Here is a 72089-nt window from a genome sequence, read left to right on the forward strand (position 1 = left end):
CCGCATGTAGCCCAAACGCTACCCATTCCGAAACCCTTGGCTCGCAACATTATGGCAGCGCTAGGATACTTCGTCACCGCTGGTATCTTACTGAAGATCAGATACGTATCTCTTACCCTCCCCAAGGAAAAAGGTGGTCTCGGTCTAGTTAACGTCCATGATAGGGCCATTGCCCTCTATGTTAGCTCACATTTATGTCTGCTGCGCCGTTGTCCTACGAGCCTCACGAGTCTGCTTCTGACGGCGCTACGACCTGCTTCACTAAGAGCGTCAGTGCCATTACAGGACATTCCAGCGCCCCTCTTTTATATAGGACGTTTCTATTTAGAACAAAGCTATTGCATTGTAGCGCTTATGACACCGCGAATGGCCACAACTCGACTCCTATATCACCACATGCTGCAACGCCGCCCCCAAAATGTGGTCGAACTAAAATATCCTGAAGTACGGTGGCGCGTGGTATGGAAGACTGTACACGATGCCATGCTTGATTCCGATGTTGTTTCCCAATGGTACGTAGTCGTTAATGGGAAGCTGGTGACGCAAGAACGTCTCTACAATATCCACATGGCAGAATCTCCCAATTGTGTGGGTTGTAATACAGTAGATTCTGACGAGCACCACCTCAGCTGTGGAGAGGCGGAACCGGTTTGGCACCTTGTGCGGCAGATGCTGGCTTATCTCTTGCGAATTAGGCCGGAGCATATATCTGCACGCACGTTATTGTTTACGGATGAGACATTTTAGCCTACGACTCGAACCAACTCTGTCACCTGGATACGTGGACATGCGGTCCATCACCTCTGTCGTGAAGGACACAAGAACTTACTTGACTTGCACGTTATTGTTTCCAAATGAGACATTTTAGCCTACGACTCGAACCAAGTCTGTCACCTGGATACGTGGACATGCGGTACATGCAAGAACTTACTTGACTTCTGGCTCTATTTGCAAGAAAGACGTCATGCTATTTCCGGACATACCAGATATCGACAATGCTTCGCAAACTACCTCTGGAGTGCCTTTCACAGCCCGCCGTGTAGCTGGAATGTTCCAGGCAGTGGTAGATGAGGTCAGAACGAACTGCAAACGAGCATATATTGAACAAACCTTATCAGTGGGTGCAGTCGCTGGGAAGCCTAACTACGAAGTGGTGGATTTATTTTCATGCTATTTATGTTTACTATCTTCGATGGTGTCTTCATTCTGTTTTAGTTTTCCAGGCTTGATTAACTATGACTGTTCGCACATTGATATCTATATAAATTTAAAAAAAAAAAAAAAGAAAAATAAAAATTAAAAAAAAAACAATAAAAAATAATTTAAAAAATACCTTCCGCACCCTACTAGAAATATCCTTCCCCCATTCCTTTCATCGTGTTTTTGTGGGTTGATGGCCGGCCGAAGTGGCCGTGCGGTTAAAGGCGCTGCAGTCCGGAACCGTAAGACCGCTACGGTCGCAGGTTCGAATCCTGCCTCGGGCATGGATGTTTGTGATGTCCTTAGGTTAGTTAGGTTTAACTAGTTCTAAGTTCTAGGGGACTAATGACCTCAGCAGTTGAGTCCCATAGTGCTCAGAGCCATTTGAACCATTTGTGGGTTGATGCACACACGTTAGTCCCGTATAGTGTAGTTTCTTCATATTTTCGATGGAGGGGTGGCTACATATAGTTAGGAAGGCAACTCCTGAAGAGGTAAGAGTTCCTTTTTGTTTGGCAGAGACAAAAGTGGCGGTGCCCCGTAGGGATGGCTATGATTTTGTTTTATTTCTTTTGTTAGGAAAAACAATTTAAAAAAAGGGGTGTAGGGGTAGAAAAAAAAGTGCAAGGTTTAGAGTTCAAACTTTGTTTGGTAATTAATATTTTATTTATTTAAAAACAATATCGAAGTGTCTTACGTCATGAATTTTATTCTCTTGAATATAATCTTTTGAAATTTCTAGTGCTTTGCCTCTTCATTATAATCATAATAAGTTTTTTTCTAATTTTGTCCTCCAATATTTCTTTTCACAGCAATTAAAAACAATGAAAAGGCACACATACACTATTCATGTTATCTGTTTTGTTTGTATGTCTTCTCTTCCGCAGTCGCTGTTTTACTGTTCATATTGAGATATATTCTTTTGCGACAGTATTGAAAGTATTATTTAGAGCAGAATTTCGACTCGTACGTTGCCGAGCTACTTCATTGTCTGACGCAATTCTTTGCTTCCCTGCTTTGGCAACATCATATTCAATGCTTTCGTCGACCTATGTTCTGGCAAATATTTGGTGTCCGTTGTGACAAACACAAATTGTTTGCGCACTGCGCCTCACTGACAATATATTTTAGTTTCTATGTTTTATTACGTCCACAATTCAGTTTTGTGTATTTCGCCAACTTTGTTTTAATCAGAACGTTTTAGAAAAAAGCGAAATGACCCTGGTATAAAAAAAGTTTTATTACAGTCGCGAAAGACGGAATATTTATCAATCTTACATACGACACCTATCTAGTACTTAAATTAAATGAGATATTGTTATACAGTAAATTTTACATGAAACTTAGATATCTTCACCACATTTCATTCTCAACATTGTGGCAACTAAAATCGACCATACGGAAAGTATACGCTATGGAATTTTACCTCTGCAAACCCCTCAGAATTTCGTGCAATGGTTTACTACATTTAATGCTGCAATAACTGCGTTGAACATCGAAAGAAAATTAAGTCATTTATGGGGGGAAGGTATCAGTCAAGAAGATGTGTAAAAATAAAATTTTTGGGCCAAATAGTTTTTGTGAAATCGAATGATAGGTATGTCAAAGTAGTCGGAACACCGTGTGTCAGCACAGGCAAGCAGTGCAGTGATGACAAAATCGCGCACAGCGCGGAATGTGGGGAGCACGTCTTTGTAGCAGCGAAAGGGTTAATACGGCCGTGGTGGCTTTACTTCATAAACTGCGCGTAAGTTTGCGAACTTATACTATACTATGGCGCTGCTTCTCTTGGCGCGTGCGTCGTTTGCAACTGGCAACGCAGGAATCTCCCGCATCTGGGCGGGCGTGCGCGAGCCGCAAAGATAAAAGAATTGAACTATAGCATGCGTACAAGTTCACAAGTACTGTGCTGTTTATTCACATGTACATTGTTTCCTGCAAGGAAACGAGGACAACGAGCCTGATTACTAGGAAGTACTTCCTGGTCGATGGATTGGAAGAAGAGGTTCTATTCCATAGCCTGAGAGGTCGCTTGACTTGAACAGTAGCCTGATTCAGGTGTATGTTCTCCCAGGTGCAATGTAAATGTCTTTTTTTCAGTATCTCTAAAAAAATAACGGTTTTTTCGTAATTCAAATTATACTGATCCATTTACGTAAAAATGGATGCCTAAAGTCACTCGTGAGACCCCAGTGGGTGCGGAGGTGGAATTAGTTTCCAGAATTATAGCTGCACGTGATGCGATTCGAAAGACAACAGGAATATTTGTCAGGATGAGTCAGAATCTTGTTTGCCGATGTCATGCTTGCATTGAGGTTGATCACCGTCAGTCTCAGCACATTTTGTTCAAATGGCTCAAATGGCTCTCAGCACTATGGGACTTAACATCTGAGGTCATCAGTCCCCTAGAACTTAGAACTACTTAAACCTAACTAACCTAAGGACATCACACACATCCATGCCCGAGGCAGGATTCGAACCTGCGACCGTAGCGGTCTCGCGGTTCCAGACTGAAGCGCCTAGAACCGCTCGGCCACACCGGCGGGCGCATATTTTGTAAGATACAGTACGAATGATACATTCATAGTACCAATGATGGTATTTACAGCTAACAGTAACTAATGTAAATAAAAAGGTACAGAGTACCGTGATTTCATTGCTAGTATCTCATTAAGCTGGCTCTTCTACCCCAAGTGGGCCGAAGTGGCCGTGCGGTTAAAGGCGCTGCAGTCTGGAACCGCAAGACCGCTACGGTCGCAGGTTCGAATCCTGCCTTGGGCATGGATGTTTGTGATGTCCTTAGGTTAGTTAGGTTTAACTAGTTCTAAGTTCTAGGGGACTAATAACCTCAGCAGTTGAGTCCCATAGTGCTAAGAGCCATTTGAACCATTTTTTTCTTCTACCCCAGGTTCTCTGCCTCAGATTGTTCAGTGGAGCATGCTCTATGTCCAGTTAAATTTTTGCGTTCTCACACCCTGTACAATAAGACATCGTCAGTATGATAACAACAGATGTTCCAAATGAGCATTACACAGTAACAACAAGTATAACGGATACAGTAGTCATTACAATATGCATAGATAATTATCGGTAAATTATACCAATAATGTTAGTAGCTCTAGTAATGAATATACACTCCTGGAAATGGAAAAAAGAACACATTGACACCGGTGTGTCAGACCCACCATACTTGCTCCGGACACTGCGAGAGGGCTGTACAAGCAATGATCACACGCACGGCACAGTGGACACACCAGGAACCGCGGTGTTGGCCGTCGAATGGCGCTAGCTGCGCAGCATTTGTGCACCGCCGCCGTCAGTGTCAGCCAGTTTGCCGTGGCATACGGAGCTCCATCGCAGTCTTTAACACTGGTAGCATGCCGCGACAGCGTGGACGTGAACCGTATGTGCAGTTGACGGACTTTGAGCGAGGGCGTATAGTGGGCATGCGGGAGGCCGGGTGGACGTACCGCCGAACTGCTCAACACGTGGGGCGTGAGGTCTCCACAGTACATCGATGTTGTCGCCAGTGGTCGGCGGAAGGTGCACGTGCCCGTCGACCTGGGACCGGACCGCAGCGACGCACGGATGCACGCCAAGACCGTAGGCTCCTACGCAGTGCCGTAGGGGACCGCACCGCCACTTCCCAGCAAATTAGGGACACTGTTGCTCCTGGGGTATCGGCGAGGACCATTCGCAACCGTCTCCATGAAGCTGGGCTACGGTCCCGCACACCGTTAGGCCGTCTTCCGCTCACGCCCCAACATCGTGCAGCCCGCCTCCAGTGGTGTCGCGACAGGCGTGAATGGAGGGACGAATGGAGACGTGTCGTCTTCAGCGATGAGAGTCGCTTCTGCCTCGGTGCCAATGATGGTCGTATGCGTGTTTGGCGCCGTGCAGGTGAGCGCCACAATCAGGACTGCATACGACCGAGGCACACAGGGCCAACACCCGGCATCATGGTGTGGGGAGCGATCTCCTACACTGGCCGTACACCACTGGTGATCGTCGAGGGGACACTGAATAGTGCACGGTACATCCAAACCGTCATCGAACCCATCGTTCTACCATTCCTAGACCGGAAAGGGAACTTGCTGTTCCAACAGGACAATGCACGTCCGCATGTATCCCGTGCCACCCAACGTGCTCTAGAAGGTGTAAGTCAACTACCCTGGCCAGCAAGATCTCCGGATCTGTCCCCCATTGAGCATGTTTGGGACTGGATGAAGCGTCGTCTCACGCGGTCTGCACGTCCAGCACGAACGCTGGTCCAACTGAGGCGCCAGGTGGAAATGACATGGCAAGCCGTTCCACAGGACTACATCCAGCATCTCTACGATCGTCTCCATGGGAGAATAGCAGCCTGCATTGCTGCGAAAGGTGGATATACACTGTACTAGTGCCGACATTGTGCATGCTCTGTTGCCTGTGTCTATGTGCCTGAGGTTCTGTCAGTGTGATCATGTGATGTATCTGACCCCAGGAATGTGTCAATAAAGTTTCCCCTTCCTGGGACAATGAATTCACGGTGTTCTTATTTCAATTTCCAGGAGTGTACGACTCTTCAGATATTTCACTCCAGGTAATATTTAAATAATTTCTCGTGATCTGAAGAAGAGTCAGATTTAACTGGGTAAGGTTAGGAGACGAGATGGAGGAAAATACAAACAGAAACAGAGGTGAAAATCAGTAGTTACAGCTTTGACAATGTGGAAAAAATATTTGTTAGGTGTCGGACAGAAAGAAGACAGCTGAGATGTTCCGAGAGGAAGGCTACGTCGATAATTGGTTTCAAAGTACAGAATTATACATTTCTTTCATTCCCTGCTTCCATTGATTAGCATCGGTTAATTCTCCTTGGAATAGACAAAGGTACATAGGTATGAGCGGACTTTTGATATTAAATTACACAATAATTATAGCAAGCCAAGTAATTTTAATTGTATGCTGTACTACACTTCAGAGTGACACAGGTACTGGACACTATAAAGCAACAAACGTAACCAAGTCTCTGAAAAGAAGAGTCGAAGCTTTCTGTGGATCGTTCATTTCCTCGGCTATAGAAATCCACTCGTCGGTCATGGAGCCATTGGAGAACCGCTGTGTGTGAACGTGCTCATCGTGTCACTACGGCTGGATGAGACGTTGCATTTCGTCCATACACCGCCAGAACTTCACCATGAATTAGAGTGGAATTTAGACTTTTTACCCATAAAATAGTACTGTCCCGCGTGCTTCAACTTTAGAGTGAGTTTCCAGTTGTCGCGTCACTTCATTTGCACACTGTGCTGCACCTGTTCTACGTATCGCAGCACAAGTGAGGTGCGGGAAACCTGGGACGTGCACTCTCTTCTGGCAATGCGCCACTCTTGTTGCATAGTAGTCCTGCGTTGCACGGTATCTGTAACTCGCTTCATGAAGATCCCAAGTACTTCAATTAAATATACAGGGTGTCCCATTTATCTCACTCCGCCAAAATAATTTTTTTCTTGTGTGTTGAATGAAACATTGCTTCAACCAATGTTTTTTAATATCACTGGGTAGTTCTTGCTAAGTGAATACGTTTTATGTGTCCCCACAGTTGTAACAGATATGGTGTAGAGGCTACACTTTTTAAATGCAACTATGTAACTTTTATTCAAGAGTACATTCACGCTCTCCACGAGCTATTCAAAAGTGTTTCATACTGTACCGTTCTATTCACGAAACTAGTAGCTGTGGAAACGATAAATAATACGCAACCTCTCTAATTTGAATATCATTTCAGTTCGTTTCATTAACTAAATCAATCAACCTCTTCAACGTGCGTTTGAATATTTTACAAATTATCTATAAACGCTGTATGCAACCGTACTTCACTGTACAGTAAATTGATCTTGTTATTGTATAGTGCCATATTATGGTACTTATGACAGTGCAGAAGTAACATGGCCCCCTTTGTAGTTACTTTTACTGTGATATTACCACTACATGAAAAATAGAGCGTTCACATCACATGCTCAAAATGGTGACCATTGACATTCAAATATAGGTTCACTCCGTGGCTGAGGTATGTCCTACATTGTGCTACTATTTCCTCTGTGATGACTGTGCAACGCATCAGTAATGCGTTGCTGCATGTCCTGTGTGTTGGTGGAACACTTTGGTGGACAGAATCCTTGACTGCTCGCCACAGAAAAAAAAAAATCCAATGGTGCAAGGTCCGGAGATGGTGCAGGCCAACTAACTGACCAACCACGTCCAAACTACCTTACAGAGTATTTAAGGTCCAGAATTCGTTGTGCCAACGGCCTTGACGCAGTGGTAACACCGGTTCCCGCCAAATCACCGAAGTTAAGCACTGTCGGGCTGGGCTAGCCCTTGGATGGGTGACCATCCGGTCTGTCGAGCGCTGTTGGCAATCGGGGTGCACTCAGGCCTTGTAAGGCAAATTGAGGAGCTGCTTGACAGAGAAGTAGCGGCTATGGTCCCGCGAACTGACATACGGCCGGGAGAGCGGTGTACTGACCATATGTCCCTCCATACCCGCATCCAGTGACGCCTGTAAACTGAGGATGACACGGCGTTCGGTCAGTACCTTTGGGGTCGTTCGAGGACTAAGAGAGAACTCGTTGTGCTCTAAGGCGTTATTTGCAGGGCATCCGTCATGCAGATACCGCAAGACAATCCTCTGATTCAGAGGTATGGCGTCCAAGAGAACAGCATGAGTGTGTCTTCGAAATGAGGTGTATTGTCTGGGAAGGTCCGATAATGGTAACTCCAATAATTCCGCACCAAACGTTAACATTCCATGGATGTTGATGCTCTACCTGCCGGAGCCATCGTTGATTGTTTGTACACTCCTGGAAATTAAGATAAGAACACCGTGAATTCATTGTCCCAGGAAGGGGAAACTTTATTGACACATTCCTGGGGTCAGATACATCACATGATCACACTGACAGAACCACAGGCACATAGACACAGGCAACAGAGCATGCACAATGTCGGCACTAGTACAGTGTATATCCACCTTTCGCAGCAATGCAGGCTGCTATTCTCCCATGGAGACGATCGTAGAGATGCTGGATGTAGTCCTGTGGAACGGCTTGCCATGCCATTTCCACCTGGCGCCTCAGTTGGACCAGCGTTCGTGCTGGACGTGCAGACCGCGTGAGACGACGCTTCATCCAGTCCCAAACATGCTCAATGGGAGACAGATCCGGAGATCTTGCTGGCCAGGGTAGTTGACTTACACCTTCTAGAGCACGTTGGGTGGCACGGGATACATGCGGACGTGCATTGTCCTGTTGGAACAGCAAGTTCCCTTGCCGGTCTAGGAATGGTAGAACGATGGGTTCGATGACGGTTTGGATGTACCGTGCACTATTCAGTGTCCCCTCGACGACCACCAGTGGTGTACGGCCAGTGTAGGAGATCGCTCCCCACACCATGATGCCGGGTGTTGGCCCTGTGTGCCTCGGTCGTATGCAGTCCTGATTGTGGCGCTCACCTGCACGGCGCCAAACACGCATACGACCATCACTGGCACCAAGGCAGAAGCGACTCTCATCGCTGAAGACGACACGTCTCCATTCGTCCCTCCATTCACGCCTGTCGCGACACCACTGGAGGCGGGCTGCACGATGTTGGGGCGTGAGCGGAAGACGGCCTAACGGTGTGCGGGACCGTAGCCCAGCTTCATGGAGACGGTTGCGAATGGTCCTCGCCGATACCCCAGGAGCAACAGTGTCCCTAATTTGCTGGGAAGTGGCGGTGCGGTCCCCTACGGCACTGCGTAGGATCCTACGGTCTTGGCGTGCATCCGTGCGTCGCTGCGGTCCGGTCCCAGGTCGACGGGCACGTGCACCTTCCGCCGACCACTGGCGACAACATCGATGTACTGTGGAGACCTCACGCCCCACGTGTTGAGCAATTCGGCGGTACGTCCACCCGGCCTCCCGCATGCCCACTATACGCCCTCGCTCAAAGTCCGTCAACTGCACATACGGTTAACGTCCACGCTGTCGCGGCATGCTACCAGTGTTAAAGACTGCGATGGAGCTCCGTATGCCACGGCAAACTGGCTGACACTGACAGCGGCGGTGCACAAATGCTGCGCAGCTAGCGCCATTCGACGGCCAACACCGCGGTTCCTGGTGTGTCCGCTGTGCCGTGCGTGTGATCATTGCTTGTACAGCCCTCTCGCAGTGTCCGGAGCAAGTATGGTGGGTCTGACACACCGGTGTCAATGCGTTCTTTTTTCCATTTCCAGGAGTGTATATTAATACAGCATATGTCTTATATTTACAATCCCTTTGGTTGGAGAATGACACCTCGTCAATAAAATGAACATCTGGGAAGAAATTAGGTTTGGTCAGAAGTTTTTTCTGAGCCCACTGACAAAACTAAACCCCATTGTTGAAGTCATTTCCATGAAGTTCTTTGTGTAAATGAACGTGGTAAAGATGGAATTTATGACCTTTCAGAATGCTATGTGCACGTGTTTTCGAGAGTCCAACTTCATGTTCAATTTGTCTTGTGCTGAGTTGAGGATTCGCGGCTACGGCAGCGAACACAGCGACCTCGGCAGCTTCGTATGTTCGTATTGTACGACGATTTCGAGGTCTTGCAGTTAAACATTTCAACTTCATTCCGCGTAGGCGAGAAATGAGACGACTAAAGATCAAGTGAGAAGGCGATGGCTTGTCAGGGAATCGTCTGCTGGACAGTGGTTGTTGCTGAACCGAATTTCGCCCTTATATAGCAGATTCCAGTACAGGTATGTGCAGTAGAGGACACGATGCACATAATAACATAATAATCATAAAGTTGTCTGACATCACTGAACATAAAAATGTAAGCTTCTAATTTATTTCCTGCCAACGTACTTTCTCCGCAGACCATCAGCGTTTCTAACTTATCGTCATGCATGTATATCATACACCTTTACACAACAAAAATTGTGTTCACAATACGTACTACCGCCATGCAGTTACGATGTTACGCTAAGACAACAGCAAATGAGGTGCGCGGGGGAGGGGGGGTGAGATCATAAACAAAACCACCCATACCATTATTATAACACTACACTGGGTACATAAAGTGTACAATCAGGGCAGAAAACAGCTCTGTTTCTTCACAACCTGTTCACTCTTCATTGATCGCACATCTACGTTTTATTGATAAAAATGGTACAGTGTGATAAATTTTTGAATAACTCTTAGAGGGAGTAACTGTATTCTTGAATAAAATGTGCAATTTTTCATTAAAAAAATTTAACCTCTACCCCGTATTCCTTGTATCTGTGGGGATACATAAAACGTATAAACGTATAACCTCGGAAAGAACTACGCAATGATGTTAAAAACATTGGTTGAGACAAGTTTTCACTTAACGCATCAGCAAAAATTATTTTTGGTGAGCAAGATAAATGGGGCACATCGTACAATCTCACAAATAGCAATATGATATTATAGTGATTTCTTTTTTAAGTCACAAGTTGGAGCCTTTTACGCAGTGGTATTCCTACTGGACGGAAGCAAAGATGACCTACGGAAGATGCTTCACCAGACCGATCAAGTCGTAATAGAGAGGTGCTATATGTAGCTCGAAAGAAGTAAAACCAAAATCATTAAAAGCAAAAAAGAAAACAGTATTACAGGGCGAATTCACCTGAATATTGCACCGCAAATATTGAGGAAATGGAAAGTGCTATTGATGTGCAGTTTTCACACAATGGATTGGTAGCCAGGGCTCGTTTTCTTAGCAAATCAACAGATACTATTAATAATTTAAAAGTGAATTTTTTGTGCAAACATACACTTTTTAAATTAGAATAATTCTTATTAACACTAACTAACTAAAATTGGGTTAAGTTGGAACGTCAGTGGTGTTCGTTGTAGGATTCTAGTGCGAGTCGTTTACGAGATATCGTATTTTGAAAAGTCCCCATTTCGACACCGTAGAATCCCTGTGGTAGCGCACGCTAAGTAACAACACACCAGTTATGTGGATTCTGACCGATAACGAGACACTTGACCATCACAGGTTGTGTTCAAAATGACCACCGACAGCGGTATTACACTCTCCCAATCTGGTATGGCACGACTGCTACACACGTGCTGGCCTTTCAGGGGAGATGACCGAACAGGCTGCAGTAATACGTTGTTCCATATCATCCGGTATAATGGTATGTCCGTGTAGATAGTCTTTCGGACCTCCCCAGAGAAAAAATTCCACAGGCCTGAAATGTGGGGAACGGGTCGAACAAGATACAGATCACCTGTATCCAGTCCAACGATTTGGGAACAATTCGTGAAGACATGCTGCAGTACTTGGCGCACTATGCTCTGGACAGCCATAATGTTGGTATCACAGATTCCTCGTAGTCTGCAGTGGAACTCTTCCAGCTTCCGTGGAAGACCGTCTGTTAAGAAACTGTGATACTTGTGAGAGTTTAGTGTTCCATCTATGAAAAACAGGCCTATGAGCTGATGGCTCGCTATCCCACACCACACGTCTGCGCTCTACGCTCGCTGACATTCACCCTGTCGGAGCCAAGGGAGATTGTCAACAGATCAATAGCGTATGTTTCGACGATTCACCAGGCCGTCACTGGGAAATGTGAATACATCAGTAAACAAGATACGTGATACATCTGCAGTATTCTGCCTTAATTCCCATGTACAGAAGTTAACACGATTCTCATAATTGTTTCCATGCAGCTCGTGATCGAGAGAGATGCGATAGGGATGGAACTTACCTCAATGGAGAATGCGCAGGACACTTACCTGAGTCATGCCTCTTCCTCGTGCGACTGTGCGGTAGGTAACGTGCGGATCAACTGCAACAGCAGCAAGAACATTAATTTCTCCCTCTCTATCGTCTCTTGTTTCCTTCTGTTACGCTGCCTATACGTTACACTACCACTTTCAGGTAACTGGTTGAAGAAACTGATAAATAATTGCCGAGATGGTTGACGACTATTGGGCTATCTTGCCGCATACACTGTACAAGAACCAACTGAATTCTTGCTACGCTCTCCATACACTATGACCATGTCGGCTTTTTTTGCACTGGTATATCCCATCGTCCACTCACGAACTACCGCTTGGAGTATCACACGGTAACTGAGTGATAAGTCGCAATGCACTCAAGGAGTAATCACACTGTAAGCAAAAATAACAACATTGTACCTAGCAACTATGCAGGTAGAATGGCACAAAAAAAAGGCGGGGTGAAAACTTTTCAAAATACGATATCTTGTGAATGACTCGCACTATAATCCTGCAACTGACATTCCAATTTACCCTACTTTTAGTTTATTAATGTTAATAGGCATTGTTCCATTTCAAAAAGTGTATGTTTTCATAAAAAATATAGCTTCTAGGTATTACTACAATCTGTTTATTGGCTGAGTACCAATCCTTCTGTGAAACTCGCACATCAGTAGCACTTTCCATTTCCGCAGTATCTGTCGTGCAAGTTTTAGGTGATTCACCCTGTATTCGTGCACGTTGAAGGCGAAATATTAAACTAGTGACCACCGTCAGTTACCTCGGAAGTTGTGTGGTGGAAGTACGAAGGACACTAATGTTTTAACAGCCTAGGTGAAAGAAATACTTATCAGGAAAACAACACAATTAACGGGAAGCAGTGTCTCCTTGACTACCAGCAAACAATTTTTAAAGAGCTGTATTTGGGGTATATCCGTAAATCGAGCGGAAACATAGACGCTGAGGAATGTGGAAAAGGTTGTACACTGTCTAGATATGGTATTGGAGTATAATAGTGAAGATACAGGGTGCTGGCAGAGTTTTAAACGAATATATGTCGTGAAGAGCAGAAGAGACAAGGAGAATAATCAGTCACCGCTAGCCGTCTACTCTGCCACTGATATCAGCCCACTACTGCGGTCGAGGCAATGCTCAAGGGAAGCAGACACAGAGAACGATCGAGGAAGGAGATCATGAATGAAATGAGAGCTGGCAGAAGACAGAAGAGCATCAAAATGGTTCAAATGGCTCTAAGCACTATGGGGCTCAACATCTGAGGTCATCAGTCCCCTAGACTTAGAACTACTTAAACCCATCTAACCTAAGGACATCACACACTTCCATAGCCGAGGCAGGATTGGAACCTGCGACCGTAGGAGCAGCGCGGTTCCGGACTGAAGTGCGTAGAACCGCTCGGCCACAGCGGCCGGCAGAGCATCAAAAGATTAATGTCCAAGATGGGGGTGAATGTGAGCGAGCCCACGAAGCTTCAACGGAAAAGAAGAAGACGATGTCTCTCGCGACCCATGTTGTGACACCTGGTCCTGTAATCCATTTATATTATTTCTGGGCGGCAGAATGTGAAAGTAAACTGTTTCTGGGCTCAATGTGCACTCGTTATGTAGTGTTTCTGAGTGAATTTTTCAAGCAAGCAAATGGTAACCAGTGGTAAACAAACTAGAAACCAAACATCATCGTTACCGTCCTGTTGTCAGCAGATAGTGCATGTAAAGTATGTGGTGATATGTGCTGAAAACGGAATGAATTGTGTAGCTCTAGGAAAAAGCCACATGAGGTTGCGTTGCTTTAAACAGACTGGCCTTCTATTCAGGACTATGAAGCCTCTCCAGCGACACTGATTAGGTTTTCCGTAGTTTCCCTAAGTTGCCTCAGACAGATGCTGGAATGGTTCCTACTGTAAGTTCACGGCGGACTATGCGTCCCATCGTAATCAGGACAGAGCTGTAAGTATGCAAATGTCTGTATGTAGGGTGAAACTTGTGCTGGTGTAAGCTGTCGCCAGCACTAACATCTGCAAAGAGGTTGAGAGAAGATTGATAGTAGGCATTGGAGCAAGCAAGTCTATCAGGAGAGAGGCCAAAGACAGACTCGCGAGAAACGTACCGCCAACGCCCTCTCGGCTGCCAGTAATTAGTTAGACACCATGGACTGGAGGCCCAGCCAGTCATCCAGTGAGTCAACGAGTTGAGTGATCAGTCGCAGCCCAGTTAGGGTTGCAGCCGCACTTAGCTCAGCCTCTAGCTCTGAGTCAGTCAGTACTTAGCGACGAGAGTACCTCGCCAGCAGTGAGGCTAACATGGACTATTACAGAATAGCTTGTACCACAAAACCTGGACTATCTTAAGTAGCTTCCTGTTTAAGTTAATAAAGAACCCTGTTAATACATGTGTGCAGTTGTGTTATACCAGGGTTGTCCAGAAAGTAAGTTCCGATCGGTCGCTAAATGGAAACCACAGTGAAAATGAGAAACATATTATTTGCAAGAATTAGCTACACTTTCCAGATACTTCTCTACATAGTCGCTGCTCCAATGTAGACATTTGTCGGAGCGTTATACCAAATTTCCAACACCATCGTCATAGAAGGCAGCCGCCTGTGCTGTACGATAATTCTCTACGCTGGTCTATAGTGTGTAGCCTGCGTCCAAGTGTTGTCTTCATATCCAGGGTTTCATGTGAACAGAGATGATACTCAGGACGAGCCAATTAGGGCTGTGTTGTGGGTGATCGAAAACTTCCCATCGAAAAGGCTGCAGGAGAGTCTTCACTGCCCCTGCAGAGTGTGGCTGAGAATTGCCATGAGGAAGGAAGTGCGTGGCAGTTGTGTTAGGCGGGCTGCATTCATTAAGGCGAAGCCTCTCAGCGGGCCCTCCTACTTGGCGGGAGACATCGTTGTTCTAGGCACCTTTACTCGCTCACAGTGCACTCACAACTGAAAAGAGCCTCTTGATGGGATCGACGGTCATATTAGGGACACTACGCAACACATCTGTGCAAAGCTTCATTGGGTGTTCACTGTGGTGTCCATTTCGCGACCAATCGGAACTTACTTTCTGGACAACCCTCGTAGGAAGAGGATACTGGCCACCAACAGCATCCTCTCCCTGCTTCTCATGGTACAAGCCTACAGTGTCAACGAAACGACACAAAAAAATTGAACTCCGCTGACATAATTTAGGAGAGTGTTCAGGTGCATTTTCTGTTTTGTATTAGGGCCCAGTCTCTCATGTAGCTCGTTACAGAGTAATAACGCAATTAATATTTATTCGACTTTTTAACCGAGTTACCATTGTTTATGTGAAAACATGTCCACAATGGTGAAACAAACTGTAGCATGTGAGCACCAAAACATGCAACAGAAAACAGAGAAATGCAACTGCAGATGAAATCTACTGTGATGCAATTGCCGTCGCTGTGGTAACAGCTGAACAAATAATAGCAGGGTCACTCTTCCATTGAATTTGCTGACCTCTTACTGGAAGTAAATATTGCCCGACTCTACATCAGTAAACTAATCCATGCTGTTAACGTTAGTGCACAACTAACACAATAGGAGTAACTAATCTCAGACAGAACCGAGAAGTACTAAAAGAAACACAGAGAGCGAATAGTAAAGTGGACTTTACTGGTGTCGGCAGTAAGCAGCGTGAGTAAAAGGAACAAGTTTCTTTCCAAACAAGACACAAAGAGCGTACCGTCGACATTTATACTGTTCTGCAGAGATTTTCTCGTTGGGGATCGGGTTTTTCCTCTACATAAATTAAGTTTTCTATTCTTATACTGTAATATGTCATGCCTGATACCTCACTAAGGGTGGTCCACATATGAATTTAATCTGTCAGAGGGCCTTTGGAGGTATGCCTGTGTAATGAAACTTTTAGGATATTTTGGATCTTGACGTCTTTCTCGTGTTTGATCTCTAAAGAAATAAACATTTTGTTTACGTGTTTTGCGAATTTGTTAATTATTTCAGCAACAAATAGAAAGAGCGTCGAAGTTATACGTGCCGACGCCTGTAAAGGTATGTATGTACAGGGTGATTCAGTGATGATGGAGACAGATAAACGTATCAATTTAAGGTAAGGGTTCCTGCTTCGAAAACGAACGAGTCGAGAGTTACAATCGAAACTCGTTCTGATACCTCTGACAGTGTAATATATCTACCGGTACTGCTGTTGCTAAGAATGTAGGGTATGCCACTTTCAAAGTTGTATGGACCAAAACAAGAAAAAATGTCTAGTAAACTTGGCCTCTAAGATGCCTACCTGAGGAGGAATGAGCACTTGTTCATCTTCGCTAGTGTGAAACAGATCTCTTCTATTGTACAAGGGCACATAGTTCTTAAGGTATGCATTTTAGACCCCACGTTTACTGAGTCTTCTTATTTGTTTTGGTACATACTGCCACCTCTGAAATTTGCCTATCCTACAACCTTAGCAACAACAGTACCTGTACATACATTCCACTGTTAGAGCTATCAGAATAATTTTCACTTATAATTTTCGACTCACCCGTTTCCGGTACAGGAAAATTGATACACTGATCCTTCTTCATCGTCACTGAAAATCTGTAACATCATCACTGAATCACCTTGTACATGCGTACATTTACAGGCGTCGGCGCTCTGTAACGTAGTTGGATGACGTTTCCGAACGTGGGTTCCTTTTCAGAATATTATGTACTGACTCCCCCCTACATCTCAATGAGGGAATTTCCGGACACCCTATATTATTATGATAAAAATAACCACTCGTGGCCGCAAATGAAAGAAAACATCATTTTCGGGGACAATTGATTATTTTCATTATAATTTGATCTTAAATTAGCAGCCATATATTCCATACAAACGAAACAGTTGTTACCTGGCAATGACGAAGGTGCTCCCGATCTTGATTTCAATAGTACGTCTAAACTTATATCGCTGGGAAGAATGTAGTTAGGCCCTACATACAAGTTACTTAGCTATCCTTAAGGTAGAGAACAACGCTTTGTGGTAGTTTACATCCAAACGAGTAAGTTGCATTAATACATATTTCCTGTGACACATATACATTAAATGACCTTTGAAAAATGTCCTCATCTGAAAACAATAATTCTTTCCATGGCAGCATGCGTGATGTTAAAAACTTTTTTTCAAAGGAATCTAAAATCTGTATATTAATGTACCAATCAATTTCCAAGGAAAACACGTTATATTCAACCCTGTTCTGAAAATACGTCAGTCGACATACATAATTATCTACACAGCCATATACTAGTACTTCTATTGTTTCCCAGACTGTTTCATGTAACACATGCTGGTTTTCATTCGTTCTTTAATAATTTTTCTACTGGCATTAGTAAGTCGTTGAAATAATCTTATCTGTCGATTCATCAATAGCGTAGATAAACCATCAACAACTTAACCGAAAATATTATGTGTTTAGGAAGATAATGATAAGCACAAATGACAGATGCTAACGTCAGCATTTAAACTATTGTTCAAAATATACAATGTGTCTCCTTGTGTCCTATAGCCATTCTATAATTTCTTGTGCCAAAAAGGAAACAGGTTTTAATCAAGAAGTGGAAACGTCAGCTACATATGCTGGTGTGTCATCACACAACTTGTGACCCATTGGCAATGGGAGACACCAACACCTTAAAATAATTTTAAATTTGAACGTAAATTGTCAATCCCAAGCTCTGATACTGAAAATCAGCGTACCAGCAGGAAAATTATGTTTTTTTGACAGTAACAAATTTTTACGGCTCAGACGTAATAATCACAGTTGAGGCGTGATTTTTATTTTCATTTTCAACATCAACCACATGAAATTAATTTCCTGTCCTTACATATGTCGACTTTGTAGTCATAGATCACTTGGGAAGCGTTCTGGCACATTACACTACAATGCTTTTAGTTTAATGCATACAGAATTCCCAAACACAGGTGATTCAATTGCTGAATACATTCCGCAAATGGTAACACGCGTAGCGAACTGTCTGCGATACGAGCAGTTTTGACCTGAGTACAGAATATTTATAGCTATGCAGTGTTAATACTCCTCAGTCAAACCAATGAAACACCATGACTACAAATTATCGCCATTTTACGTGAAAAATCAGATAAACGTCAACGTAGCTTATGTCGGAAAAACCAGATACCACATCCCATTTCGTCTCCACCAACTTGGGACTCTAGAGAAACCAGTGAATTTTGTTTCCTCATGTTACTACCAAAATTCATTTGCTGCAGTACTAAGGAAGGCGTTGTTGATGCTGTTGTTATTGCTCTCGTGACAGTCGATCCTGTGCAAGACTCTTAATCTATTCTTGACTACTACAAAATATACCAACTTCAACTTGTTTACTGTAGTCCCGCCTTCGCCTGTCTCTACAATTTTTAGCCTCCGCACTTCCTTCCTATATCAAACCGATGGTCCCTTGATGCCTCAGATTGTATCTTATCACCTAATCCTTCGTTTTAGTCAAGATGTGTCTTTAATTTCTGTTCGACCCAGTATTTCATTATATGTTTGACCTACCCATGTAATGTACCGTGACACAACATTCCAAAAGCTTCTGCCGTAAGAGCTGTGTACCGTCCACGTTTCACTTACGTGCACGGATTCACTGCTGACGATTACCTTCGGAAAATGCTTCCTAACACTGAAATTTATATTAGATTTTAACAAATTCCTCTTTTATAAATGCTTTTGTCGATATTGCCAGTCTACATTCACATTGGTGCTCAAACAGCAAATCTTTTGACTGGTTCCAGTGTCTCATTTCCTAAACTAATTCGCTCAGTACCTCTGTATTTAATGGAACTATATGTTATTATCCATCTTTTACGTTTGTTGACGTTCTTCTTACAACCAGTTTTGAGGACTATACATTCCTTTCAACAGATCCTTCAAGTCCTTTATGGACCTTGGTTACGATAACGGAAAAAGAAGACAGTTCAAGTCCAAAGAGCATTTAAGCGGAATGACAGCTACCGAAAGAGTGCGACAGAAATAACTACGCTTGGTAACACGGGAGGTCCGGCTATTCCTAACACGGAAGAATAAAGATACCGAGAAGAAGATCTTGAGGCAGGCTGCTGAACTGAGTACAGGAACGTGTAGAGTGGAGGTGAATAAATTGAGATATGGTGACGACCAGATAGAATGGGAAGGTGGAAAATGATGAAGTTTGTGTTTCCAGTAGACCTAGCTTAAGGCTAGAAACTAAGATAATGATGGAGTAAAGCTGTTCCTCTCAGTACAGAGGATGCTGCCAGAACAACGGCGTTTCAATATTGTCCTATTGGAAGTGCTATGATTTGCCTTTCTCCTACATTTGAGCAGATTTTCCCAGATTACCTTATAGGCACAAAAAATTTTACTCCTCTGAAGTGCGTTTATAAAATAAAACCAACAACAGCATATTAGCATACTGAAGCACATACGGGGGTCGTAAAAAGCTGGAACAGCCACGTAAACTAAACGGGAAGGAGAACACCTTACCTTGGAGTTAACGTTATTAAGAGTTCATTTACACTTCATGCTACACACTCTAATACAAATAAAGCGCGCACCACGAGGGAGCTATCCGAATCGGACGGAAATCGGCAGTTTGATGTACATGGTCAGACAAATAAATTATTATAATTTCAAAAACACTGGATGATTTATTCAAGAGAAAGAGCTTCACAAATTGAGTAAGTCAATAACGCTTTCAGTCCAGTCGACGAATTAGATAGTCAAAGTTGCAAGATGCTTGGTGGGCCCTGCCCATAATGCTCCTGTCGTTGTCAATTGGCGACCTTGGTGGCCAAAGTACGATTTGGCAAACACAAAGACAAGCATTTGAAACTCTCGCCGTGTGTGGGAGGGCATTAAATGATGGCTAGCCATGAAGGGCAACAATAACAGGTTGTAGAGTATTATCGACGTACGGCTGTGCTGTAAGAGAGCCTGGAATGACAACAGAAGGAGTCTTGCTGTGAAAAGAAATGGCAACCCCGACGACCACTCCTGGTTATCGGGCCATATGGCCGGCGATAATTAGGTTGGTATCCCACCGCTGTCCGGGACGTCTCCAGACACACCTTTGGCCTATAAACTCCTTAACTGAAGTAGGTTCAAAAAAATGGCTCTGAGCGCTATGGTACTTAACATTTTAGGTCGTCAGTCACCTATAACGTAGAACTACTTAAACATAACTAACCTAAGGACATCACACAACACCCAGTCATCACGAGGCAGGATTCGACCCTGCGACCGTAGCAGTCGCGCGGTTCCAGACTAAAGCACCTAGAAGCGCTCGGCCACCGAGGCCGGCACTTAAATAGGTCTTCAGTAATGACTCCCCCTTAGAAGAGAACCCCGAAGACAAGCAAAGACGTATCTAGAGATGCTTCTGCTTCGCCTCTAATGATATCTGAGGCAAGCTCTTAAACATCAGCTTGACGATCACAATTTCATTCCGCAACTTTGTCAACGATTAGGAGTTTGCGATCTCCATTCCCCCTTCCCGCCCAGCCCGTCTTTCCCCTAAGGTGTAACGTCAAGACATACGATGCTCGAGATTGTCATACACTACTGGCCATTAAAATTGCTACACCACGAAGATGACGTGCTACAGACGCGGAATTTAACCGACAGGAATAAAATGCTGTGATACGCAAGTGATTAGCTTATCAGAGCATTCACACAAGGCTGGCGCCGGTGGTGACACCTACAACGTGCTGACACAAGGAAAGTTTCCAACCGAGTTCTCATACACAAACAGCAGTTGGCCGGCGTTGCCCGGTGAAACGTTGATGTGATGCCTCGTGTAAGGAGGAGAAATGCGTACCATCACGTTTCCGACTTTGATAAAGGTCGGATTGCAGCCTATCGCGATTGCGGTTTATCGTATAGCGGCACTGCGGCTCGCGTTGGTCGAGATCCTATGACTGTTGGCAGAATATGGAATCTGTGGGTTCAGGAGGGTAATGCGGAACGCCGTGCTGGATCCCAAAGGCCTCGTATCATTAGCAGTCGAGATGACAAGCAACTTATCCGCATGGCTGTAACGGATCGTGCAGCCACATCTCGATCCCTGAGTCAACAGATGGGGACGTTAGCAAGACAACAACCATCTCCACGAACAGTTCGACGACGTTTGCAGCAGCATGGACTATCAGCTCGGAGACCATGGCTGCGGTTACCCTTGACGCTACATCACAGACAGGAGCGCCTGCGATGGTGTACTCAACGACGAACCTGGTTGCACGAATGGCAAAACGTCATTTTTTCGGATGAATGCAGGTTTCTGTTTGGCGACATCGCGGTGAACGCACACTGGAAGCGTGTATTCGTCATCGCCATACTGCCGTATCACCCGGCGTGATGGTATGAGGTGCCATTGGTTGCACGTCTCGGTCACCTCTTGTTCGCATTGACGGCACTTTGAACCGTGGACGTTACATTTTAGATGTGTTACGACCCGTGGCTCTACCCTTCATTCGATCCCTGCGAAACCCTACATTTCAGCAGGATAATGCACGACCGCATGTTGCAGGTCCTGTACAGGCCTTTCTGGATACAGAAAATGTGAGACTGCTGCCCTGGCCAGCACATTCTCCAGATCTCTCACCAACTGAAAACGTCTGGTCAATGGTGGCCGAGCAGCTGGATCGTGACAATACACCAGTCACTACTCTTGATTAACTGTGTTATCATGTTGAAGCTGCATGGGCAGCTGTACCTGTACACGCCATCCAATCTCTGTTTGACTCAATGCCCAGGCGTATCAAGGCATTACGGCCAGAGGTGGTTGTTCTGGGTACCGATTTCTCAGGATGCACCCAAACTGCGTGAAAATGTAATCACATGTCAGTTCTAGTATATTTGTCCAATGAATGCCCATTTATCATCTGCATTTCTTCTTGGTGTAGCAATTTTAATGGCCAGTAGTGTATATGTGACCCAGCCTTCCCGACAGCAGGTGCAGCACGTGCTGCTCTTATGTGACTATTGATTTTCCCGTATCGTGATGTCGCACGAGCCGGGACTTGCAGAAATGTGACGAAACTGGCGGGCCAGAGAGACACACAGCACTTTCCCCGCGCCCCTGGTGGACCCTGTGGTAGGGCTGGCTGACCGGCGGGCGGCTGGCAGCCGCCGCCGCTATAAGACGGGCCTATGTGGGTCGCGGCCGCACACGCCTGTCCACAGCGACTGCGGCCGGACCCCCACAGCACAGCGGAGGCACCGCTCCCACCATGAGAGCCGCCAACAGAGACGCGACGCCGATGCTCAAGGTAAAGCCTGCACTGTGTTTACCAGCCAGCGTGTACCATCCTCCTCAGTCACTCTAATGATTACACTGGGGTCGCAAAACTCACGGGATATCCTCTTGGACATCCTTTGTTTCCAGCGTGGTGCAGCTACTCGACATAGCATGGACTCAACAAGTCGTTGGAAATCGCCTGTAGAAATACTCAGCCATGCGTGCATAACTGCGAAAGTGTTGTTGGTGCAGGATTTTGTGCACGAACTGACCTCTCTATTATGTCCGATGGTTTTCATGTCGTGCGGTCTGGGTGGCCAAGACATTAGCTCGAGATCTCCCGAATGTTCTTCATACCGATTGCGAACAGCTGTGGCCCGATGATATGGCACATTGTCAAATGGTTCAAATGGCTCTGAGCACTATGGGACGTAACATCTATGGTCAGGAGTCCCCTAGAACTTAGAACTACTTAAACCTAACTAACGTAAGAACAGCACACAACACCCAGTCATCACGGGGCAGAGAAAATCCCTGACCCAGCCGGGAATCGAACCCGGGAACCCGGGCGCGGGAAGCGATAACGCGACCGCCCGATGATATGGCACATTGTCAAATGGTTCAAATGGCTCTGAGCACTATGGGACGTAACATCTATGGTCAGGAGTCCCCTAGAACTTAGAACTACTTAAACCTACCTAACGTAAGGACAGCACACAACACCCAGTCATCACGGGGCAGAGAAAATCCCTGACCCAGCCGGGAATCGAACCCGGGAACCCGGGCGCGGGAAGCGATAACGCTACCGCACGACCACGAGCTGCGGGGCACATTGTCATGCATAAATGATTCCATCATTTATTGGGGACATGAAGTCCATGAATTGCTTCAAGTGGTCTCCAAGTACCCGAACGCAAACATTTCCAGTCAATAAACACAGTCCGTACCATTATTTAACTTCTGTACAATATCTGGGAGTATGCGTGCGGAACGATTTGAAGTGGAATGATCATATAAAATTAATTGTTGGCAAGGTGGTTACCAGCTTGAGATTCATTGGGAGAGTCCTTAGAAAATGTAGTCCATTAACAAAGGAGGTGGCTTACAAAACACTCGTTCGACCTATACTTGAGTATTGCTCATCAGTGTGGGACCCGTACCAGGTCGAGTTGACGGAGGAGATAGACAAGATCCAAAGAAGAGCGGCGCGTTTCGTCGCAGAGTTATTTGGTAAGCGTGATAGCGTTACGGAGATGTTTAGCAAACTCAAGTGGCAGACTCTGCAAGAGAGGCGCTCTGCATCGCGGTGTAGCTTGCTGTCCAGGTTTCGAGAGGGTGCGTTTCTGGATGAGGTGTCTAATATACTGCTTCCGCCTACTTATACCTCCCGAGGAGATCACGAATGTAAAATTAGAGAGATTGGAGCGCGCACGGAGGCAGTCGTTCTTCCCGCGAACCGGAAAGGGAGGTAATGACAGTGGCACGTAAAGTGCCCTCCGCCACACACCGTTGAGTGGCTTGCGAGGTATAAATGTAGATGTAGATGTAGACTATGGAGCCACCACCAGCTTGCACAGTGCCTTGTTGACAACTAGGGTCCATAGCTCATGGGCGGTTTGCGCTACAACCGAACCCTACCATCAGCTCTTAGAAAACTGAAATCGGGACTCATCTGACCAGGCCGCGGTTTTGCAGTCGTGTAGGGTCCAAGCGATATGGTCACGAGCGTAGCAGAGTCACTTCAGGTGATGTCGTGCTGTTAGAAAAGGCACTCGTCGGTCGTTTGCTCCCATAGCTCATTAACGCCGCTGCCCTCGGTCGTTAAGTGAAGGCCGTCGGCCAAAGCGTTCTCGGTGGTGATAGGTAATACCTACAATTCAGTATTCTCGTCACGCTCTTTGTGGATCTCTCCATCACGATTTCCAAAATGGAATAACCCAATTGCATCTAGCTCCAGCTACCATTCCACGTTAAGGTGGAGCCCATGTTTATTACACCTTTTTGCTTCGAATGATCGTTCCTGTCATATCCCTGATTATTGAATATTGCTCCTGAGACATTCTGTATAAGTGGGAAATTCAGTGTGGTGCAGGTACGGCCATAAAACGACAGAAAATCAGCGATTTTAAAGATTTACCTCGTGACGCCGAAATCATGTTGGAAACCTTTCCACAAGAATTACCTGAGTGCAAATGACAGCTCAACCAATGCTCTGCCCCTTTTACACATTGTGTAAGCGGTATTACCGCCATCTGTACATGTGCGTATCGCTATCCCACGACTTTGTCACTTCAGCGTATTGCAAGAACTGCCGACATCTCTCCACAGTCCATCATAAACCTGTCGGGATTGTCGGTCTACGGGTAAAGTGCGTGCCTGCGAAACTTACCACCGCAAGATTGAATCCCGGGGCAGTCTGTCTTTCACCTTTTAATGATGTGAAAATGTGTCTGGAACGACGCGTGGTTCGAATTCTACGTTAAAATGTAGGTTCTGTTTCACCCATAGGATTACTAGGATAGGTTAACAGCGGCTAATTGAAAGAAATTGGTTACATGCGGCTGAATATCCCTTTTGAGGGACTCGTAGCCAGTACTGCCATACAAATTTACTTTTATCGCATATCTTTTCTAATCAAATTGAGTGCATGTAGAATATCGTGTCAGCGGTGAAACTTGATATGTGATTTTAGAGAGAAAAGTACTTGGAAATTGACTGGAATTCATTACCTGTGTCTGGTGTTCCCCAAGGAAGAGTGAAAGGTTATGGGTTTTACTTGACCTGCACAGGATGGAGAAAAGCGACCTGATAATAAGGTCAGGGCAGGGTAAGGGTCGTCGAAACGAGCAAAACTTTCCGTAGGATATGACTGGAACGCTCATTCAAAACAAAAAACTTTGGTGAACATGGACTCTGAAATGCATACCTCAGGAACTACGAGCACTTCTTCATCTTCGAAACTGAGAAACAAATCTCTTCTAATGAAAATCTTTCCTTTCCATGCCAGCCGGAGTGGCCGTGCGGTTCTAGGCGCTACAGTCTGGAGCCGAGCGATCGTTACGGTCGCAGGTTCGAATCCTGTCTCGGGCATGGATGTGTGTGATGTCCTTAGGTTAGTTAGGTTTAATTAGTTCTAAGTTCTAGGCGACTGATGACCTCAGAAGTTAAGTCGCATAGTGCTCAGAGCTATTTGAACCATTTTTCCTTTCCTTAATTTGAAAGATGGAAGTAAAGAGCAAAACAAGAAATAAATGACAAGTAAACATGGGCTCTATAGTACATACGTAAGAGCTGTGAGCACTTGTTCATGTTCTGTACCGTGAAACACCTCTCTTTCACTGAACAAGTGTTCGTAGCTGTTTAGGCGTGCATTTTGGAGCCCATGTTTACTAGAGTTTTTTGCTTCGAATGATCGTTCCTCTCATATTCCTGATTATTGAATATTGTTTCTGAGACATCCTTTATAAGTCGGAAATTCAGTGTGGTGCAGGTACGGCCATAAAACGACAGAAAATCAGCGACGAGCACGCGGAGGTTTGTCCGGTAAGCTAACATGTTTCAAATGGTTCAAATGGCTCTGAGCACTATGGGACTTAACATCTGTGGTCATCAGTCCCCTAGAACTTAGAACTACTTAAACCTAACTAACCTAAGGACATCACACACATCCATGCCCAAGGCAGGATTCGAACCTGCGACCGTAGCAGTCGCGCGCTAACATGTTTGTGTGTGCCAGGCAGTGAGGTTGTGCACGACTAAGTTGCTACTGCGTTATGCTGTACTAGTTGTGGATGCTGAAGGCAGGAATTTCGAGCATTTATTGTAGGACATGTGATGCGGGAAAGAAAGTGCGTTTAAAATTTGACTTCTGTTTTCCTTCTCGCTATTGCCTTGATTCACACTTACTGATCTGCTGTACTTGTTAGAATAAATGTTCATTCAAGCTGCATGTACATTATCAATATCTAAAACATCTGACACTTCGATTTCATTATTAATAATGTTACAACCTACGTATCACACGTTGTCTATCTTCATGCAGTCATATTTCTGTAGCAGAACTTATAAAACGTTCGACCAGGAGTCTGTTACGACCCTCCCCTCTATTAATCCATAAACAAATAAATGTTCGAACTTGGCAAATGTCTGTAAATGCTATTTAAATCAGGTGCACTTTGTTCATAATATAGTGCATCCAAAATGAGTGAGAAGGAAGCTCTAACAATAAACATTTTATTGCTCATCACCCGATTCTTGTTGATCCTTGACCAAAACAAGGCTCGATGAAAGGATAATTTTGCGTCCAGATATTATGATCCAGGTTTCGATTTTCAGAAAATAAAATCGTGTGGTTAAAGTGCCTTAATCTGTTGAATTATTATCTTCATTTCACAAATTACCATTTCCATGTTCCTACAATGTCTTCAAAATTACAACTTTTTGTAACAGACAGTTACAATGTTTCGATGAATTAAAAGATGTCTCTCTAAACAGGATAAAGTAATAAATACAGGGCATCAGTGCGTAATTCTACTGGCAAATTTCGTCACACAGAATCATTATAATTAACTTGCAGGTATAAAATTAAAATTCCAACTATGCATCAAGGCAGTATATGTCAACAACTACTCTATTTAGTAAGCAGTCGTTGTTGAAATATACTGTCATATATAGATTTATATACAGGATGAAGAAAAATTCGCGCACTCGGACTTCGCAACGCGATTCCTCATCTACTAAGGATACAAAACGGTCTGTCACAAAATTTCGTCCTGTACGTATTTCTGGCAGTAAATGGACGTCAAAGATTGGCAATCTGGCAACACTGTAATCACATGTACGGTAACTACCTCTGTCAGTATATAAACGTAATGCTGTGTAGTTGATGCCGTTGGTAGCACTGTGGGTTACCCTGCGGGAGGTTTACGCTTCGATTCTGCATCGAGGAGAATTTGTTTTTATTTGCTAAATGTAGTCTGCGTGTTACGGTATGTAGTGTCTTATTCGAAATGCAGCGATTACAGTGGTTCTTCTACAAATATTTGCGCTTACATACTACGAGCACAGGAATGTAAGTACAATCTTTTCATCGGTCAGCTTTTAAAAAAGGCTTTTGCACGTATTGGATGCGAATTGTTCCGCACCATTATGTCTACTAGATTCCAAACCTGTTTTCTGTGTACCCTCACCCAATAGTGCCATCGATTAGCAGCTATTCTTACCACGTTCAGGTCCACTACCCTTCATGAGGAATGTACTATGTAAATGTCGGATACATGTGGCTGAAGTTAAGGTGTATACTACAGTATTATGTGGCAGAATGAAACTGGCAAATAAAAACAAATATACCTCGCTCCAGTATCGAACCCTCGTCCTCCTGCATGTCAGCCCAAAACGTTATTCACTGCACCAAGTACACAGCGCTGCAGAAGTACGCTAACAGAGGTAGTTACCGTACATCAGATTACAGTGTTGCCAGATTGCCAATCGTTAACGTTCATTTCCTGCCGGAAATATTAGGAGAACGAAATTTTGTGAGAGAAATTTTTGTGTGGCTAGTATGAGAGTATGCGAGAAATCGCACTGCGAAATCCGATTGCGCGAATTTTTCTTCGTCCTATATGTATTTTTTGTTTGATCAATCTTCTGACTGGTTTGATGCGGCTTGCCAAAAATTCCTACCCTAATAGTTAAATTTCGAAATAAATACAGTGTATAATAAGAAATCAAGTGCAGAAAATAATAAAATTCATCATCATTTACGTCATATTCTTATTTGATTATTTACTTCAGATTTAAGGGAACAACTAGCTCATTAAAATAGTTTATATGAAATTTCTGATCACAATTTTAACATTATACAACCGAGTCGTGAATTTATCGCACGTCTCGAAAACTCATGAATTGCAGCCACTTAAAAGCCGGCAAATAAGTGAATCGAAGCGTCTGAGAAATGGTGCTGCAGAATAATGTTGAAAATCAGGTGGACTATAAGACAATAAATGACGATGATAATGTTTGGTTTGTGGAGCGCTCAACTCCACGGTCATCAGCGCCCATACAAAGTCCCGGTTTTTACATAGTCCAATTTTTTTTGCACAGTCAAATCTATCCACTGTCACGAATGATGATGGTGATGGAAGGATGAGGACAACACAAATAGCCAGTCCCCAAGACAATCAATGAGGAGCTTCTGCGCAGAATCGACGAAGAAAGAAACATAGAGAAAACCTCTGAAAAGAAGAAAGGTTGAGCGGACGTGTGTTAAGCCATCAGGGTATTAGAGGGAACTGTAGAGGGTAAAACTTGTAGGGGGAGAAAGACACTGGAATGCACCCAGCAAACAACTGAGTATGTAATGTGCAAGTGATGCTGTGATAGGACGAGGTTGCAGCAGTAGGGGAATTCGTGGCGGTCCGCATTAAAACAGTCAGAAGACAACTCTTTGGAGGAGGTCGTCTGCAATATCGCTGTCGCCAGTTTCGCTGTATTCTTTATAAAGTTATTCGAAATGTTCATTCCATCCTGGTATTTATTCCTTCCTGTGTCCACGAGGGATAAACTTCTTAGCAGCATTAAGAATAGCCCCGAAAAATCGAGAGTAGATTTTAGGTTTTGACGGAATAAAACAGATATATTTATCTATGTGATCCGTAGAACTCCAATCAGCCTTGTAGAAGTTCCGTCTGGGTCGTGGTACAGATCTCACCATTGCGACAGAGAGCCTCATATCGAGTATTACTGGTCTTTGTCGGGTGTTTCGGAAATTAGGTATGACTTCTCGGGATATAGGCACTGGGTGCCCTCTGCAGTCCCGGGACACAAATAGCAGACATCTGAGTTGTAATCTCTTCGCCAAGCTGCCGATATGAAAGTCCCCAGATCCTTAGCATCATTAACGAGTTATAGATTTTCATGTTCAGCCCAGTCGTTGAGCGCAGTACCACATTCAATGTCGTGTGCATAGTTCCAATGACCATATTCTATTAAAATCTCAAGTACGAATCGATGGTTGAACAGTGACCACGGCACATTTAGTGGCTTGTGTGTATAATGGTCTTCTCCATTTCAATCGAGACATTATGGATCTCATTTTCTCTATTCGTTGAAATGAGGCGAGCATGTTTGATATTGCTCATTACATGGGTGGCAACACTGTACACACTGTGGTATTTAGTACCCATAAAATCATAGCCATGGAAATTACCTCTTTCACGCTCGTTTTCCATAGAGCGTGTGCTTCCTGGATTAGAACTATGTCAATATCACTATCTACAAGGAGCTTAGATAGGTACTTGCTTTGAGCTTCGCTAATGCCTTCTATATCTAAATGGCATACTCGGACTGAAGGGCCAATCCTTTTTATCAGTTGCTCCTGAAAAGTTCTATTCTTAAGGCTTTTTGATTTTGATTTGTGTGCGTGTTTGTAGTCAGGAAATCCAATATGTGGACTAGTTGCCGATTCGTTCTAGTTCATATAGCCATACCCGAGGTACACGTGCAGCATTCTACTGCGGACGTAGGACTCCTTCACAGGACAAAATTCACAAGATAGAATTAACAGAACGAAAGCATAATCATAGTCACCATCATTGGTAACCGTAGAAATGGGAGCACAAGTTTACGCTGCTAGTTCCGCATAACGGGCTTCCTCAATGACCGTGGCCGGAGCCAGTCAATCAACAGCATCCGCTAGAACCCGTTCTGCCGTCACAAGAATTCCATAGCGGCAACCGGGACACGGTCCATGCAACTGGAAGACCGCAGCTCTTGCCCCCAATTCTTCATCAAAAGGCATACATCATCCTGATATACACTCCTGGAAATGGAAAAAAGAACACATTGACACCGGTGTGTTAGACCCACCATACTTGCTCCGGACACTGCGAGAGGGCTGTACAAGCAATGATCAAACGCACGGCACAGCGGACACACCAGAAACCGCGGTGTTGGCCGTCGAATGGCTCTAGCTGCGCAGCATTTGTGCACCGCCGCCGTCAGTGTCAGCCAGTTTGCCGTGGCATACGGAGCTCCATCGCAGTCTTTAACACTGGTAGCATGCCGCGACAGCGTGGACGTGAACCGTATGTGCAGTTGACGGACTTTGAGCGAGGGCGTATAGTGGGCATGCGGGAGGCCGGGTGGACGTACCGCCGAATTGCTCAACACGTGGGGCGTGAGGTCTCCACAGTACATCGATGTTGTCGCCAGTGGTCGGCGGAAGGTGCACGTGCCCGTCGACCTGGGACCGGACCGCAGCGACGCACGGATGCACGCCAAGACCGTAGGATCCTACGCACTGCCGTAGGGGACCGCACCGCCACTTCCCAGCAAATTAGGGACGCTGTTGCTCCTGGGGTATCGGCGAGGACCATTCGCAACCGTCTCCATGAAGCTGGGCTACGGTCCCGCACACCGTTAGGCCGTCTTCCGCTCACGCCCCAACATCGTGCAGCCCGCCTCCAGTGGTGTCGCGACAGGCGTGAATGGAGGGACGAATGGAGACGTGTCGTCTTCAGCGATGAGAGTCGCTTCTGCCTTGGTGCCAATGATGGTCGTATGCGTGTTTGGCGCCGTGCAGGTGAGCGCCACAATCAGGACTGCATACGACCGAGGCACACAGGGCCAACACCCGGCATCATGGTGTGGGGAGCGATCTCCTACACTGGCCGTACACCACTGGTGATCGTCGAGGGGACACTGAATAGTGCACGGTACATCCAAACCGTCATCGAACCCATCGTTCTACCATTCCTAGACCGGCAAGGGAACTTGCTGTTCCAACAGGACAATGCACGTCCGCATGTATCCCGTGCCACCCAACGTGCTCTAGAAGGTGTAAGTCAACTACCCTGGCCAGCAAGATCTCCGGATCTGTCCCCCATTGAGCATGTTTGGGACTGGATGAAGCGTCGTCTCACGCGGTCTGCACGTCCAGCACGAACGCTGGTCCAACTGAGGCGCCAGGTGGAAATGGCATGGCAAGCCGTTCCACAGGACTACATCCAGCATCTCTACGATCGTCTCCATGGGAGAATAGCAGCCTGCATTGCTGCGAAAGGTGGATATACACTGTACTAGTGCCGACATTGTGCATGCTCTGTTGCCTGTGTCTATGTGCCTGTGGTTCTGTCAGTGTGATCATGTGATGTATCTGACCCCAGGAATGTGTCAATAAAGTTTCTCCTTCCTGGAACAATGAATTCACGGTGTTCTTATTTCAATTTCCAGGAGTGTATAAATCTAACCATCTACAAGTTTCAGCTTAATTTTATCCTTCACAGCGTACGGCGTTTCTTACTGTTTCCATTAGTTCTTGGTAGCGTATTCTTTCCCTCAAATTTGACAGTATGTATTCTCACTACAATAACAGCTTTTTAATCCGTTATCCCTTACAATGAGTCTTGCATTAGCGAAGCCGATCAACATTGGTAAATACATGAATAAATGGGAGCACCTGATCAGCGCTCAATTAACTTTTCAGGGTGTAATCGTAACTCATCTACAGAGTGAACCAGAAATCCACCGACAAACATTCAGAGATGGTAGTATGGACTGAAACAACAACAAAAATGTTCAACAAACATGGGCTCTACATTGTATACCTTCAGAGCTATGATCAGTTGTTCATCTTCGCTAGTATGATACACATATCTTCTACTGAAAATCTTTGCTTTCACATTTTCAGAGGTAATAGTATGGACAAAAACAACGAAAAAAATTGCAGGAAACACGGGCTCTAAAATGCATACTTTAAGACTTATGAGCACTTGTACAGTATAACAGATGCGTTTCACAGCAGTGAAGCTGCACATGTGATCACAGCTCTGAAGGTATGCATTTTATAGCCCATGTTTACTGGACATTGAGGTATCCAATTTAGAGCCGACGTTTATCTGGCATCTTTTGTGTGTGTGTGTGTGTGTGTGTGTGTGTGTGTGCGTGTGTGTTCTGATCCATACTATCTCCTACGAAAATAATTAAGCAAAGAGCTAGCAGTAGAAACGTGTCTCACACTACTGAAGATGAACAGCTGCTCGTGTATCTTCAGGTGTACACTTTAGAGCCCATGCTTACTGGACATTTTTTGTTGTTGTTTTAGTCCAATTGTTTAGTATACATTTATTTGTTGCTTTGGTCCATACTACCACCTCTAAAAGTTTCTCAAAGTTCTGGGTCATCCTACATACGGTTCCTTAGTAGCGTAATTGGACTACTGTTGAAATAAAATCTATAAGATTATTGTATGTGTCAAATATATAGTCGGGCCACGCAATAGACTTAGAGCTTATTATGCGGCTAGTGAATAATCAGATTTCATGAACGTGAAGAAAATAAACCAGTTCATAATCTTTTCATAGATTTTACAAAAGCATATGATTCAGTATTGCAATCAAAATTGTACAGAATTCTTTTGGAACTTGGAATACCAAAGAAGTATGTTAGACTTACCTGTATAGAAGCGAGTTTGAAAAACACAAAAGGTAGAGTACGCGTGGGGAAATTGGAGTCAGAAGAATTTGTAATAAAGAACGGACTTAGGCAGAGAGATGCCCTGTCTCCGATACTTTTTAATTTAGTCCTAGAATATATTGTACGAATGGCAGCAGATAATTCAGAAGGTGTGGAGTTAAATGGAAATATTAAGATATTAGGGTATGCAGATGATGTAAACATGATTAGCGTTAGGGAAGAATCTGTAACAGCAAATGCGAATGCGTTAATCAAGGGTAGGGAAGATGTAGGTCAAGGATAATAGAAGACAAAACTAAATACCTGGTTAGTACTAGAATGCCAATAGCAGTAGATCAGGAAATGTTAAGAGTTGGAGTTGGAAACATGCAGTTTGAAAAAGTGAACACATTTAAGTATCTAGGCGTGGACATCACATCGAGAAATGAGATTGAATCCGAACTGAAGAACAAATTACGGGCGGGAAATGCCTGCTACTTCTCACTGAATAGATTACTTTCATCACGGATATTGTCTAGGAATTTAAAGATTAGAGTATACAAAACTATTATTCTACCAGTTATGCTGTATGGGCGTGAGACTTGCTCTCTCATTGTGCAAAATGAAAAGCCGTTTAGAGTATTTGAAAACAAAATTTTGAGGAAAATTTTCGGAGCCAAAAGGGATGACATTAGCGGAGAGTGGCGAAAGTTCATAACGAAGAGGTTCACCAACTCTATTCAAGCCCCGACATAATCAGTGTTATTAGATCACGTAGGCTGCGATGGGCGGGTCACGTAGCTGGAATGGATGAGGGCAGGGCAGCGCGCAGAGTACTGGTAGGGCACCTAGAGGGAAAACGTCCTGTGGGGAGACCGAGGCGTAGATGGGAGGACAATGTGAAGGCTGATTTGAGGAGCCTAGGTATTGAAGGTGAATGGAAGGAAATAGCCCAAGACAGGGACACAAGGCGAAAATACGTTGCTGCGGTAATGGACTCTCGAGTCCGGTATGACCAGTGAGTGTGTGTGTGTGTGTGTGTGTGTGTGTGTGTGTGTGTGTGTGTGTGAAGAAAATAAATACCGGTAGCCGTAATTTGATTAAATATATATTTGACTTCTAGCTTCAGTGCCTCATTTGCACCATCTCTAGGCCCCTTATACACGTAGCTACATAAGTCACCTAAACGTATGTACTATTACACGGATCACTAATTTCAACTGGTTTCCGTAGAGCTCTAAACCTTCTCTATCGCCGTGAAACTCTCCATACCATTAAAGTGTTGTCGTTAGAGGGGAGTCATGCGGGGTAGCCGCGCGGTCTAGGGGCGCCTTATCACGGTCCGCTTGGCTCCCCCCGCCGGAGTTTCGAGACCTCCCTCGGGCATGGGTGTGTGTGTTTTCCTTAGCGTAAGTTAGTATAAGTTAGGTTAAGTAGTGCATAAGCATAGGGACCGACGACCTCAGCAGTTTGGTCCCATAAGACCTTACCACAAATTTCCTTTTGAGGGGAAACTCCAATCATTTGAGACATGTCGTGTACTAGCAAAAGCACTAATTCGTTCCACAAAGTGTTGTACTCTCAGTGCAGATCTTCTATGGGACATCAACGGGATATTAATTACCAAACAAGTGGGTAAAATTGGTTATAGTGAGCCAGGCCAGTGGATATGGGCGATATCTGGCCAACCTTGATCCATCCCCATCCCACCATCCCACCAATGCTAAACTGATGATCTCTTGATGTCTCAGAATATGTCCTATCAATCAATCGCTTCATTTAGCCAAGGTTTGCCACAAATTTCTTGTCTCCTCTATTCAGTTCCATACCTCCTCACTACTTACGCGATCTACCCATCTAACTTTCATCATTCTTTTATAGTACCATACTTCGAAAGCTTCCATTCCCTTGTTGTTTAAACTGTTTCACATCCATATAAGGGTACACTTCAGACAAATATCTTGAGAAAAGACTTCCTAGCACTTAAATCTATACACGATGTTAACAAATTTCTCTTCTTCAGAAGTACTGTTCTTGCCGTTGTCATTCTACATTTCATATCCTATCTACTTCGGTCAACGTCAGTTACTTTGCTGCACAAATAGCAAAACTCATCAACTATTTTTAGTGTCTCGTTACGTAATCTAATTCCATCAGCGTCACCTGATTTAATTCTAGTACATTTTGATTTCTTTCGTTGATGTTCATCTTATATCCTCATTTCAAGACGCTGTCTATTCCGTTCAATTGTTTTTCTGAGTTCTTTGCTACCTCTGGCCAAATTTCAAAGTCGTCAGCAAACCTCAAACTTTTTATTTCTTCTTCTCGAACTTTAACTCATACACCAAATTTATCTTTCATTTCTTTTAATGCCTGCTATTTGTAAAGATTGAATAACATCGGTGATAGGCTACCAATTTCTCTCACTCTTTTCTCAATCAGTGCTTCCCTTTGATGCCACTCGACACCTATAACTGCCGTCTGGTTTCTGTACAAGCTGTAAATAGCCTTTCGCTCCCTGTATTTTACCGCCACTACCTTCAGAATTTCAAACAGAGTGTTCCATTCAACACAGTCAAAATCTTTCCCAAAGTCTACAAACGCTATAAACGTAGCCTTTCCTTAACCTTTCCTTTTAAGAGAAGTCGTAAGAACAATATTACTCCGCGTGTTCCTACATTTCTGCCTAATTCAAACTGATTTTTTCCGAGATCGGTTCTTCTTGTTCATCCATTCTTCTGTGAAGAACTTGTGTTAGTATTTTGCGGCCATGACTTATTATACTTACAGTTCGGTAATATTCACATGTGTAGCACCTGCTTTCTTTGGAGTTGGAATTAATACATTCTTCCTGAAGCCTGATGTTATTTCGTCTATCTCATATATCTTGCACACCAGGTGTAAGAGTTTTGTTGTGCCTGGGTCTCCAAAGTCTATCAGTAGTTCTTACGGAATGTCGTCTACTCCAGGATCATTGTTTCGATTTAGATTTTTCAGTGCTCTGTAAGATTCTTTTGGCAATATCATATCTCCCATCTTCATGCACGCTCTATTCCTTTTATATAACGTTGTCTTCAAGTTCATATCCCTTGTAGAGACCGTCTATATACCTCTTCCATCTTTCAGCTTTCCCTTCTTTGCTTATTATTGGTTTCCCATCGGAGCTGTTGACATACAGGTGCTTCTCTTTTCTCCATAGGTCTCTTTAATTTTCCTTTAAACGGCATCTATCTTTCACATACTGAAATATGCTTGTAATTGCTTAAATTTGACCTCTAGTCATTCCTTCTTAGCCATTTTTCACTTACTGCCAATCGAATTTTTTCACGTTTGTATTCCCTTGCGCTACTTCATTTGCTACATTTTTATATTTTCTCCTTTCATCAATTAAATTCAGTATCTCCTGTGATATCTAGGGATTCCTACTACACCTTGGCTTTTTACCTACTTGATCCACCTTTGCCTTCCATATTTCATTTCTCAAAGCTACCCATTCGTCTTTCATTGTGCTCCTTTCCCCTGTTCAAGTTAGTCGTTGCCTAGAGCTCCCGTCTCTTTAATTTCCTAGCTTTTTGCAGTTTCTTTAGTTTTAAGCTACAGTTCCTAATCAATAAATTGTGGTCAGAGCCTACATCTGTACTGGAAATGTCTTACAATTTAAAATCTGGATTCTTAATCTCTGTCTTACTATTATACAATCAATACGAAACCTTTTGATGTCTCCAGGTCTCTTCCACGTATACAGCCTTCTTTCATGATTCTTAAACCAAGTGTTAGCTATGATTAAGTTATGCTCTGTACACAATTCTACCAGGCGGCTTCCTCTTTCATTCCTTTTACATATTCCGTATTCACCGACTATTTTTCATTCTCTTCCTTTTCCTACTATCGAATTTCAGTTCCTTATCACAACTAAATTTCAGTCTCCCTTAACTTTGTGAATAATTTATGTTATCTCATTATGCATTTCATCGATATCCTTCTCATCTGCGCAGCTACTCGGTATATAAACCTGTACTACTATGGTGGGCGTGATCTTAGTATCGATCTTAGCTAGGATGATGCTTTCACTGTGCTTTTCACAGAAGTTTATCCGCATTTTTATTCTCTTATTCATTGTTAAACCTACTCCTGCATTACCCCTATTTGATTTTGCGTTTATAATCTTATATTCACCTGACTAGAAGTCCTGTTCACCCTGCCACCGAACTTCCACTAATTCCCACTATATCTAACTTCAAGCTAACGGTTTGCTTAATTAAATGCTGTGATCTATCTGCCCGATTAGGGGATCTAACTTTCCACGCTCCAACCCGTAGAACGCCGGTCTTGTTTCTCCTGATGACGACTAACTCCTGAATACTACTCGCCCTCCGAATGGGCCACTATTTTATCTCCAGACTATTTCGCCCAAGAGGGTGCCACTATCATTTAGCCATACGGTCGTACTGCATGCCCTCGGGAAAAATTATGGCTGTAGTTCCTCTTGTTTTGAGCTGTTTTCAGTACCAGCGCAGCAAAGCCATTTCGGGTTGATGTTACAAGGCCAGATCAGTCAATCATCCAGACAGTTGCCTCTGCAACTACTGAGAAGGCTAGAACCCCTCTTCATGAACCACACGTTTGTCTGGCGTCAACAGTCATCCCTTCTTTCTGGTTGTATTTAAGGTACAGCTATCTGTATTGCTGAGGCATGCAAGCCACTCCACCAACAGTACGTTCCATAGGGGGATAGGGGTATGTTTTTCAAAAAGTAAAAAATATGACTAAAGATCAACACTCTGGACAACTGCCAGCCCAATCTCTCTCTCAAGAGAGGCAAGGTCGCCAAATAACTATAGTGAAAAACAATTATGTTTTTTTATCTCATTTGCCATAAGTCTAACACAGTTACATTGCCGTATGGTTCTTTTTTTGCGTGGTCTCTTTGGATGCTGATGATATCTTACGCAACAAATATTCCCACTAGACTGGAAAAGAGCACAGTGTACTGCTGTTTACGAGACTTTGGACGCACAGTACTGCAGTCCAGCATTCCTGGCGTCCGTCTGCTGGGGATGTCTGAGCATATACTGGGTGATCAAAAAGTCAGTATAAATTTGAAAACTTAATAAACCACTGAATAATGTAGATAGAGAGGTAAAAATTGACACACATGCTTCGAATGACATGGGCTTTTATTAAAACCGTAAAAACACCCCATATTGCTAGACGCGTGAAAGATCTCTTGCGCGCGTCGTTTGGTGATGATCGTGTGCTCAGCCGCCACTTTCGTCATGCTTGGCCTCCCACGTCCCCAGACCTTAGTCCGTGCGATTATTGGCTTTGGGGTTGCCTGAAGTCGCAAATGTATCGTGATCGACCGACATCTCTAGGGATGCTGAAAGACAACATCCAACGCCAATGCCTCACCATGACTCCGGACATGCTTTACAGTGCTGTTCACAACACTATTCCTCGACTACAGCTATTTTTGAGGAATGATGGTGGACATATTGAGCATTTCCTGTAAAGAACATCATCTTTGCTTTGTCTTACTTTGTTATGCTAATTATTGCTATTCTGATCAGATGAAGCGCCATCTGTCGGACATTTTTTGAAGTACTGTATTTTTTATTTATTTTTTTTTGTTCTAATAAAACCCCATGTCATTCCAAGCACGTGTGTCTATTTGTACCTCTCTATCTACATTATTCCGTGATTTATTCAGTTTTCAAATTTATACTGACTTTTTGATCACCTAGTATATGCCTGAGCTTTTATATTATGGAGTTCCTGCAGGAAGACAAGGATCTCTCAAAGAATCGGCGCGAATTCAGGGAAACTGTCAGTGTGAAACACAGTTACTTTATCCGCGCACCGCGCAAACATAAGACGTAGTTGAAGAGGCAGATTTTATTTTCCTAGATTTTCCAAAGGTGTTCGACCTCGCACTGCATCGAAATATCTACGTAGATAAGTAATTGGCTTGAGGACTGTTGACTGCTCTAAACCATGCCTGCAAGAAATCGTGATGGAGGAAAAAGTGTTATTCCCAATCCTACCGTTTTGTAGCTGAAATCACAACCCGGGTCAGAGTCTACCAAGAGGAACACCTGCTGCTGTGTCCAGAACTTCCCTGAGACGCCCAGTCAGACTACAGAAGTGCGTTTGCGGTGTTTCAGGTGCTGGCAGTGCTGGCGTGCTGCATGTCAGCGGCCAGCAGCCACCAGCAGCAGCCGTTCTACGTGTACACGCCGCCGGCTCCGAAACAGCACCACGTGCAGGGGGTCCAGCCTGTGGCGCTGCAGGTCCACGGGTGAGTGTCGCTCTGTCCGTCTGTCTGTCTGTTTGTCTATCCTACCTTACCTGGCTGTCTCGTGGGTAAAAGACCGAGAAAACACCGAGCAATGGCTCCAACCGACCAGTTAACAAACGTCAATGGGGAATCCTCTAACATTCTGCGTGGTGTCTGTTTGTTCTAAGTCGTGTCTCCCTACCACTTTCGCGCAACGACGCTCTGAGCGTGTTTTTTAGCGAATTGACTAGCTAGAACCTGGGACCTGTTGCTGGTAAGGAGTATCCAGACCACACATGACATGTAGAGTTCAGAAGAGTTCGGTGAGACTAGCGATGATATGATCAAATACTTAATGATTTCAGCGTCAGCTCCACTGCACTCCCTGTAAGAGAATTTTAATACTAACTAAATTTAGTGGAAGGGGTTCAGTCCGCAGCTCGTGGTCGTGCGGTAGCGTTCTCGCTTCGCACGCCCGGGTTCCCGGGTTCGATTCCTGGCGGGGATAGGGATTTTCTCTGCCTCGTGATGACTGGGTGTTGTGTGCTGTCCTTAGTTTAGTTAGGTTTAAGTAGTTCTAAGTTCTAGGGGACTGATGACCATAGATGTTAAGTCCCATAGTGCTCAGAGCCGTTTGAACCATTTTTTAGAAGGGGTTCAAGGCTTTCCTATTTTTAGTTAGTTGGTAAAATAACGTCGAAAAAGTAGTTAAGTTTACCATTGGAATTTTTATTCTACTCACAAAACATTGTTTATAAATTGCACTATTGATAAAAGGAAATATTTTAATACAGGATGATAAAAACCAACTGCGTTCAACAAAGATGTGAACGAATATTCCCTGAATGGGTTTCCAAGTTCTACAATGGATCGAAGGATGAGCTATGCCATATCACATCTATAATCTAGGTTTAAGTTAAGTTTCATAAAAGAGAAAACTATCAAAATGGTCTACAGTAACCCTCAATTATCTTTAATTGCTTATTTAACTTGACGTAAATTACAGTGGCTGATGTGGCTTCTCAATAATTATATAACAGAAAAATCATAGGATTTCTGATTTTAACTTCTCGTAGCAAATTTGAATACCATGAGATTTAATTGACGATCGACACTAGTATTACGCGAAAAGGGGGTTAACAGATAAGACTTCTGCAGTTCTGAGTGAAGCCTTATGACTCTTATGCGGCATAGCGTGCGTTCATTACCTTGTCGGTTTTTAGTCAGCGTCAGGGGGCGGCGGGCGGCGCAGCTCCACACACCTCGCCGTCTCGGAAGCAACTCTCTCTAACCTCCTTACTACAATTTACCGAAGTTGGTTTACGAAAAGCTATCTGTCTGTGTTTTCAACTGACCAATCAGGGTCTCAATGTTAATCTTAAGCTCTGCCTACAAAAATTCTGTCGATCCAATGAGAAACGTCATACTTTTCGTCGTGGGGCAATGTTTTTAATGTTTGCAACGTGATGTTAATCTTAAGCTCTGCCTACAAAAATTCTGTCTATCCAATGAGAAACGTCATACTTTTTGTCGTGGGGCAATGTTTTTAATGTTTGCAACGTAACAGAGACGCGTATAGTCTCACGCTAAAACTTGCAGCTGCTGTGGCCCTTACGTGTTATCGTAAGATCTACACTGTTCTTCTGGAGGGCTCTATCTTTTAACATGGGCTGAGGGGTGGTCTTGGCGGTCGGCGGGCAATGTGGGTGTGCCTTATCATAGGGCCTTCTAGCTTTCACGATTCTGCTCTCGACTTCTCTTCTCGTTTCTCCCTTCGGAACTGCGTCTGTTTCACGGTGGGAAGGTATGACATGCATTTAGGCGTTCTTGTTTTAGTCTGTGGTATTCCATTTGCTCACTCGTTGATCGTATAACTTTGGTTAATTTAATGTCAGGATTTATTCGGAGCTATGTGACATACTGCTGGATTTGCTATCATGTCAGGGTTTTCGTGGAAGGTGTTGAATTTGCCTGGCACCTTACAATCCTGTAAGATTCCACCCAACTGATCTTCTTGACAGTGAGTCGTTTGTGTAACTAAATCGTCCTGCATGTCCTCCGTTGGCGCTCCACATACACAGATAAGCACACCGGACCAAAGCTACTGATCTCGCTAATACTGTGTAACATCACCTCTAGTCTTGTGATACTAAACGCACCTTAGTTAGCTATGGCTATTAGCCCCTCTATACCAATAGAGCTATTACCGTGTGTCAATTAATTCTTAAAGAATAACCTTAGTTTGGAGCTACACCCTCGTCAGCATACTAAAGTTATTTGCCACTGAAAAACAATTTGAGCCACGATGTCTATTCCTTAAGATTCAGTTACTATTAAGCACTGCATTATACCGCGCTAACTAATACACGGTCCCCATTAATGGGACCACCCCCTAATCTGGACGTTAAAGTGCACTAAACACTCACAGACGGTATATGGTAGACTACCAGCAGACAGTACGTAAAAAGTGTCCGAGGGATACGGAAAACATTACAGTCGTTGTCATAAGGGGAAACGGAGCGATATGTTTGAAATCCAAAAGGGACGATCATTGGCTTTCGGACCAAGGGTGGAATCATATGTAAAACGGGTAAGTTTGTAAACTTAAAGCACACCGTGCACGGCAAAATGGCTCTATCCAAAACACTCGTCGAGGTAACTGTGGTGCACCACGGTCCCTAGATGTCAGGGATGAACGATGGATGCGGAGATGTAAACGGCCAAATAGAGGTGCAGCTGTTGAGCATATCACCGGCTAAAAGTGTCTCCTCAAGCTTCAGTATATGGGCCTCCGCAACAGGTGCATGGTCCATGCACTCATGCTGACTACTGTTCATGTAGTGGAATTTGCACTCCAGTACCGCGACTGGACGCCCACTGAGTGGCAACATGCGGCCTTTTGAGGTGAATCACGTTAGACATGCCATAAAATCCCTAAAATCAAAAACTTCTAGTGACTATGACAATATATTAACATATTTGATTAAACAGGGTGTCTCTGAGATTAGTAACATTTTAAGTCATTTTTGTAACCAATCCTTTATCAGTGGAACATTTCCTGAATGTTGAGATATGCTGAAATTAAGCCTTTGTATAAGAAAGGAAATAAAGGATTACCGTCAAAGTTCAGTTCAAGGGCCAGGTCCATCTGCGATAATGCAAGTTTGCCAGGAGAATTGCAATACCTCAAGGACACCTTCAAGAAAAATGGATACAGTAAGACACAAATAAGGAGAGCTCTGAAGACCGACCACAAGAAGGGAGAAGAGAGACCGGATGAAGACGAAGCAATGGACTGTGCGTTCTTCCCATACGCGGGTCCTCCGACGTCCAAGATCGCGAGAATTCTCAAGAAACATAAAGTGAAGGCCGTTTTCTGCGCAGCGAGAAAAATCAGAGACCTTCTCGGTTCAATCAAGGAACACAGTATTGACACCTTAGATTTCGAGGACACACAGAAAATATGCAGAACAAACGGATTTTGGGACTGTATTCAAAGAGTCCATAGAAAACATCCCTATATCCATCTCCTAATCTTCCTCCCTCCCCCAAAAATACCAAACATCTCGCCAACCTCAGGCAAGTACCAGACACACACAGAACATTCATCACATCACGCAAACACCCAAAAACTACAGAAATAACCATACACACAGGTACAAAGTCGAGTAAAAGCCGCAAGGCTACAAACTCCCACACACACTTCCCCAAAGAGGGGAAAGTATTAGATGACAGTGAGTCAGACGATATCCCGACACTTCGCCTGAAGATGATGGAGACGCATTCCATCGAAACGTTGCTACGAGACGACGACGCTACTCGACTGACAATCCGTGAAGACTTCATATATGAAATTCGCCGAGAAAGCCTGCACTCACAAATGGAATATTATCAAAGTCACAACTCGGATTTCTGAAGGGTTCCGATATTGAGAAGACTGTCTACACATACAGTGAGAATATTCTTAATGCATTAGACTGTAAATTACAGGCTACTGGCATATTTTGTGATCTCTCAAAGGCAATGACTGTGTAAATCACAACATACTTTTAAGTAGATTAGAATATTACGGTGCAACAGGAAATGCTGCAAATTGGTTCAAATCCTTTAACTCTGACAGAAAACAAAGAGTGTCAATAGGAAAGAGAGGTATATTAAGATATTAGGCGTCAACCAACAGGGAACCAATAACATGTGTTGTCCTCCAAGGTTGCCCCTTAGGGGCCCTTATTTTTTCTTGTCTATATCAATCACCTTTCATCAGTAACTTGTCCGCCCCCGGCACCTGATTGGTCAGCGTGACGGATTGTCATTCGTCTGGGCCCGGGTTCGATTCCCCGCTGGGTCGAAGAATTTTCTCCGCCCAGGGACTGGGTGTTGTGCTGTCCTCATCATCATCCTATCATCCTCATCGACTGCAGGTCGCCGAAGTGGCGTCAAATTGAACGACCAGCACACAGCGAATGGTCTGCCCGACGGGGGGTCCTAGCTATACGATTACATTACATACATCAGTAATATTACCATATGCTAAATTTGTTTTGTTTTAATATGATACAAACATTGCAATAAACAGAAAATCAATTATAGACTTAGAAAAGTTGACTAATGAAATTTTCTTAGACTTCCATAAATGGTTCCAAGGCAGTTCTCTGTCACTAAACCGTGAAAAAAAATACATATACTGTCCTGCCCGTATATGCCTAAAATATGACGACAAGCAGATAGAAGAAGGTGACAGTGTTAAATTCTTGGAATTACAGCTCGATAATAAATTTAACTGGGAGGAACATACCACACTGCTGGCGAAGCGCCTAAACAAATCTCTATTTGCTATGCAAATGCTGTCAGACACAGGTGATATAAAAAAAAAGCTAGCGTACTCTGCATATTTTCATTCCATAATGTCATACGGGATTATTTTCTGGGGTAACACATCAATCCGCGCTAAAGTATTCCGAGCCCAAAAACGTACAGTCGATTTCTTTGTGGTGTGAAATCAAGAACGTGCTACAGATGACTGTTTAAGGAACTGGGGATACAATATATTTATTGGTTACGTCATGCGCTAAGTATCAATTATGGCCTCGAGATCACAACATGGATAAAATAGCAAAAAGAATAACTTTCACAAAGATTTAAAGTCACTTACTTTTGCTCAGAAAGGTGTCCACAATCCATCAATACACATTTTCAATGCCACGCCAACAACCACAAAACGTTTAACTAATAATAAATTTCACTTTGAGAACATTCTAAAGCAGTTATTGGTGGCCAGCTCATTCTACTCCATTGAGGAATTTCTTAGCAGTGATGTGTTTATGTTATTGATAACATCACATAATGTGAATATTGTGTACAATCTGACTTTTGTACAGATTTTGTGCAATAAGGCGATTACTGTAAATAAGAGCTGTAAAATATTTCTTATTTTATTTGTCTACTTGATGATGCATGGTTAGAATAGCCTAAGAATAATCACATACATCTAAGTGTATTGAACATTTAATATTTGGTGATAACTTTAAATCCTTTTAATGTGCTTCAAATTCCACATCCGCAAGTGCAATTTCTTTTGGGATCTGTGGAAGGTACTGTAACATATTATTCCGTAAATATTTATTGTGTATTCTTGTTTTCTGACATGTTCCATATCCCAGAGGATCTCCTCACTATGGATTAGTTCGAATGAAAAGTAAAGTACACCTAATCTAATCTAATTAATCCCAAATTTCGCCGCACTGTCCTATCGTATATGTTTGTATTATGTCCCATATTGATATCTGCGATTATTTCAAGTGCGCTGTCCGTGGTGAGAGATAGTGCTTGAAATTTGGTATTCTGGATACTCTTTACATTGTGAATCTCGGAATATTGAGTTTCCTAACAATTTCCGAAACAGAATGTCCCATCGTGTAGTTCGAACTACCACTCCGCGTTCAGAACCTGTTAATTCCCCTCGTGCAGCCATAATCACGTTGGAAACCTTTTCACATGACTCACCTGAACACAAATGACAGTCCCGCAATGTACTGCCCTGTTGTATCTTATGTACGCGATACTACCGCCATCTGTACATGGGCGTAACGCTACAACATGACTTCTGTCACTCTAGTGTACGTAAAATAGTAGTTTCACGTCACTCAGACTTAGCTTTCACAAATTCACCTGGGCAACAGACCGTGGCACATTTGACCCTATAGCAGTTGTTTATCCAACAATGATGAGACTCACTGCTTCCCTGCGGTTTGCTTCGAGACGGTTTGCATGGGACACAAAAAAAATACATGTCCGAAAGCACCAAACTCACGTAATCGTGGAAATGGCACCATCAAGCAAAACTCCATTTCCCAAGAAGCGATTTTACACGTTGCCAAGGTCATTTCGATAACAAGAAATGTATTCGCAATTGCGAATATGATCAGACTCGAGCTACACAATATACTGGCGACAGTGAAAATTTGTGCCTGACTGAGACTCGAACCTGATTTTCCCGCTTTACGCGAGCGGTCGCCTTAACCTGTGCATGCATGCATGCCTCAAACACACTGCACAGTACTTCGTCAAACACAGGCGCTGCAATATGGTATTTCATGCCAAGACAAGACCCTGACAGTAATCGTATGTCTCTCCCTGTGCAGGAATCACAGCAATTGTGCGAATACCGAATACAGACACACGATGACATATGGATATCTGGGTCCGTCCTGGAAACTTGATCGGATGTCCAGCGTGGTTAAGGGGCCGTCCGCATACAGCGGGAAACCTGAGTTCGACTTCCCGCCCAACACAAGGTTTTATTGTCACCTATGTCCGCGCCCGGTAGCTGAGTGGTCAGCGCGACAAAATGTCAATCCTAGGGGCCTGGGCTCGATTCCCGGCTGGGTCGGACATTTTCTCCGCTCAGGGACTGGGTGTTGTGTGGTCCTAATCATCATAATTTCATCCCCGTAGACACGCAAGTCGCCTAACTGGCGTCAAATCGAAAGATTTGCACCCAGCGAACGGTCTACCGGACGGGTGGCCCTAGTCACACGACATTTTATTTATTGTCACCAATACTTTGTGCAGATGGAGTTTGACCATATTCGGAAGTCCGAATGCATTTCTTCTATGTCATACAGCTGTCGATCACAGCAATGTCTGCATGCATGTCTGAAGGACACTGCAGAGCGCAAAAACACAGGCACTGCAAGATCACGGTTTCTATTACACTGCAGAATTTTCGCTGAGAAGGTCTTACACATCTAACGTACAGTCCTGATATCTCCCCTTGCTGTTTCCACTTTTTGAGCACCGAAAAAGACATTCGTCGCCGTCGATTTGCTTTGGATGAAGAGGTGCATGCTTGGGCACATTCCTCGTCGTGTAGGTAACAGCAAACATTCTTCCTTGAAGGAATTGTCTGTCGTGTCTCACAATGGGATAAATCTATGGCAGGAATTTTTGAAATAACAAAGAGTTTACTTAATTTTTTTCCATCCGTCCCCTTTCGTTTGCTTGCCACTTACACAATCTGATTTCTGTACCAGTTGTAGGTTGCGATTATATAGCGCGATTCAGCTGCCGCTACCTGTGGGTTTTATGCAACCCACAACACCTTCAAAAACCATACATGCCCACTGCGTGCAAACTGTTAAATGGAAATGAAGTCCCATGCTTCTTTACAGAGCGTAGGGGAACGATGTGGGAGACCCGCACCGCCGTACTATGCAAGGTCCTAGTGAAGGTGGTTTGCCATTGCCTTCCTCCGACCGTGATGGGGATGAATGATGATGATGAAGACGACACAACAACACCCCACCGGGAATCGAACCCGGGACCCCGTGCTCGGGAAGCGAGAACGCTACCGCGAGACCACGAGCAGGAAACTGTTAGTCCTATGGAAAAAACCAACAGGATATTCGCACATGAAATTTAAGGTAGTTAATTTTTGTGCACATCAACAAAAGCAAAACGAGAATAATGGAATGTAGTCTAATTAAATCAGGTGATGCTGAGGGTATTACATTAGGAAATGAGACACTTAAAGTAGTAAATGAGTTTTGCTACTTGGGGAGCAAAATTACTGATGGCCGAAGTAGAGAAGATATAAAAGGTAGACTGGCTATGGCGAAGAAAGCGTTTCAGAAGAAGAGAAATTTGTTAACATCGAGTATAAATTTAAGTGTCAGGAAGTCGTTTCTGAAAGTATTTGTATGGAGTGTAGCCATGTGTGGAAGTGAAACATGGACGGTAAATAGTTTGGACAAGAAGAGAATAGAAGCTTTCGAAATGTGGTGCTACAGAAGAATGCTGAAGATTAGATGGGTAGATCACATAACTAATGATGAGGTATTGAACAGAATTGGGGAAAAGAGGAGTTTGTGGTACAACTTGACTAGAAGAAGGGGTCGGTTGGTAGGACACATTCTGAGGCATCAAGAGATTACCAATATAGTTCTGGAGGGAAGCGTGGAGGGTAAAAATCGTAGATTGAGACCAAGAGATGAATACGGTAAGCAGAATCAGAAGGATGTAGGTTGCAGTAGGTACTGGGAGATGAACAGATATTCGGACATGAAGAGGCTTGCACAGGATAGAGCACCATGGAGAGTTGCAGAAACCAGTCTCTGGACCGAAGACCACAACAATAATTTTTGATCTGGGGTAAGTTTTCGCTGGAGGCTACGGTTTTCAAGTTATTAAAGGAAATCGCGTTTGAAGGTCACTTTCATACGTTTTTCTTTAATTAACCGGAAACTACGGATTCCACTGGAAACGTATCGAAGTACAACATTTAATTAAATTAAATTTCCTACAGAAAAACCGTCCATTTTTTTCTTTAGGACAGTTTGGCATAGGGAGCAAGAAAGTGCGAACATTTGCTCGTGGTACCCTATGTGTACAAAACGTTGGTTAAGAAAAAATATGCTGTGAGCTTTGATCTCAGCATCTGAAGGGAAAAGTAGTATAATTCCTGGGATGATGCGACGCTTGTTTCGTGCAGGGTGCAGCTGTACCCCGTGCAGGCGGCAGCGGCCGCTGCTCCTGCCGCGGTGGGCGTCGGCGCAGTCCAGTACCCCGCTGGAGCCGCCGTTCCTGCCACGGTCGGCACGGTCCAGTACCCAGCTGTTCCTGCCACAGTCGGTGCTGCCCAGTACCCAGCTGTTCCTGCAACTGTCAGCGCGGCGCAATATCCAGCAGCGGCGCCCCTGTACCCAGCTGGTGCTCCTGTCACGGTCGCCACTGCCCAGTACCCTGCCGCAGCGGCCGTCCCGGCCTACTCCACCCCCGTGGTCGCCCCCGCTGCGGCCCCCGCAGCAGCCGTGCAGCCGCTGGTGATCCCGTATGCTGCCAGCGCCACCTCGACCGCCACGGTGCACGGCGGCACGCCGTTCAAGCTGCTCTTCTCGCGCTTCCCGCCGCTGCTGGAGGGCTTCGTCCAGCGCATGCAGAACTACTTCTCCACCTACAACCACCCCACCACTGTGCTCTTCCCGGCGCCTGCGCCTGCGCCCGCCCCCGCACCCCTGCCGTTCCCCATTCCGCTGCCGGCTCCCGCCCCCGCGCCCGCTCCCGCCCCTGCTCCCGCCCCCGCGCTGCCTCCGGCGTTGCCAGCAGTCCCCGTGGTCCCCGTAGCGCCTGCAGCACCAGTTTTTCCACCGCAGCCGGATTTCCCCGCCGCCTCCGACGAGGAGGCGTCAGCTGCAGCCACCACGACCACCACCGAGGCGCCTACGACGACCACCACGACACCAGCGCCCACTACCACCACCACGACCACCACCACCACTACGACTACACCGCCACCTCCTCCCCCACCTGCCCCACCGTCGCCACCACAACAGCCGGAGAACGGCGGCTTCGACTTCGAGTCTGCAGGGGGCGGCGGCGTTGGTGACGTGGCCAGTGGAGGGTACTCATACGAGCCTCCGGCGCGCAACCCCTTCAACTACCCAATCAGGCCCAGGACTTTCAGGCCGAACCAGCCGCAGGGGGGACGCGGGGGATACTTCTACAACAGGCGGTGACCACGGCTCAAGAATGAATTACTACATGAACTATGCTGCAAGTACACACTGTGATCTGATACCGTTATATCGATACCTGCTATTACTGATACTAAAAGTAGTTACTCCACAGGCTAACCCTCCAGAAAAAGGGTCAACACTCCGGACTTTTTTCGTGGACAGTAGGTATCAGCAGCTACTAAGACAGACAGATGGAGGGATGTTTGTCTTTAGGCTGCTTAACCGCATGATCAGTATTACCCTTCTGATAACATCCAAAATTTTGCTGTGAGAGAAATGAAAATAACAAAAATATTAGAAGCAAACTGGAATAGAAAAAACGATGGTCTGAAGTACAAATTGGATGAGGTACTTGAAATATGGACGTTGATGTCCACTTGATTAAAAGCAGGTTAGAAAGTTTTCTTCTGCTTAACAGCTTAAAGGTTAGCTTCGTTCCCTTACAAAAGAAGTGATATGTTTTCTGCGCCATTACCTAATAGAGAGAGCAACTCTCCTGCAAAACTATGCCGTGCACTCTATCTCATCATCAAAAAAACTATCTGCGGATAGATGTGAGCGTAGGCTTCTGCTTCCGCGATCATCTTCAACAAAACGTTCCAGGAAATATGACAAAATCGTCTTGTCGTTTACTGTAAATAAGTCACCCTGATGAAGGCCACTTTCAACAGCGACCGAAACGTTAGTTTTAGAAACAACATGGTGCCGCAGACGCAGACCCGCAAACGTTTTAGTGAAGATCTTGGTTATTGTTGTCAACAACCCAAGAGTATTCTCCTTGACAAAGGCATCGCTGAACCCAAGAGCTGACTAGGGCTTCCCTGCTGCCCAGTTTGGCTGGTGAATATGCTACTTCATGAACCAATGTATCCTATTCCGTTTCACAATGGTGTCATACCTCTGTAAAAACACAGAACCATGATGAAGAACTGCCTTTCATTTCCATGGTTTTAGCTCAATCTAAAAAAGTATGTATCTGGGATGACCTTCCGTTTTGTAACTATTAGAGGAGTGAACTACCCAGAGCGGTTTCATTCCCTATTCTTTTACGTTCTTTCCCAACAGAGAAGGAAAAAGACTATCTCTAAAAGATGATGCTGTGAGCTGCATTTATAAATTTGTTCCCTGTGTACATTACTGACTTCTGTCTGCTGCCATCCCAAGGACTACTATGGTACTTGCCAAACTGCTGTAATTGGCACCAGGTGCACCAACACTTGATCGAACAATACATGGCTAGTTAAAGAGAGAGCGTAAATAACAAACCAACGCTGTGATCTAAGCTAAAAAGCTTTCCTAGAGCAATATATTGCAGAAACTTTTCTAAGCATCTATTAAGTTTTAGTTTGCACTCTCACAGATAAGTTAGTATTTACACAACGAATGTTACTGAAATCTATTGCTCGTAGAACCTGAGGAACGTAACTGGGGCAGACATGAAACGTGTAATTCGGCTAAATACCAAACAAATTCTCTCTTGTGAAAACTGTGATATTCATTAACCGTTTCCTCGAAATAGTCGGGATGAAATAGTTCGCTATGCATTTATCAGATACCTTCACTTTGGTCAGCGCAGTAAATCAAAAGAAATCAAAATGCCACCTTACTATTTTTCCCCTACATTTAGATAATCGAATGCAACTATTCGCTATACGCGCGCACACACACACACACACACACACACACACACACACACACACATCAATATGTGAAACTGTCATTGCTATAAACGAACTCAAATTCATAACCTGTTGAAGTATCGTAGCAACAGTATTCATTTTCATTTTACGAATTACAGAATGTGCCACATATATTACAATGGATGCTGTTCCTCATGAAATTACTTTTAGTTTCAGGAAGTCATTCTGCTAACTGATCAGTAATAAAAGAGAAATGTTTAATCAGGCATTTAGTGATATACACGAACGGCAGATTGTCCCAGCATTGATAAAATAATCGTTGTGGCCTACAGGCTACTTGTAATAATGACGTCGATGTTTAGACCTGTGTAGCAGGATGAATACGTGACAGCTAAATCATTTTGTATATCAGTTGACAATTGAGACGAGACAGCTAAATTCCATCACCTGCATTATTACTGTCACTCTTGTGAGAACATCCAAAATTTTGCTGTGAGAGAAATGAAAATAACAAAAATATTCGAAGCAAAATGGAATAGTAAAAATGATGGTTCGAAGTACAAATTGGATGAGGTATTTGAAATGTCGTTGATGTCCATTCGTTCTGAAAGCCGCAGACAAACATTTTCTTTCTGTTCCTTTTTTTTAATAATGTCAATTGACTGACTTCTATATAACATTCTATTACTATACGACGTTTCATTTGGTGTTTCTCGTTATTGTCACTTTTCAGAACATTTGGGTAATATCAGGGTAACTTTTAAGGCAATAAATTCCTGTGTATGCCTAGAGGTGTGTTTCTTTGTTGATGTCGAAGGAAGAGAATCAAGCAATGTGTAATGAACGCAAAGTCAGAGAGTTTGCTTGCCTGTTCAGCAATATAAATACACTATTTTTAAAAGCAAAAATCAGTTTTAGCTAATCAGTGTGCATTTGATCGACGCTTTAGCGCTTGTGATCCAATTAATCCAGTTATTCCTAATCTGATAGCAACTGCAACAAGACATGTTATGTCTCTAAAATTCACTCTGCAAACATGCTGTGAATATGGTATTAATAGCTGACGCTTTATCTAATCATAAGTATCACAAAACGAATGATTATTCATGTACTGGGTTCCTCATTTGTTAAGTAAACTATTAATCGTAAGTGTTGATGTTTCATAAGTTCTATATGTAAATGTGAAATGTAAATAAAATCGTATTTAATTACCTAATAGTTTGTTGTATGAAGTGCTTTCTCTTTATCTTCTTGCCGTGTCATCGCACTTCAGTACCACACTACTCTAACATACCAAAAATACTCCACCATCATACAGTCTGAATATCCACAGGATTTACCTGCCTCCATTCTCTGTGCGCTGAACGAACGTTGATTCACTTCTAATTACACCTACGTCTGCGACGACGTACCTCACTCTCGTAGACTGATGAAGGGGAGAGGGAATGATTCCTTCTCATCGAAACACCGGTAAAAGGGATGGAGGAAAGAAGATAGAATGACGACCACTAGTTCAGAATCCTGGGACTAATCGGAAAGTGTGTTAACTTGATATGTACAAGATGAGCCAAAATATTATGAACACAAGCTGCAGAGCATGTTTGTCCACCACTGGAACGCAGTACAGCAGTGATTCTACATGGTATAAATTCGACAAGTCGTTGGTAGATTTCCCGAGGTATGTGACACCAGACGTCACAGGTCACACAATTCCTGTAGATTAAGTGTCAGTGGTTGGTGGCTGCGGGGCTGTAGAATTTGGTGTTCGAGACATCACAGTGAATTGACTATGATGCTGCTCAAACTACTGAAACAAGATTCCGACCTTGTGACACAAACATTTATCCAGCTCCAAGATACCATCGACGTCGGCGATTATATCAATCATGAAGGGACGCAGGTGGTCCAGCTTAAAGACAGACGTAGAGCAAAGTGCATTCTTATACTTAAACACATATATCTCCAAAACTATTACAACCAAGATAGTAAAATTTGAGACTATTATGTCATTCCGTGCAATTTTTGATTGAAAATGTGCATCGATATACATATATAAGGATTTGAATTTTTAATAACCGTTGTTTCTGTAATATACCTTTTCTCGTAAACTAATCAAACAATAAAACTTCAAGGGCACAGTTTACTTCTGCATAAGAATCTAATAAAACGTGTGGAGCAGATTTTTGTTTAAGGTCGTAGTTGTTTAGAAAGAAATTTTTCAGTTTTGCGTTAGTCAGGACTACTCTATTTTTCTGAAATTTTAAAGGTGAACATTTCTCAGAGAAAAGATAACGGAAAGTTGCTACACACGATTGTTCAATAAGTAATTCTTAAGAACTATGCCAAGTTTTAGAATGTTAGCTTTTGTAGTTCCTGAGAAAGGTATATTACAGCTCAAAAAAGTCATTTTACAGGAATTCGCAATTAATTTTTTTATTTCAATTTTTGATAGTATTGCTATACCTTTAGTGACTAATGCTACCCGTATACATAATCTTTATTTTCCTTCTCGTCTTCCTGGCTTAATGTCTTCCCCTGCGTCCCTTGCCTAGCCAACTTTTGTATTTTTTCTTCTGCCGCCTAAGCTTTGTCCAGTGGCATTTCATCGATGCTTCTGAGTATCTTCAATATGAATGCACCTGGATGGAAGAGTAGTCCCTGCAGGCATTTAATCCTATCTACATTTCTACTACTGAACACTGTGCAGCTTTCTTCACAACAACTGAGGACAAAAATACTGTTACTGGACAAAACATCCATATAAGGTGATTGTATCTCTCGTTTTATTCTGTTTTTTCTCATGTATACATTTTTTCAGCAGTGCTGCTATACAACTCGTCTTTGGCACTGTACAAAGCATCATCAATTCGTTCACTCATTTTCTTCTTCAATGAATGCAGTGGCTTTGTCAAAAATTGTTATTTAAATTCCCTGGACCTTTTACAGGTGAAATTCAACGTTTCCTTACTTTTTGTAATATGCGTCCACTGTTATGACACATTTCGAGTAAAACAGGTTAATATATTCAAAACCAAAAACTGAAATAAGTTTGTAACACGTACCATTAGAAAAACACGTTGTAAACAAAGGAGCAAGCAAAGATAATCTTTCTCACAGCCTTCTAAACTCATCTGCCGTTCGTTTCGAAAGCGTGAACCGAAAACTAACTGACAAAAAATTTCTAGCTTAGAGAAGGTGTGAATCACAGCATAGAAAGAGGGGTGTGTGGCAGGCGTAGGCACCCAAAAAACTTGAAACTTCCTGGCAGATTTAAACTGTGTGCCTGACCGAGACTCGAACTCGGGACCTTTGCCTTTCGCGGGCAAGTGCTCTACCATCTGAGCTACCGAAGCACGACTCACGCCCGGTACTCACAGCTTTACTTCTGCCAGTATCTCGTCTCCTACCTTCCAAACTTTACAGAAGCTCTCCTGCGAACCTTGCAGAACTAGCACTCCTGAAAGAAAGGATACTGCGGAGACACGGCTTAGCCACAGCCTGTGGGAGGTTTCCAGAATGAAATTTTCACTCTGCAGCGGAGTGTGCGCTGATATGAAACTTCCTGACAAAGGTCCCGAGTTCGAGTCTCGGTCGGGCACACATTTTTAACCTGCCAGGAAGTTTCATATCAGCGCACACTCCGCTGCAGAGTGAAAATCTCACTGTGGAAACCCAAAAAACTTTTTTAAAACATCTTTCCAGCCAGAATTCGATTATGGAACTTTGCAAAGCAATTCTTAAAGAACCAATCTAATAAATTAGGAATCGAAAAATTTAATTTTTTCACAATTTTGCCCTACATCTGCGTTTAATGTACATGTCGTTCACAGCTACCATAATGCCTTTGATTATTACCGCTTGTCCCATGGAGGCCCAGATGAACGTCCCTGGGCCCCCCCTCCCTCCCCAATAGCATAGTATTGCTCCCACCAGTCTGCATCTGAGGAGCAGTGCATGTTTCGAACAGCCTCTCACCTGGATGACAGCTTATCCAGACATCACAATGATGGAGCAAGAAACGTGACTCATCCGATCAGGCGTCGAGTTTGCGTTGGTCCAGTCTCGATAATTCCTTGCCCTCCGCAGTCGTAATTGGCGATGTCACCATGGGAACAAGTGGGGATAATTTCCTGTAGAACCCCATCTTCACCAATATGGTCTGAACGGTGGGCTCCAAAACAACGTGTGCCTGCACCAGAATTGTAATCTGTCGTCATATATACCACAGATCACCCTCTACCCAGCTTCATAGAGTGAAAAGCCTCCGTCCTCCACATTGTGGAATGAGGCGTGGGAGTCTAAGTCCTAGTCCACGCCGGAACAATGTTGCGGATCTTTGTTACGGTGCTGCCCCGATTCAGTGACTCGCATCTGTTCAGTGACAGCCCCACAACAAAGATTCTTGTTCACATTACACTAGGCAGCTCTGCTCGAAATGTCTCGGGAACTAGCTTACGCAGGTTTGTTTCGCTTTTATTTCTGATTAAAAATCTAAATAAACGAAAACGGAAAAGATGGTGGACACGGAAGCTATTCACTGCTACCAATGAAACACGCCGTGATCTCCTGGATGCGTTGAAACTGGAAGATGACAGTGATTTTGACAATTTTTTAAGGCTGACACCCAGTAAATTTGACCCTCTGCAAATCGTGGGATGCGAAATCAGTAAATAATACACGAATTTTAGAATTTCGATTTCACCATCGTGACACTTGCATCCAGGCTCTGAAAATGGCTCTGAGCACTACGGTACTTAACTTCTGAGGTCACCAGTCACCTAGAACTTACAACTACCGAAACCTAACTAACCTAAGGACATCACACACATCAATGCCCGAGGCAGGATTCGAACCTGCGACGTAGCGGTCGCGCGGTTCCAGACTGTAGCGCCTAGAACCGCTCGGCAACACCGGTCGCTTGCATCCGGTCTTCGATACCTTGCTAGTGGAGATTCGTTTACAAGACTCATGTCTACTCTCAACATTTCTAAGCGAAGTATGTCTTTATACGTCCCAGGAGTGTGAGAATCCATCAACAGTGTTTGCAAAGCATACATCAAGGAACGTCGAAAACTCCCATTGTTTTTGTAACTCAGATTCGATATTTCTTTTTTTAATCTTTTGTACGTATTAAAACTTAGTAAATCATAGTATATGTCCGCCTCGGTAGCTGAGTGATCAGCGTGGGAGAATGCCATGCAAGGAGTCCGCGTTTGATTCCCGGCTGGATCGGAGATTTTCTCTGCTCGGGTATTGGGTATTGTGCTGTCTTCATCATCATATCGTCCTCATCGACACGCAAGTCGCCGAAGTGGCGTCAACTAAAAAGACTTCCACCAGGTGACCGGTTTACCCGAAGGGAGTCCCTGGCCTCACGACATTTCATTTCACAATGCCTGAAAATGGAATAAAATAGCCGGCCGAAGTGGCCGTGCGGTTAAAGGCGCTGCAGTCTGGAACCGCAAGACCGCTACGGTCGCAGGTTCGAATCCTGCCTCGGGCATGGATGTTTGTGATGTCCTTAGGTTAGTTAGGTTTAATTAGTTCTAAGTTCTAGGGGACTAATGACCTCAGCAGTTGAGTCCCATAGTGCTCAGAGCCATTTGGAATAAAATAACATTATATTATGAAACGTAATAATGTACAGTATGAACTAACCACGTCAGACGACGACAACAGTAACACTGCCGACTACATGCCAGAATGAACAAAACGTCCTCCGAACACGTCCACACCTGCAACGTTCTCCAAAGTTGCAAAGTTGCTTCACATGGGAACATGTTGCCCGTCCGTATCGCAGCAGTGCCGATTTAGATTCTGTGCTGCAGCGCAAAAAAAAAAAAAAAAAAAAAAAAAAAAACACTAGCCTTTAACAGATTGTAGCCCATCGTGATTTTACCGTGCTTCAACTATTTTCCTTTGATGCTCACGACATTAGCACGCGGATAGCCGACCCACCTTGCCGAGATGCCTATTCCCAGGAGCCAGACTATAGCGTTCTGCCCTTCGTCAAAGTCAGGTATATCAATGGATTACCCCATCCTTGGCCAGTATTGTTGCTGGAATGATTACCCAGTCTCCTCCATCCCCATATATACCTTCCTTGCAATCCCGCAACTCCACCAGGCAGCGTTCAACGTAGCGGTGGGCAGCTGCCATAATGCCTTGACTCCTTTATCCGCTGCAAGATTATCCAGTAAAGCCCACTACAAGTGTAGAAAAGATAATATTATTGTTCGTAATAGAGTTAATTTACTCTTCCTTAATCGAAAGTGCACATTAGATAACGACTCTGACTGCATAAAGACAACACATCGTACATGCTCTACTATTCTACATCTAATCACATCTGAAGCACCCTAACAACCCTGCACAATTAGACGAACCCATTTACCCTCAATCTTGTTCGTAGGCGGTTCTAGCCGCAGCGGGATTCCGTAAGAAAAGTGACGCCTTGCAATCGGTGGTCGTACAATGGACCAGTTTAATAAGCCACGGCAGCAAAATACTAACCCGAATTCTTTACAGACGAATGGAAAAACTTGTAGAAGCCGACATCGGGAATGATCAGTCTGAATTCCGTAGAAATGTTGGAACATATGAGGCAATACTGACCCTACGACTTATCTTAGAAAATAGATTTAGGAAAGGCAAACCTACGTTTCTAGCATTTGTAGACTTAGAGAAAGCTTTTGACAATGTTGATTGGAATACTCTCTTTCAAATTCTGAAGGTGGCAGGGGTAAAATACAGGGATCGAAAGGTTATTTACAATTTGTACAGAAACCAGATGGCAGTTGTAAGAATCGAGGGGTATGAAAGGGAAGCAGTGATTGGCAAGGGAGTGAGACAGGGTTGTAGCCTATCCCCGATTTTATTCAATATGTATATTGCGCAAGCAGTAAAGGAAACAAAAGAAAAATTCGGAGTAGGTATTAAAATCCATGGAGAAGAAATAAAAACTCTGACTTTCGCCGATGACATTGTAATTCTGTCAGAGACAGCAAATGACCTAGAAGAGCAGCTGAACGAAATGGAGAGTGTCTTGAAAGGAGGATATAAGATGAACATCGACAAAAGCAAAACGAGGATAACGGAATGTAGTCGAATTAAATCGGGTGATGCTGCGGGAATTAGATTAGGAAATGAGACGCTTAAAGTAGTAAATGAGTTTTGCTATTTGGGGAGCAAAATAACTTATGGTGGTCGAAGTAGAGAGGATATAAAATGTAGACTGGCAATGGCAAGGGAAACGTGTCTGAAGAAGAGAAATTTGTTAACATCGAGTATAGATTTAAGTGTCAGGAAGTCGTTTCTGAAAGTATTTGTATGGAGTGTACACCCATGTATGGAAGTGAAACGTGGACGATAAATAGTTTAGACAAGAAGAGAATAGAAAGCTTTCGAAATGTGGTGCTACAGAAGAATGCTGAAGATTATATGGGTGCATCACATAACGAATAACGAGGTACTGAACAGAATTGGAGATAAAAGAAATTTGTGGCACAACTTGACTAGAAGAAGGGACCGGTTGGTAGGACATGTTCTGAGGCATCAAGGGATCACCAATTTAGTATTGAAGGGCAGCGTGGAGGGTAAAAATCGTAGAGGGAGACCAAGACTTGAATACACTAAACAGATTAAGAAGGATGTAGGTTGCAGTAGGTACTGGGAGATGAATAAGCTTGCACAGGATAGAGTAGCATGGGGAGCTGCATCAAACCAGTCTCTGGACTGAAGACCACAACAACAATATTCTCTAACTCTTCCGCAGAAATGATATACTTATCTTAAGATGGAATGTCAGTTTTAACAAATAGAATAGAAGCTGTGGACATGAAAATACACGAAATATTTCGGTACTGATTAGTAAGATCTAGGAAAAGGAAAATACATTATCATCTGACTCCAGATTTAGGCTAGAAATTAAATTGAACTAAATGCACACTTGCTCATCACACCTTGCGGCCGGCCGGAGTGGCCGTGCGGTTCTAGGCGCTGCAGTCTGGAACCCAGCGACCGCTGCGGTCGCTGGTTCGAATCCTGCCTCGAGCATGTATGTGTGTGATGTCCTTAGGTAGTCAGGTTTAATTAGTTCTAAGTTCTAGGCGACTGATGACCTCAGAAGGTAAGTCGCATAGTGCTCAGAGCCATTTGAACCATTAGACCCAGACCTTGCATACAGTGCGCACCTGGTCAGGAGCAATCAACATTAAGAAAAATCTCATGATTGATACAAAACCCATGAAGTCATCTTTCATTGAATTTATGTTCAGAAATAGAATAAGTAATGAAAGGAATTGTTGTAGAGTTCAGTGTGGTTTCATGCTGCTCTATACTCTACCCTGTGCAAGACCCTTCCTCTGAATAACTACTGCAACTTACATTCTTCTGGTTCTCCTTACTGTATTCATCTTTTGGTCTCCCTCTACCATTTTAACCCCCTACCCCAAACACACACACAAACAATTTGCTCCAGCACTAAACTGATGACACCTTCATGTCTCAGAATGGATCCTGCCAACCGATCCCTTCTTCTTCGAATCAGGTTGTGCCACATATTGCTTTTCTCCCCATTTGCCTTCAGTACCTCCTCATTAGTTACGTGATATATCCATCTAAACTTCATCATTCTTCTGTAGCATTACGTTTCAAAAGCTTCTATGCTCTTACGCTTTTTAATTCTTTCTTAGAATTTGAAATCCTTCTTAGGAGCCTAAATTTTTTTCTCCTTGTTGCAACATCTTTACATCTGCTACATCTAAGTTCTTTGACCACAGCCCACATGTTTGTATGTAAACATAGTGTATTTCAAGAGTGCACATCATAATAGTGTAATATGAAGCTGTTGTTGTTGTTGTGGTCTTCAGTCCCAAGACTGGTTTGTGGCAGCTCTCCATGCTACTCTATCCTGTGCTAGGTTCTTCATATCCCAGTACCTACTGCAGCCTACATCCTTCTGAATCTGCTTAGTGTATTCATCTCTTGGTCTCCCTCTACGATTTTTTCCCTCCATGCTGCCCTCCAGTACCAAATTGGTCATACTTTGATGCCTCAGAACATGTCCTACCAACTGATCCCTTCTTCTAGTCAAGTTGTGCCACAAACTCCACTTCTCAACAATTCTATTCACTACCTCCTCATTAGTTATGTGATCTACCCATCTAATCTTCAGCATTCTTCTGTAGCACCACATTTCGAAAGCTTCTATTCTCTTCTTGTCTAAACTATTTATCGTCCATGTTTCACTTCCATACATGGCTACACTCCATGCAAATACTTTCAGAAACGACTTCCTGACACTTAAATCAATACTCGATGTTAACAAATTTCTCTTCTTCAGAAACGCTTTCCTTGCCATTGCCAGTTTACATTTTATATCCTCTCTACTTCGACCACCATCAGTTATTTTGCTCCCCAAATGGCAAAACTCCTTCACTATTTTAAGTGTCTCATTTCCTAATCTAATTCCCTCAGCATCACTAGACTTAATTCGACTACATTCCATTATCCTCGTTTTGCTTTTGTTGATGTTCATCTTATATCCTCCTTTCAAGACACTGTCCATTCCGTTCAACTGCTCTTCCAAGTCCTTTACTGTCTCTGACAGAATTACAATGTCATCGGCAAACCTCAAAGTGTTTATTTCTTCTCCATGGATTTTAATACCTACTCCGAACTTTTCTCTTGTCTCCTTTACTGTTTGCTCACTATACAGATTGAATAGCATCGGGGAGAGGCTACAACCCTGTCTCACTCCCTTCCCAACCACTTCTTCCCTTTCATGTCCATCGACTCTTATAACTGCCATCTGGTTTCTGTACAAATTGTAAATAGCCTTTCGCTCCCTGTATTTTACGCCTGCCACCTTCAGAATTTGAAAGAGAGTATTCCTATCAACATTGTCAAAAGCTTTCTCTAAGTCTACAAATGCTAGAAACGTAGGTTTGCCTTTACTTAATCTTTTTTCTAAGATAAGTCGTAGGGTCAGTATTGCCTCACGTGTTCCAACATTGCTATGGAATCCAAACTGATCTTCCCCGAGGTCAGCTTCTACCAGTTTTTCCATTCGTCTCTAAAGAATTCGCGTTAGTCTTTTGCAGCTGTGACTTATTAAACTGATAGTTCGGTAATTTTCGCATCTGTCAACACCTGCTTTCTTTGGGATTGGAATTATTATATTCTTCTTGAAGTCTGAGGGAATTTCACCTGTCTCATACATCTTGCTCACCAGATGGTAGAGTTTTGTTAGGCCTGGCTCTCCCAAGGCTGTCAGTAGTTCTAATGGAATGTTGTTAACTCCAATGACTTTGTTTCGACTTAGGTCGTTCAGTGCTGTGTCAAACTCTTCAAGCAGAATCATATCTCCCATTTCATCTTCATCTACATCCTCTTCCATTTCCATAATATTGTCCTCAAGAACATCGCCCCTGTATAGACCCTCTATATACTCCTTCCACCTTTCTGCTTTCCCTTCTTTGCTTAGAACTGGGTTTCCATCTGAGCTCTTGACATTCTTGCAAGTGGTTCTCTTTTCTCCAACGGTCCCTTTAATTTTCCTGTAGACAGTATCTATCTTACCCCTCGTGAGATAAGCCTCTACATCCTTACATTTGTCCTCTAGCCATCCCTGCTAAGCCATTTTGCACTTCCTGTCGATCTTATTTTTGAGACGTTTGTATTCCTTTTTGCCTGTTTCATTTACTGCATTTTTATATTTTCTCCTTTCCTCAATTAAATTGAGTATCTTTCTGTTACGCAAGGATTTCTACTAGACCTCGTCTTTTTACTTACTTAATCCTCTGCTGCCTTCCCAATTTCATTCCTCAAAGCTACCCATTCTTCTTCTAATGTATTTCTTTCCCCCATTCCTGTCAATTGTTCCCTTATGCTCTCCCTGAAACTCTGTACAATCTCTGGTTCTTTCAGTTTATCCAGGTCCCATCTCCTTAAATTCCCACCTTTTTGCAGTTTCTTCAGTTTTAATCTACAATTCATAACCAATAGATTGTGGTCAGAGTCCACATCTGCCCCTGGAAATGTCTTACAATTTAATATCTGGTTCCTAAATCTCTGTCTTACCATTATATAATCTATCTGAAACCTTTTAGTATCTCCAGGGTTCTTCCATGTATACAACCTTCTTTCATGATTCTTGAACCAAGTGTTAGCTATGATTAAGTTATGCTCCGTGAAAAATTCTACCAGGCGGCTTCCTCTTTCATTTCTTAGCCCCAATCCATATTCACCTACTACGTTTCCTTCTCTTCCTTTTCCTAGTGTCGAATTCTAGTCACCCATGACTATTAAATTTTCGTCTCCCTTCACTACCTGAATAATTTCTTTTATCTCATCACACATTTCATCAATTTCTTCGTCATCTGCAGAGCTAGTTGGCATGTAAACTTGTACTACTGTAGTAGGCGTGGGCTTCGTGTCTATCTTGGCCACAATAATGCGTTCACTGTGCTGTTTGTAGTAGCTTACCCGCACTCCTATTTTTTTATTCATTATTGAACCGACTCCTGCATTACCCCTATTTGATTTTGTATTTATAGCCTTGTATTCACCTGACCAAAAGTCTTGTTCCTCCTGCCACCGAACTTCACTAATTCCCACTATATCTAATTTTAACCTATCCATTTCCCTTTTTAAATTTTCTATCCTACCTGCCCGATTAAGGGATCTGACATTCCACGCTCCGATCCGTAGAACGCCAGTTTTCTTTCTCTTGATAAGGACGTCCTCTTGAGTAGTCCCCGCCCGGAGATCCGAATGGGGGACTATTTTACCTCCGGAATATTTTACCCATCATCATTTAATCATACAGTAAAGCTGCATGCCCTCGGGAAAAATTACGGCTGTAGTTTCCCCTTGCTTTCAGCCGTTCGCAGTACCACAACAGCAAGGCCGTTTTGGTTAGTGTTACAAGGCCATATCAGTCAATCATCCAGACTTTTGCCCCTGCAACTACTGAAAAGGCTGCTGCCCTCCGTTGTGGTTGCACCTACGGTACGGCTATCTGTATCGTTGAGGCACGCAAGCCTCCCCACCAACGGCAAGGTCCATGGTTCATTGGGGGGGGGGGGGGGGGGGGGACGTGAAAATGACAATAAGTGTGTAACTGAGTGGCAAAACTATCACCACAGCATAACTGTAATAATGGTGCTTCATCTTTATGTAAGTACAGATAAATTTTTGTCAAATGCTGCCTTACCACTTACAATTGTCCCACTTGTATCTGTGTAGTCACCGGCAAATAATTTTTTTCTATTTATACAGCGATCTCCAAGAGTATAAACATGTACATGAATGTATAAACACCTGAAGATGGACGTAAGCCCGAGACCGGTCGTGTGACAAATAAATAACCTTCTATTGTGACTGGTAGCGGATATTTTTCTACACCCCATATAGGAACAGTCACGGAGTTCGACAGCCTCCACTATGGATAAAATTCAGGTAACACGTAGGTTTTTTTAAATTAAAATACAGATCGTAGCTACGTTTGAACATTTTATTTCGGTTGTTCCAGTGTGATACATAAACCTTTGTGAACTTATCATTTCTGAGAACGCATGCTGTTACAGCGTGATTACCTGCAAATACCACACTAATGCAATAAAAGCTCAAAATGATGTCCGTCAGCCTCAATGTTTAACGACATTCCTCTCAACAGCGAGTAGTTCGCCTTCCGTAATGTTCGCACATGCACTGACAATGCGCTGACGCATGTTGTCAGGCGTCGTCGATGGATCACGATAGCAAATATCCTTCAACTTTGCCTACAGAAAGAAATCCGGGGACTTCAGATCCGGTGAACGTGCGGGCCATGGTATGGTGCTTCGACGACCAATCCACCTGTTATGAAATATGTTATTCAATACCGCTTCAACCGCGCGTGAGCTATGTGTCGGACATCTATCATGTTGGAAGTACATCGCCATTCTGTCATGCAGTGAAGCATCTTGTAGTAACATCGGTAGAACATTACGTAGGAAATCAGCATACATTGCACCATGTAGATAGCCATCGATAAAATGGGGGCCAATTATCCTTCGTCCCATAATGTCGCACCATACATTAACCCACTAAGATCGCTGATGTTCCACTTGTCGCAGCCATCGTGGATTTTCCGTTGCCCCATACTGCATATGCCGGTTTACGTTACCGCTGTTAGTGAATGACGCTTCGTCGCTAAATAGCTTCTGTGCCCAGTGGCAGAACTGTACACGACATTCAAAGTCGTCACCATGCAATTCCTGGTGAATAGAAATATGGTACGGGTGCAATTGATGTTGATGTAGCATTCTCAGCACCGACGTTTTTGAGATTCCCGATTCTCGCTAAATTTGTCTGCTACTGATGTGCGGATTAGCCGCGATAGCAGCTAAAACACCTACTTGGGCATCATCAAAAAAAAATGGTTCAAATGGCTCTGAGCACTATGCGACTTGACTTCTGAGGTCACCAGTCGCCTAGAACTTAGAACTAATTAAACCTAAGGACATCACACACATCCATGCCCGAGGCAGGATTCGAACCTGCGACCGTAGCGGTCACGCGGTTCCAGACTGAAGCGCCTTTAACCGCACGGCCACACCGGCCGGCGGGCATCATCATTTGTTGCAGGTCGTGGTTGACGTTCCACATGTGGCTGAACACTTCCTGTTTCCTTAAATAACGTAACTATCCGTCGAACGGTCCGGACACTTGGATGATGTCGTCCAGGATACCGAACAGAATACATAGCACACGCCCGTTGGACATTTTGGTCTCAATAGCCATACACAAACACGATATCGACCTTTTCCGCAATTGGTAAACGGTCTATTTTAACACGGGTAATGTATCACGAAGCAAATACCGTCCGCACTGGCGGAATGTTACATGATACCACGTACTTGTACGTTTGTGACTATTACAGCGCCATCTATCACAAAGCGAAAAAAGTGGTCTAACTAAAACACTCATATTTCTTTACGTGCTACACGAATATGTAATAAAGAATGGGGGTTCCTATTTTTTAAACAACGCAGTTGATATCCGTTTGACCAATGGCAGCGCCATATAGCGGGCAACCATAGCCCCATCTGGTTTCCCCCTTCAAGCTAGACGAGTTTCGTTGTTTGTAGTTTTTTCGTTTGGTGCTTATTTCGTGAGATATTTGGCCCGGTCACTATCAATGGATCACCCTGTATAGTCGTCAGTTCCGCCTTGCATAGGGGTTCGAAGTCATTTCGCTCTTCTGACTGCGCCATTCTCCCGTTGCTACTTCTGTACTGACAATACAATACTCCACGACGACATCTATTAATCTTTTCAGCGTTGCATAGGGGTGTTCTGGATACTTTTGATCAGGAAACTATTGTGGCGTTGGCTGTTTTATTCAGTGGTTTGGTATTTAACTAATTTGTAAATGAAAATGATAATCTTATTTTAGTACATTGAGTAATTACTAAATAATTTTTCTCCCGGCTAAAGATTTGGTCAAGTTGCTAAAGAACTCCAAGTTAACGTTGTGTTAAAGTGTTGTTTGTAAGTAGTGTAAGTGTCACTAAATCACAGTTCACACAACAAATTCTATACAACTATTGATTACGATGGAAGCAGTTATCTTCATTAAAACCACCGAATATCAGCCGCGCACAACACTGACGTATGTTACCTGAAACAATATTCTTCGCAACTCGTGCTTAATTAATTTCGGCTCCATACATCAGCTAGAAACGTTTGTTGTAAGGATCGTGCTATGAGCACTGTTTTTAAAGAACCAATCTGATTCGAATTATTTTCATTAAAATGAGTTCGGGACCACCGGTGCACATTTATTTTTACACATTTCTATTACCTTCGGCATTTATATCTGCAGAATTTCGTAATTTGAATTTGCCGCTGAGATAATTGTTAAGATGGCGGCACACAATTGATAGAGACTTTCTATTGTTAGAGCAAATAGGATAAGTATTTGAAATGCTTATTAAACTTTAGTTTCGTATTGTGCACTATTTAGACTTCATCAAGCAAACATTTGATTTTTTCTAAGGAAAACACAGACAAAAAACGCGATACAAATCGCTATCATCAATGGCTGCTCTCCTTGCAGCGGAAAGAAATAATTAACACAGATAATGCTTACTGAGAGAGGGGTTAAAGTTACAAATAATTATTCACTCATATTTATTATAATAATGAATATTCTCAAGTAATAATTAACAAATAGTTACAATTTCTTTACAGACCTCAGTTTGATATGCATCCGTAACCTACAAAAGCCAACCAACAAAAGGTAAAAACAAAGGAAGACAATCGCAGATCATAAAAGGAATTTACAATTATCATTCTCTTTGTATGATACACATCGATATGTCCAATTACACCATAAAATATTATATAAATAATTTTTCATATGTCGAATAGATAATGTTTATAACTGTTACAGGCATAATTTCCTCTCGTCGCACTGTAGCTAAAATTTATCTCGTGGATGTTACACTATATGTAGACGTATATGTAGAAGCGCGCAAAGACAGAGTGATAAACACAGAAACACAGCATTAGTAGTTTTTCTGCAACGTCTAAGAATGATAATTAACCGCCAACAGTATTCAAACCTGATGTGTCGTGTAGAACATCAGTGACTGCGGGTATGGGGCCGATATGGGGGCGAATTATGGGTCTAATCGCATACAGTGTCGTGACTTTGGCGTCGGCAAACGACAAAGCACAGAGCGTCGCTACGCCCGGTATGGGACAGCGTTCGGCACTCGAGCTGATGGTGCGGAAACCGCCAGCGCGTATGCGCAGGTGTCGCAAGCTGGCCTTGAGGAGGTCACGGCGGCCGCGTCTGTGGCGAACTCAACTCACCGAACCAGTCTGCGAGGCGGCCGTCCGGTCGCCGACCTCGGCGAGGTTCAAGCGCCGCACTGCTGCGACGCCTCCCGTTCGTTCCACTTTCCTAGAGGCTAAGCGTCCCTATCTATGGTGCAGTGAAGAATTCTCCAAAGACTTACATTGGCTGATGATAGTACAGGGTGCGGCGCGGGAACTTCCTTATTTAAAAACATCATAAATCAATTTAATTCTTTTTCCTTACAAAGAGTAACATCTAAAGTTGTGTTCCGTTAAGTTTTGAAAATGATGTCTTGAAGGTGGCCTTCGTTCTGCTCATTGCATTTGGACAGTCGAAATCGGAAGTTTCGGTCCACTTTTTCCAACATATCTCTGTCAACGTTGGCAATAGCAAAAGTATCCGACAATCTACACTCCTGGAAATTGAAATAAGAACACCGTGAATTCATTGTCCCAGGAAGGGGAAACTTTATTGACACATTCCTGGGGTCAGATACATCACATGATCACACTGACAGAACCACAGGCACATAGACACAGGCAACAGCATGCACAATGTCGGCACTAGTACAGTGTATATCCACCTTTCGCAGCAATGCAGGCTGCTATTCTCCCATGGAGACGATCGTACAGATGCTGGATGTAGTCCTGTGGAACGGCTTGCCATGCCATTTCCACCTGGCGCCTCAGTTGGACCAGCGTTCGTGCTGGACGTGCAGACCGCGTGAAACGACGCTTCATCCAGTCCCAAACATGCTCAATGGGGGACAGATCCGGAGATCTTGCTGGCCAGGGTAGTTGACTTACACCTTCTAGAGCACGTTGGGTGGCACTGGATACATGCGGACGTGCACTGTCCTGTTGGAACAGCAAGTTCCCTTGCCGGTCTAGGAATGTTAGAACGATGGGTTCGATGACGGTTTGGATGTACCGTGCACTATTCAGTGTCCCCTCGACGATCACCAGTGGTGTACGGCCAGTGTAGGAGATCGCTCCCCACACCATGATGCCGGGTGTTGGCCCTGTGTGCCTCGGTCGTATGCAGTCCTGATTGTGGCGCTCACCTGCATGGTGCCAAACACGCATACGACCATCATTGGCACCAAGGCAGAAGCCACTCTCATCGCTGAAGACGACACGTCTCCATTCGTCCCTCCATTCACGCCTGTCGCGACACCACTGGAGGCGGGCTGCACGATGTTGGGGCGTGAGCGGAAGACGGCCTAACGGTGTGCGGGACCGTAGCCCAGCTTCATGGAGACGGTTGCGAATGGTCCTCGCCGATACCCCAGGAGCAACAGTGTCCCTAATTTGCTGGGAAGTGGCGGTGCGGTCCCCTACGGCACTGCGTAGGATCCTACGGTCTTGGCGTGCATCCGTGCGTCGCTGCGGTCCGGTCCCAGGTCGACGGGCACGTGCACCTTCCGCCGACCACTGGCGACAACATCGATGTACTGTGGAGACCTCACGCCCCACGTGTTGAGCAATTCGGCGGTACGTCCACCCGGCCTCCCGCATGCCCACTATACGCCCTCGCTCAAAGTCCGTCAACTGCACATACGGTTCACGTCCACGCTGTCGCGGCATGCTACCAGTGTTAAAGACTGCGATGGAGCTCCGTATGCCACGGCAAACTGGCTGACACTGACGGCGGCGGTGCACAAATGCTGCGCAGCTAGCGCCATTCGACGGCCAACACCGCGGGTCCTGGTGTGTCCGCTGTGCCGTGCGTGTGATCATTGCTTGTACAGCCCTCTCGCAGTGTCCGGAGCAAGTATGGTGGGTCTGACACACCGGTGTCAATGTGTTCTTTTTTCCATTTCCAGAAGTGTAGTAGTCGACATTAATGTGGGGTGTGTCTGCCCTTTGCATTTATGGCAGCTTGAACCCTACTGGGAGCATTTTCGAAGAGGTATCTGAAAGTCTGTGGAGGAATGGCTGGCCATTCCTTCTCAAGAGCCGAAACCGGAGAAGATAGTGATTCTGGATACTGGGCTCTGGAGTGAAGTCGAGTCATCCCTCAGGTGTTCCACTGGGCTGAGGTCAGGGGTAGGCTGGCCACTCCATTTCAGCGATGTTACTTTCCAGAAACCATCGCCTCACAGATGCTGCTTTACGTTAGGGTGGCACTGTCATGCTCGTAGATGGGGTGACATTGTCACACTCATTCAGTCATCATCTTCGGACTGTTCCTCTATTGCACGCAGTACACAGTGCTTTAAAAGGGGTTCTTATCCTTCTGGATTAAGGGTTTTCTTAATTGCAATTAGGGTACTGAACACAATCCAAGAAAAACACCCTCCTAAGTTAACGCTGCCTCCGTGTACTCCATTGTTAGCAGTAGCCGTGATGGTAGGTAATGTTCCCCTGGCATTCGCCAGACTGAGACCCTTCCATACGGTTGCTAAAGGGTGAAGCGTGATTCGCCACATGTACGCGAAATGTTTGATCAGTGAGAGCTGCGGAGCAGCGCAGCTGTTGTGACAGATGGTCTAATCATAGGGGAAGGGACGTAGTGGCATGGGAAATGATGATGTAAGTAAGATTCCCTAGCTCACCCAGCTTCTGCAGACGATTGGTATACACCAAGGTTTTGAGATAGCCCCATAAGAAAAAGTCGTACGGCGCTAAATCTGGCGAGCGTGCTGGCCACTGGAGATCGCCCCTCAAAGAGATGAGACGATCGGGGGAGTGTTCGCGCAACATGGTCATCGATGTTCGTGCCGTGTGAGCTGTGACGCCATCTTGTTGGAACCAGACATCACCCGCATCCACTTCTTCAAGTTCTGGAAGAGAACAGTTTTCAGCCATCTGAGCATAATACTCAGAAGTGACCGTCACTGCCTTATCGTTCTCTTCGAAAAACCATGGGCCAATAATGGCAACTTTAGGTAGTGCACACCGAACAGGTGTTGCTCTTGAAGTTCTGGGGGGTTCGTGCCACTCCAATACCGCATATTTTGTTTATTCACGCAGCTAGACAAAAGAAAATGTGCTTCCTCGCTGAAGAACACTAAGGTGTCATGGGGCAGCTCATCGATCAAGGCTTCACAGGCATTTTTTAGTGAAACAAAATCACGTCAGTAAAGGGTGTGCACTACTGACAGTTTATACAGATGAAATTTGAACTCTTCATGAAGCATTCGTGTCACTTTGCGTTCAGGAATTTCAAGGGCAGCTGCATGTTTGCTTGCAGAACGCTCGGGAGTATTCAAAATCGATATCCTCGCCCTCCCGATGTTTTCAGGCGTTCTCGTGGTTCTCGATAGTCCTGGTTTCTTTTTCTGCACGCTTCCAATATCCACAAAGGTGTCTACACACATAACAATTTATTTCCCAGTCGCATGAAGAACACGACCTGCAGGCGCGATGTTGAACTGTTTCCTGAATGTACGCTGAGCTGTGATGACCGAACGTCCATTCGAAAAGTAGGCCGTAACGGCGAACGCACGGTCCTCTCTTGCGCACTGTATGATCGCTACTGAACTATCCTTAAAAAAAAAGGTTAAGTCTCGCACTTTTGATTGCACTGAAACGCACGCAACAATAAGTAACAGCCGGTGTGTACCGCTCGTTTCAAATAAGGAAAGCCGGCCGCTGTGGCCGAGTGATTCGAGGCGCTTCAGACCGCGACCACACGGCTGCTACGGTCGCAGGTTCGAATCCTGCCTCGGGCATGGATGTGTGTGATGTCCTTAGGTTACTTAGGTTTAAGTAGTTCTAAGTCTAGGGGACTGATGACCTCAGGTGTTAAGGCCCATAATTCTTAGAGACATTTGAACCTTTTTTTTCCAAATAAGGAAGTTCCCGCGTCGCACCCTGTAGTATCAAATACTTTCATTCCATTGAAGTGTCAGGGGAAATTTTTGACACTCGTGCTACATCAAAATCTTCACTCCGCACGCAATCTTATGCTGTGTGCAGCAGAGTGTACGCTGTGTTGCACCGGGCCTTGTTCTGTTCCAGTAGCAAATTCTGGGCGGAAAAACGGTTGGTTCAAATGGCTCTGAGCGCTATAGGACTTAACATCTGAGGTCATCAGTCCCCTAGAACTTAGAGCTACTTAAACCTAACTAACCTAAGGACATCAGACACATCCATGACCGAGGCAGGATTCGAACCTGCGACCGTAGCGGTTGCGCGGTTCCAGACTGTAGCGCCTAGAACCGCTCTGCCACCGCGGCCGGCGAAAAACGATTGTTGGAAAACTTGAACGCAAGCTTGAATCCCTGTAATTTTAAGTTCGTGGTCTTTTTGCGACCTATACGTAGGAGGAAGCAATATATTAGTTGACCGGTCTAGTAACGTAAACTCTCGGAACTTTAGCAGTACATCAGAGCGTCATGGACAACGCTTCTCGTGTAGCTTCAGCCAGTGTGTTTGTACGAGCATCTCCGTGACACATTCGCGCTTACTAAATTAACCCGTGACGAAACGCAAAGATACTCTCTTTACACCTGTGTATGTCCTGCTTCAGTCACCTCTGATCAAGCTTCCAGAGCGATGGAGCAATACTAAAGCAACTATCCATTTGAGTTTTGTAAGCTACCATCATTACGAGTAGATTAGCATTGGTCGTAACTCTTGCCTGCTGTGGCTTTTCCTGGCAAACTGCAGAGAGGTCCAGAAAAATCTAGCACTCTTTGATAGTTACTATCTTTGGAACAAAATGGCATATCTTTGCAATTTTTCGCGGTAGTCTGATCCATTGTTTTCTCAACAGATCATAGTGCGCGTTTTACGCCAGATAACGGTGCGGAAATGAGAGAAGGAAGAATGTCGTTTGAGCAACGCAAGGCAGTACAGAATTACGGCAACATGATAGAGGTACAGCGGCAGTAGCGTAATGTGTACAGAACTCAGCCACCAACACGTACAACCATTTATCGTATTCGGGATGAATTTGAAGCCAAAGTTACTGTTCAGCATGTGCATAAGGAAAGGTCTGGACGACCAAAAACATCAACAAATACAGCTTCCAGCCCTGCTGTGTTGCAACGTTTCACTAAGTCACCTCAAAAATCTGTGAAGCAGGGTGCACGTCAAAGCGTACGACGAATTCTGAGGGCTGTAAAGTGGAAAGTCTACTTACCAAGATCGCTGCACTCTATGAACGGGGATGACCCGGATCGATGGTTGAAGTACTGCGAGTGGTTTGAAGGCATGTTCCTCGAGGATGAACGGTTTGCATGGACAGTTATCTGGTCTGATGAGGCGCAATTCAAATTAAGCAAACTGCCACAATTTAGTGTACTGGATACCTAAAAACCCTCACCTTCACCTGGACAAGCATGTTAATCTACCGGGTGTTAAAGTGTGTTTCTGCCATCAGGCGGTTTGATTGGCCCATTCTTATTTGAAGACGCCGTAACTGGTGAGATGTATCTTCATATGCTGCAAACATGTACTGTACCTGCCATCCGAGAGCTGTCTGGACATGAAAGATTTTATCTACAACAAGATGGCGCCTCGCGTCTCTACCACAGAGATGTCAGAGCCTGCTTGGAAGAAAATCTATCCGGATAGGTCGAAAAGAAGCTGCTGAGTACCCACCACTGTCTCCAGACCTTACACCTCTTGACTTATAACTGTGGGAGACCTTGAAAAATGAAGTTTATCATAGAACGAGCTAT

The 72089-nt window shown here is 44.1% G+C and overlaps 1 protein-coding gene across 1 annotated transcript; it reads left to right on the forward strand.

Moving 5' to 3' along the window:
* The first annotated feature begins 22214 nt into the window (after positions 1 to 22214).
* On the forward strand, positions 22215 to 48964 carry LOC126203561 (ice-structuring glycoprotein-like). The gene is made up of 4 exons (XM_049937885.1): positions 22215 to 22253; positions 38839 to 38972; positions 47941 to 48421; positions 48782 to 48964. Exons 1-4 carry the CDS (start codon positions 22215 to 22217, stop codon positions 48962 to 48964), a joined length of 837 nt encoding a protein of 278 aa, XP_049793842.1.
* The last annotated feature ends 23125 nt before the right edge of the window (positions 48965 to 72089 follow it).

This window comes from Schistocerca nitens, chromosome 9, assembly GCF_023898315.1.
Source record: "Schistocerca nitens isolate TAMUIC-IGC-003100 chromosome 9, iqSchNite1.1, whole genome shotgun sequence".
In the NCBI taxonomy this organism is placed as follows: Eukaryota; Metazoa; Arthropoda; class Insecta; order Orthoptera; family Acrididae; genus Schistocerca; species Schistocerca nitens.

What these genes read in the sequence shown, in the direction of transcription:
- LOC126203561 (XM_049937885.1), top strand. Translation starts at nt 22,215, where the DNA reads ATGAGAGCCGCCAACAGAGACGCGACGCCGATGCTCAAG. An exon ending in ACGCGACGCCGATGCTCAAG is followed by an intron (nt 22,254 to 38,838) that starts GTAAAGCCTGCA and finishes GCGGTGTTTCAG; the next exon opens with GTGCTGGCAGTGCTGGCGTG. An exon ending in CCTACAACCACCCCACCACT is followed by an intron (nt 48,422 to 48,781) that starts GTGCTCTTCCCG and finishes CCACCACAACAG; the next exon opens with CCGGAGAACGGCGGCTTCGA.